At 47.6% G+C, this 70,081-nt stretch overlaps 3 protein-coding genes and 1 pseudogene across 4 annotated transcripts; 3 read left to right on the top strand and 1 right to left on the bottom strand.

Annotated features, from left to right (window-relative positions):
• The first annotated feature begins 25,219 nt into the window (after nt 1-25,219).
• On the top strand, nt 25,220-31,157 carry Npas4 (neuronal PAS domain protein 4). The gene is made up of 8 exons (XM_051193609.1): nt 25,220-25,875; nt 26,604-26,755; nt 26,942-27,044; nt 27,152-27,419; nt 27,607-27,716; nt 28,050-28,185; nt 28,317-29,746; nt 30,437-31,157. The coding sequence occupies exons 1-8, from the start codon at nt 25,254-25,256 to the stop codon at nt 30,463-30,465; spliced, it is 2,850 nt and encodes a 949-aa protein (XP_051049566.1). The 5' UTR covers nt 25,220-25,253; the 3' UTR covers nt 30,466-31,157.
• On the top strand, nt 30,921-38,020 carry LOC127227823 (D-3-phosphoglycerate dehydrogenase-like; annotated as a pseudogene).
• A 7,213-nt stretch (nt 38,021-45,233) lies between these two features.
• Nucleotides 45,234-48,357, bottom strand: Mrpl11 (mitochondrial ribosomal protein L11). The gene is made up of 5 exons (XM_051193608.1): nt 48,142-48,357; nt 47,680-47,775; nt 47,251-47,344; nt 47,004-47,163; nt 45,234-45,674 (listed from the first exon to the last, which is right to left on the bottom strand). The coding sequence occupies exons 1-5, from the start codon at nt 48,262-48,264 to the stop codon at nt 45,578-45,580; spliced, it is 570 nt and encodes a 189-aa protein (XP_051049565.1). The 5' UTR covers nt 48,265-48,357; the 3' UTR covers nt 45,234-45,577.
• A 12,265-nt stretch (nt 48,358-60,622) lies between these two features.
• Nucleotides 60,623-69,773, top strand: Peli3 (pellino E3 ubiquitin protein ligase family member 3). Of its 2 annotated transcripts, XM_051193606.1 has the most exons (6): nt 60,623-60,803; nt 63,742-63,871; nt 65,344-65,445; nt 66,698-66,892; nt 67,170-67,358; nt 68,821-69,773. In XM_051193606.1, exons 1-6 carry the CDS (start codon nt 60,652-60,654, stop codon nt 69,388-69,390), a joined length of 1,338 nt encoding a protein of 445 aa, XP_051049563.1. In that variant the 5' UTR covers nt 60,623-60,651; the 3' UTR covers nt 69,391-69,773. The 2 variants fall into 2 exon arrangements, with proteins under 2 accessions (XP_051049563.1, XP_051049564.1); XM_051193607.1 differs by lacking the exon at nt 65,344-65,445.
• The last annotated feature ends 308 nt before the right edge of the window (nt 69,774-70,081 follow it).

Raw genomic sequence — 70,081 nt, 5'->3', positions numbered from 1 at the left:
GCTCAGTGGTTAAGAACATTGTTTACTTTTCCCGAGGACCTGGGTTCAATTCCCACCAACCACATGGCGGCTTACAACCATAATTCCAATGGATCCAACACCCTCAGACAGACTAAATAAAAATCTTAAAAAAAAAAAAATAAGAAGTTGCATCACTAAGGGTGTGCTCTTTAAGGGAATACTGGGACCTAGCACCTTTCTGTGTTTCTTGACTTGTTTCTCTGCTACCACAGGGTGAAAAAGCTCCCACCCCTCCACTGTAGCACATAGGCCTAAAGCAATAGTGCCAAATGGCTATAGATGGAAATCTCAGAAGATGTAAGCCAAAATAGCCTTCCATCCTTGCAAGTTGCTGTTATGGCTTGGACATTAAATGGAGGCTTACTCCCTGAAGCAGCTGTGTCCAGAGGTGGTCCTCTGGAGGATGATGGGCCCTGAGCACTCTGACTTCAGACTGGCCTGACCCACCTGCGAATTCCTAGCTTAGGGGGCTCCTGGGGGATGGTGAGGATTTGGTAGGTGGGGTGTAGCTGCAGCAAGTAATGTACTGGGGAACACGCCCTTGGAGGGTGTGCTTTCTTCCTGGCCCCTCTTTCTCTCTTCCTGCTTCCTGTCTACTTTGAGCTAAGCAACTTCATTCTAGCTCACTCTCTCTGGCGTCATGACTGTCTCACCACAGGACCAGAAACAAGGGAGCCAACTGTGAACCAAAAATAAATTATTCCTAATTACAGCCGGTTCCTCAGGTATTTTGTCACAGCATTGGAAAGCTGACTAACATAGTCAATTACCTCAGGTCTTTTGTCCCACTGACGCAAAGCTGACTAACACACCAGGGCTACTCTTTCCAAGCAAACCCATTCAGCATTTGATGGCTAAAAATGGTTGAGATGAAACCAATGTGTTTCACCTACCGAGAAAAGATGCCAGGGACATCAGAGTTAGGTCTAGAAGGTGGTGGGTGACAGACAGCACCTGATACAAGGCGGGGTCGAATATGCCAGGCAGAGCGCAAACCACAGGGTGCCTTCTAGATGGTGCCAAGGGTGGTGATTCACCTGGAGACGCCAAAAAAAAAAAAAAAAAAAAAAGGCTGGAGACTGTCTGGAGAGCAACACTTCTTACAGCACACCCTCAAATGCATTATATAGGGAGCTTTTAAAGGTAAAGAACACAGAAAAAAATATTGATTGGGAGTTGCAGGGGGAAGTTAAGCAAGCAAGCGGTTTAACTTAGGCAAAACAAACAAAACAAACAAACAAAAACGTGCCATTAGCTGGACATTTTGTCCCTGATTTTCTGGAGCAGGTTTGGGTGTTTGCTCACAGGACTGTTCCGGCTGGGCATAGAAAAAGGGGCGGGTCAGTTAAATAAAAATTGGCTCTAGCTGAGACATGAAGGAGGACTCTACCCTGTCACATTACTGTGCTCAGTCCATTGAGGAAAGTAAAGGAGAAGGTGGTGACTGGCAACTATAGTAAGAGATTAACAATACAAAATCTTCAGACACAGTGAGGAAGCCCTGGCTCCGCCCCTCTGCTCTTTCCTTCCTACTTTCTGGTTGAAAACTGTCTTACTTTTTGTATCAGGCTGGCCTCAGGCTCAGCAATCCTGACTTAGCTCCCCAAATGCTGGGATGACAGGCATGAGTCACCATGCCGGGCTTATGTAAACATTTAGAATGGATCACATCAATAGGGTTATTTAATCTAAGCTAAAAGCTGTTGTATTCAGGGCCAGGTGTGGTGGCATGTGCATCTGATTTCAGCACTTGGGAGGTGGAGGTAGGAGGATGAGAAGTTCATCGTCATCCTTGCATCCTTGGCTACTGTGGTGGCTAACCATGGTTGTCAACTTGACTACAGCCAGGATCAACTCGAATCCAAGCTGCTTGGCACTTGTGTGAGGGGGTTTTCTTGACTGGATTTTTAGAGGTGGAGAGACATACCCTAAATCTTGGCCACCACTAGAAGGTGTGGCCCACATAAAAGAACATGGAAGAAGGAAGCTTTTGATTCGCGCCTGCTTGCTCTCATTCTTTTCTTTTTTAATTAATTTATTCTTTTACATTTCAATCCCAGTTCCCCTTCCCTCCTCTCCTTCCACTCCCTCATTCCCCCCTCCTCTCATCTGCTCCATGGAGAGGGTAAGACCTCCCCTAGGAAGTCTACTAAGTCTGTCCCATCATCTCGTTGAGGCAGGACCAAGGCACCTCTCCGCCCCTACACCCTGTGCTAGGCTGGGTAAGGTATCTCTCCATATAGAATGGGCTCTGCTAAGTCAGTTTGTGCATTAGTGTTAGGTCTTGGACCCACTGCCAGTGGCCTTGTATATTGTTCCAGTCACAGCATTGTCACCTATATTAAGGGAGTCTAGTTTGATCTTATGCAGGTTCCCGTTTGTGGTCTCTCACTAGCTCAGGTCAGCTGATTCTGTGGGTTTCTCCATCATGGTCTTGACTCCTTTGTTCATATTATTGCTCCTCCCTCACTTTGATTGTACTCCAGGAGCTTGTGCCAATGGTTAGGTGTACATTTCTGCATCTGCTTCCATCTGTTTCTGGAAGAGGGTTCTAGCTTCTCTGGGGTTATGTATTATAGGCTGGGTATCTTTTGCTTTATGTCTGATATCCACTTATAAGTGAGTACATACTATATTTGATTTTCCGAGTTTGGGTTACTACACTCAGGATGTTTTTTTGTTTTGTTTTGTTTTGTTTTTGCTTTTTTTTTTTGTTTTTTTCTAGTTCTGTCCATTTAGGATGCCATTGTTTCTTACCTCTGAGTAGTACTCCATTGTGTAAATATACCACATTTTCTTCATCCATTCTTTAGGTGAGGGACATCTAAGATCTGGCTATTACAAATAATGCTGCTATGAACATTGTTGAGCAAATTTCCTTGTGGTATGAATGTGCCTCCTTTGGGTATATGCCCAACAGTGGTATTGTAGGGTCTTGAGGTAGGTTGATCCCTAGTTTTCTGAGATATTGCCATACTGATTTCCACAGTTTGCCCTCATTCTTGCTGGCAAGTTCATCTATCCTGTTGCTCAAGCATTCTTTTGCCTATACCAGAGCATCTTCAGGATTCCAGCATGGGCTGGAGATCAGCTTCTTTCTGGGAGTCCTCTGGGACTGCAGCCACAGAGTGGGGCTGCTAAGACATCCAGCCTCAGGAACTGAACAGTGTGTGTGTGTGTGTGTGTGTGTGTGTGTGTGTGTGTGTGTGTGTGTGTACCTGTGTGTGTATATGAATATTCATTCCATTGGTTCTTTCAGAGAGCTCTAACAAGATCTACATACCAAGTTTGAGGCCAGTATGGGCTAGAGATTCTGTCAAAGGAACAAACAAAAATCCCAAACATCTACTGTAATCAAAACAGTGGAATGTGGCCCAACAATTGTGACCAAATTAGCAGAATAGATTACAAGTCTGTCTCCTTTTGGACTTCAGTATGTTCAGAAATCTAAAACTATTACATATAGTAAAATACATTTTTTGGCACTTAGTTTTACTAATTAATTTTTAAAGGAAGCATCATATATTGAGTACACTGCACAACAGTTGCTTGGACAGTAGGTCCAGTACTGCCAGTGCTAAGGGAGTTTAGTGTTGTTTTTTAAATACATAAAATCACAAAAGCAGTATGGTAATTGGAAGGACAGCTCAATCGCCTAAGCAGTGTCCTCCTGCTGTTAGTTTGCAGCAAGGCCCCACCCACAGACCTTCCAGCTGCAGTTCTGTGCTGTCTTGTGAGTTTTGGATGTGCCTGACAGATTGAAACAGTATGTAATCTCTGGGGTTTGGTCCCTTGCAGCTGTGATTTGCATCTGTGATTAGAAGTAATGATGTATTTATCAGCACAGAGTTATATAATGTTCACCACCACCCCACCTCTGAGAGATAGGGTCTCTCGGAGTAGCCCTGGCTGTCTTGAAACTTACTGTGTAGATCAAGCTAGCCTCAAACTCACAGAGATCGACCAGTTCTGCCTCCCAAGTGCTGAGATTAAAGGTGTGCACCATGATTGACCAGCTAAATGCTCACACTTAAAAGAAAGTAATTGGGCAAAACATAAAAGTTCCCTCCAGATCTCCACCCCAACAACTTTAGTTTTTACTTTTCCACGAATGTAGCATCTTACATATTCTGTTCATCTGCCTGTCCTCAATAAAACATGAATTCTTAAGGGTGAAGACTTTTACCTGGTTCACACCTCGAGTATCCTGAGCAGGCTCTTGAATAAATATGTACTAAATTATTAAATTATTGAGTAATGTCTTGCATTTGCATATGATATGTATTTGGCTCTGTGTTTGTAGCCAGGGATCTTTTAAACATGCATGTGAATGCGAAGGTGCATTGCAAAGGCAGGAGTGCACATGTAAAGATCAGAGGGAAACCTGTCAAGCTGGTTTTCTTCTTCCACCCTGGGGGTCTTGGGAATGGTACTTGGGTCATCAGGCTTGGCAGTAAGCACCTGTACTTGCTTAGCCAGCTCATCAGCCCAATGGGCATCGTCCTGTGTCCTTGAGATGTAGGGCCTACAGGTTACATCTTTGCTCCCTTCTTTCATGGGACCCCTCTCCTGCAGTCCATGGGACTTGACATTTTTCATTACTTCCTACTTTCTCTTTCCTTTTTCTTCCTTATTTTCTTTCTTTTTCTTTATCGAGACAGGGTTTCACTGTATATCACTGCTGACCTGTGATTGCTATGTAGACTGGTATGGCTTCAGAGGTCCACCTGCCTCTGCCTCCCGAATGCTAGGACTAACAGCTTGGCCACCACACCTGGATCAATTGTGAGTTCTTTATATGTAAATATGTAAATAAAGGTCATTGTTACATTTTATTGGCTGTTTTTCAAGACAGGCTTTCCCTGTGTAGCCCTGGATGTCCTGGAACTTACTCTGTAAACTAGGCTGACCAAGTAGACATTAGGAAGGATTTGTAGGGAAGGGTGTCATTCAGGGGATTATAGAAAGCAGATGATACATCAAATGAGGCAAGCAGATGACCAACAAATGTACCGATATAGAAAAACAATGGTCAAACTAGCTAGAGCTGATGCCGTCGCCATCACCCTGACTGAAGCCTAGAAGGGGTCTCCATGGAGATCGGTGCCTGGAAGGAGCTGTGTGGAAAAGGCTTCTACTTCATTCCCTTTTGCCATGCAGGCTCTTACTGATGTGAATCATATCACCAGACTGTCGTACCCAACCTCGACCAGCAAGGAAAAACGAGACTCCGGGAAGATCTTCAAGCAGTTTATTCGGGATCCTTGAACATGCTTCTTCTTCTGACGACCCTGGGGAAAATGCCTGCACAGGCTTAAATCCCCTTGCGCTGACCAACCCTAGTGAGCCACGTGGACCCTGCAGATAGGCTGCTCTTATAGGGAAGCAAGCAAGCTGAACAGGCTTAGCCAATAAGGACTTGTTTAGATAGAGAGCGCTCACCATGGGGAAGGTGGAAGCCAGTGCCATCTTTAAGGCACGACACTTCGCAGCTCTCTACACCAGACCACTACACAGTCCCTTGGTGCTATTGGACAGCTTGTCCTCCTGGAGCACTGAGCACACAGTAGGTCTAGAAATGCAATGTCAAAGGGCCTGTGTACAGGATCTTGGAGAGAAAGTTCTTTTTTGGTTTTTGAGACAGGGTTTCTCTGTGGCTTTGGAGGCTGTCCTGGAACTCACTCTGTAGACCAGGCTGGTTTCAAACTCACAGAGATCCACCTGCCTCTGCCTCCTGAGTACTGGGACTAAAGTCATGCACCACCAACTCCCAGCAAAAAAGTTCCTTTTATAAGATCTGGGAGGGCCCCAAGCAAAGGTCTTGTGGTCAATCAAGCCTGACACCAGGAATTAGATCCCCAGAACTCACACAGTAGAGGAGAGAACTGACCTCCACATATAAGATACATGTTTAAGAAATTAAAGAGGGCTGGTGAGGTGGCTCAGTAATGAAGAGAAGTGACTGCTCTTCTTTTAGAGGACTCAGGCCTGAGTCTCAGAACACACACAGCAGCTCACCACCATCTGTAACTCCATTTCCAGGAGCTGGGATGCCCTCTTCTGGCCTCTGTGGGCATCAGGTATGTACATGGTACAGAGATCTGTAAGCAGGCAAACCCCTGTACCTCCCCTCCCCCACACAACATAAGGAGCAGAGTGATTGGGAAAGACACGATTGTCAACCTCTGGCTTTCTCGTATGCATAGGAGGTTGCACCAGAACATAGTATACAGACTTGCATAAACAAACAACCATTCTCCCCTCATTTAATGTTTTAAATATCACTTTGGGTTGTTTTCTGTTACTTGCAGCCAAGGGTGTGATGCATGGATATCATCAAACTGCATGCAGTGAGATCTAGCTGCTAATGATTAAGTTCTGCGTGTTCAATTTTCTCTACTGTTGGTGGCACTTGTAAAGCCCAATAAGAATTCAGAACCCATTAAAAATATTTATAGGTTAAAAGTGCGTAGGTGGCACGTGCCACTTGGGAGGCAGAGGCAGGATGATCTCTGTGAGCTTAAGGCCAGCCTTGTATACATAGTATGTTTAGGACAGCCAGGGATACATAGAAAGGTCCTGTGATATGATTTGGATATAAGACCCCTCTCCCCCACCTTGGGCTCGGGTGTTTGAACACGTGGTCTCCAGCCCATGGCACTGTTCTGGGAGATTGTGGGACCTTTAGGAGGAGGGGTCTGCCTGGAAGAAGTCAGTGCTATGGACCTTTTGAGTTGTAGTGTGACTGTTTCCAGCCCCAACTCTAGGGTTCCCCAAATGATGGTACACTGCAACCATAGCAATGAGCTGCCCCTACAAACATCCCTTCCCTGCCACAGCCACAGACTGTGCCCGAGTTTCTCTTCTGCTGTGACAAAACACTGTGATCAAAAGCAATTTAGAGGAAGAATGGATTTATTTCAGCCTAAACTTCCACATTCACAGTCTATCATGAAGGAAGTCAGGGCAGGAACTCAAGTAGGAACCTATCACAGAAGCCATGAAGGAACATTGCTTGCTCCAGGGCTCTTGTTTAGCTAAATTTATTTTGGGGGGGGGTGCGGTTTAAGACAGGGTTTTTCTGTGTAGCTCTGGCTGTCCTGGAACTTGCTGTGTAGACCAGGCTGACCTCAAACACAGAGATCTGCCCACCTCTGCCTCTGCTGGGATAAAAGGTGTGCACCACCACCTCCTGGCTACAACCCAGGACCACCTATCTTGAGATGGTGCAGCCCACAGTGGGCTGGGTCCCCTGCATCAATTAACAACCTAGACACTCCCCCCATAGATATGCCCATAGGCCAAAAAGATTTAGGCAGCTGCTCAATCGAGGCTGTCCTCTCAGAAGACTCCAGGCTATGTCAATTTGACAAAGTTAATTAGGACAGACTGTAAGCCCTTGTAGGGCCCTGCATGGACCCCCGAGGCACCTTCAGCAAGCCTGAAGCTGTTGGCTGGAACTCCTTGCCCCGAAGCTCTGGTTGGTACTCTTCCCATTTTGATAACACACACTTCATGGGGAGGAGCTAAGCCTAAAACTCCTGTTATTTTCCACTATGTTGTAAGTCAGTATTTAAGCCCATTCCATCCCCTCAATAAACAGCATTTGGCATTCCGACATTGCCATTGAACAAATGACCCGCTGTCTTGCCTCTTTATTTCTATCTCTAGGCCTTTGCCGGATTCATGGAACAGATCATAGTGCAGGCACTACAAGTGGAGGTCCCACCGAGACTGGGAAGAAAGGATCACCTAAGAGATCATCCTTGGAGGCTGGCAGGCAAAGTAAGTGAATGAGGGTGTATTGAAGGATGGGTGCCAGCAACTCTAAGGAAATTCTCAGTGGGCAATTAGTGGCCCTATAAAGTAAATGAAAAAATGGCAGAGTTGATTAGGCTTTTTGAGAAAGTACAAGATTTAGAATCTGAAATCTATCAGAGAACAAGAGGGATCTCCACTAGGAGATGGTAGTCCTATTATAACTAATGATGAAAAAGACACTTTGAAAGTGAAAGACCCGTGGAGGGCTTGGACCCTCACGCCCCGACTCAGGAAAGACGCCCCCCCCCAAATCACTCACGAGAAGCAGTCTTGATGCAAAAGCATGAGGTCTTTTATATTCCAGTGCACTGGGGTCCGCAGCCATACTCCACGTGGGGTAGAGGACTGGGAACCCTGGGTACAGGGTTCAGACAGCTTTTATAGGGTTACAACAAAGCTCTCGCATCACAAATCAATCATCTCATAGCATCCAGTGTGGACCAATCAATTTGAACTATCCAAGCCCAGGAAGTCTGCTTTCACTAGGGCTTCTGGGTAGTGTGGCATGGCTCATTTCCTGTTTTCATTCACTCACAGGTGCTGTCCGTAAACCGCCCTGTCCTAAACAGTCAAGAATGACCTTTTGCCTACTCACTGCTAGGGGGCAGAGTCTAGGGAGAATTAGGCTAAATTTCTCCATCCTTACAAAAGCAGAATTTGAACAATTAAAACAAAGAATTTCTGAAGCTTATGAGCACAAATGCCATCTTGTATGTATATTCTGTATGTATGGTGTGGCCACACAAACACATGTATGAAATGTGATTGTGAATCCTAATAAAAGGTACTATTTGAATTGTTTGGGAGATAGTCAATAAAGACATCAGGTCAGTATCTTAATTGGAAGGGTTGGTGATCTGTGTCTCCCACAGCTGGCCTCCAGAGCTGGTCAGCGGAAAATGGCCAAAGCCTGCATGGCCCGAGAGCCAAAGGATTCTGTATGGATGATTTGATAGCCTTTAGCAGAGGAGTGGGTACTGCTGTGACTCCAGAATGTGGTACTCAGCTTCTTTTCCTTTTCAACCTTTTGTGTTTAAGTCATATGACTGTTAATCTTTGGGGAAGAGGTGTGCTTCAGGCCACGGGAGTGGTCCTTACTACTGAGCCTGTTAAAAATATGCCAGCTGACCAAGGTTATGTACAATGAAGAGGACTGGGTAAATTCCTCCAAGGTGACCCTCAGTCTGTTGCATCCAAAAATTTAGTTATCAAAAGAGCTGGAAATTGGTCTGGGTTGGAAAATTTTCCTTAGGGGCTATTGCTGCTCAGCCTGTTCCCATTCCTATTATCTGGGAAACTGATAACCCAGTATGGGTGGAGCAATGGCCCTTATCTATTGAGAAAGTACAGGCTGCACGTCAACTTGTACAGGTACAATTAGAGGCAAGACATATTGTTCCTTCCACTTCTCCATGGAATCCTCCAATTTTTTTTTTTTGTAAATAAAAAATCTGGAAAATGGAGAGTCCTACAAGATCTCCGAGTTGTTAATGATTGTATGCAAATTATGGAAGCCACACAACCTGGCTTACCTTCCCTGTTTGGGTGCCTGAGCGTCTGATTTGCCATATGGGAGGGACTGTGATTGTAGCAGCCAAAAAGAAGGTCTGATGGGCCTTCATCAAGAATCTACCCATTCTGATGCCTGTGGGTCTGAGTAGCCCTATGTGGCCCTTTTTCTTGACCACTAATTATAGTTTGAGTAAAGCAGCTATAAATTTACATTTTATCCAAAGGATAAGAATTTCACCTTCATCTCAGGCACTTGTATTCTGGTTCCCTTCTTTTTGTTGTAACTAATGTTACTAATTTTGGAGGAAGTTTCGATTGTTCTCAGCAGGTCTGCTGACTGGTTAGCTGCTGGACATATGAAGTAACAGCTGTCATGGGCCACATACCCCAGGTGGTACCTATGCCAGAGACCTCTACAGATGACCAACTTGTGCAGCAGAGAGGAAAGGAGATTTCGGGATCATGGCTGCCAGTGCTGCCTCCATCATTGAAGCAATAGTTTCTAGGATAGCCCTCTCCCAATCTGCAAGCACAGTGGATCAGGTGATCTGGCTGAAGACTTAGCCACCCAAAACACACTTGATTATCTGGTACAAATTGGCATTTTTAAACTAAATCTACAAACTAGCCTCCTATACGAACACTTGGGCACCAGTTGTAGTTATTTTTCTCTAGGGATCCTGGAGTGATCAGTTTTTAAATTATACACATGCTTTAGCCATGCAGACCATTAACATCAATAAAACCCGAGTACCACCTGTCACTGCAGAAGACCCTCTACAAGGACTTCAGCTTGCGGGCAGATTATTTAGAGAATGGGCAATCTCAGCCCTTGCACTTGGTGCTACTTCGCCACAGCATTAGACAGGCCCAGGCCAACTTTCAAACAAGACAGATTCTATTGTCTTTGGCTCAAGAGAAAATACCTCTGCCCATGTATGGCTGACAAACTATTCACCAGAGATGGGTAAGGCAGAAGGGCAAATACCCAACCTAAGACAGGCGGGTTATAGGCCTGGGTGACCTCTCTAATGACGGGTAAGGAATTATGCTAATGTCCTCTGCCACCTAAGACAGGTATTAGTTTATATTAAAAGAAAGGGGGACCTGTAGGGCCCTGCATGGACCCCTAAGGCACCTTGAGCAAGCCTGAAGCTGTTGGCTGGAACTCCTTGCCCCAAAGCTGTGGTTGGTACTCTTCCTGTTTTGACAACACACACCTCTTGGGGAGGAGCTAAGCCTAAAAATCCTGTTATTTTCCACTGTGCTGTAAGTCATTATTTAAGCCCATTCCATCACCTCAGTAAACAGCATTTGGCATTCTGACATTGCCATTGAACGAATGACCCACTGTCTTGTCTCTTTATTTCAATCTCTAGGCCTTCTCCCGATTCGTGAAACAGATCATAGTGCAGGCAGTACAACCCAAGTCATGGACCAGAGTAAATACTTCCTCTTTGAAGTAGTTCCTATCTGACATTCTATCACAGCAATGACAAAAGTAGCTGATAGGCCACACTAAAACCCTGGGTGAGGAGCAAACTAGGAGCCTCTGCAGCAGAGATGGGATATCAAAAATTATACTTAACCATTACAACTCAAGGGTGAAGCTTACCAACTGATACCAAACTGCAAGTGCCCTTGTAGTCTTAGCCTGTGACTGCCCCAGAAGACCCCAGCACCCCAGGATGGAGCTATAAGGGCAACTGGAACCACATCCTTGTAAGAGAGACTGTATTTGGAGCCAGAAGATACCTCAGGATGGAAGGAAATCAGTCAAAGGAAATGGTAGGAAAGGCCACCTGGGGACACATCAAAGGATGTCTGGATAAAGGTCACTTCTGAGTGGATTTTTCACAGCCTTTCAGAATTGGCTGAAAATCCTATTAAGGAAGAAAAAGGAAACAAAGCAGGGGCATCGAGACTGAAGACAATGAGTACACCATATTGGTGTGCTCCTGTGGATGAGGAAAGATGGCTTCTGACAGAACTTGGAAGCCCAGGGTCTGCCTGATCAGTTCAATTGGTGTTACCATGTGGGGTCGACATGCCTCAGAACTGATGCTTCATTGTCCATTTCCCTCTCTCAAAGCTACCACAGTGTCTTTTCCTTGATAAAGGACCACAACCAGCCCCTTGGATCCCTTCAATGGTTTGAGTCAGAACCTAACCATCCCTAAGTGCACAAATCGAAAATAGTAAGGTGAGCAAGGGCTAGCAGGGGAACTTAGTGTGTAAGACCCTCAGAATGAGGAGTCTCCCAGTTTCGGTCGGTACCCCTAAGAACTCAATGTCCAGTCCAGTTGCTGCAACATGCAAGAGGCTTTAATGAACAGGAATCGTTTGCGCAAATGGGCTCCTCCAGCACGCAGGCTAGGGAGAAGCTCCATCCCCCGGGCACAGGTGTTTTTAAAGACAAAACCCACAAGCTTAGGGAGGAGGTGGGACCCTCTGTCCATTGAGTACATGACCCTTTGAGGCCGGATGGTCTGCTATTAGGGTCAGCAGACCTTAGGGCCTCGGGGTATTCTAATTAATCTTGTCTGGGCAAACCGGAGGTGCAGCTATCTCTTTGTTTCTTAAGGACCCTATTTACCACCTGCTGATTCACAGAAAGGAGGGGCAGTGTGAATTCTTGGTATCCTGCTATCTCAGGGCCAATGGTTAGCAAATTCCGCCCAGCATTCCAATTATTTGGGCTTCATTTCATATCTTTGCTAGTTTAAGTCTTTCAAGTGGTTAGGAGTGCTGGCTGCTTTCACAGTGGGCCTGGGTGAGTCCCAGCACCCATGATAACTGTCTGTAACTTCGGTTCCATCTGATGCCTCTTCTGAATTCCATGTGTACTGGATACACACAGTGCACAAACATACAGGCAAACACTCATACATATAAAATAAGTACATCTTTTAAAAATAAAATAGTTGAAAAAAAAAAAAACAGTGTGGGAACCGGGCATGGTGGCGCACACCTTTAATCCCAGCACCCAGGAGGCAGAGGCAGGCGAATCTCTGTGAGTTCGAGGAAATCCTGGTCTACATAAAGAGTTCCAGAACAGCCAGGGCTATGTAGAGAGACCCTGTCACAAACAAACAAACAAAAATGGGGGATGAAAGCACCAAGGCAGACATGAGTTTTGAATCTCTATGAAATCCCACTTTAAAACATAACTAGATAATAAACAACCAAACCGCACGGCCAAAATTTACAACAAAACCAGCTAATAGTGAGTATATACCATAACACCCCAAATTCAGATAGTGAGGACAAGATGCTGACGTCCAAAGACTAGCATGGAGTCAGTGTGCAGGGACAGAAAGGAGGTGGAGGGCGCTGGAGTAGTTCTCACTGGTTGGTTCAAAACGTTGGATGGAAGGAGGGGCTCTGTAGAAGGTTTAGGAGAAGCAGGAGGGTAGCACTGTCATACAACAATGTGAAAATATGGCATGTGGTACACACAGAATTATAGCTCCCCATGGAAGGAGCAGAGAGTCAGAGCTCTCCATCCCTCTCCTGACCAGGGCCATGTTTATTAATGAAGGAGCCCTATAGAACTCACTCTCTCCTAAGGAGTAAGGTCTCACGGGAGTGATGGACTTCGTCCAGCTTCCTTGTTGCCTAATTCTGAGATCAGTAGTCTAGAGACCCGGGCTCCATCCGCTCCAGCAAGCCAACTCACTTCTTCCAGTTAGTCTTGTCCGTGAAACTGGGATAATTTTAATGAGGCCCATCTTGCTTATCCCAAGAGAATGTGACGGTACATGTGAAAGGGAGCCACAGGTACCTTTTTTTTTTTTTTTTTTTTTTTTTAATGATGTAATGAGTTCTGGAGACACCACCCCTTGATTCTGTAAATTCTTGGGCAAAGCTGCCCGCTCTCTCAGCCTCGATTTTTGTCCCCTGTAAAATGGTAATAGCAATAGTAATGCGCATTAGAGAGATGATTTGAGAATGAAATGAAGCAGTAAGGAAAGGTGCTTATCATCGTATTATCTATCTGATGTTACCTATGAATCCCCTCATAGCTTCCTTCATTGAATTACCCAAAACGCCTATGTTTTCTCTCGCTCAAACGCCAGAGGGCGACATAGACGGAGGAACTGCAGCCACAAACTCTTGCCGCAGCGTCATGAACCGCCACACTGTGGCGCTAAGGCACAGGCTGTTAGGTTTTCCGCAGAGTTCGGGGTTCTGAGAATTAACTGAATGAGGGAAAGGGGAAACCTGGCAACAGAGGAACTCCGAACCAACGGGTCAGAGCTAATTTTTAGAGCTAATAGCCCCTGGGCCTCTGGGACACAGTAGGCTCAGTGGGGAATGATTGGGCTCTGGCACTCTTTTTTTCTGGCTGTGTCTGCATCCCTTTGCTCTGCAGCCCTGTTACCTGATAGGCCGAGAGCGCGTGTCTCTGTGGGCTCCTCTGCTTGCTGAAGCTCATTCATCTGCTACCGTGGCACTCTGTTGCCACGGCAACGTGATGCAGACGGAGGGGGGTGGCTGGGAGGAGGGAGGCCCTGCGTGACGTCTGCACTCCTCGCAGCTCATCTCTCGCGGCCTCCCAGTTCTTGCCTATTTTGGAAGAGAGCCGCAGCCCTTCTGCTGATGCGCGCGCGCTGGCGCCTTTTTAAGGCAACTGGCAGAGTGGCGGCTTCGCCAGAGCTCAGAAGCTGCCCCCGCCCCTGAGCAGCGGAGTCCTGACCGGCCTTGGAAGCCCCCCGGAGCCATGGCCCCACCCCATTTCCATCCTAATGCCCTCCACCTTTGTGGGTACGTTTCAACCTTGGAGAGAGGAGGTCTTGCCCTTAACCCCTCGTCCCCCGCCCCCAAGAGGGGAGATTGTCTTATAGAAACCTTGGAAGGAAACAAGCTGCCAGGCCTATCCGTGCTTGGAGATCCTATGGACAAGGCCACAGAGGGACAACGCCAGGTGAGGACCTCGCGGCCTTTGGGCCTCCTTTCAGCCCCTGATTAAGCCATTTATTCTTGGGGCTTAGTTAGAAGTAGATTGGAATCCCAGGAAAACTCAGCCCTCTCATTAAACTGAAAGGGAAACTGAGGCACAGAGAAGAGTAGTCATTGGCTAGAGTCACATGGCTAGTTCCTGGAGGAGCATAGGCCCGAGACCAGGGAGCCTGGCTTCTGGGCTTCCCGGCGCTGGGAAAGCCCCCTGTTCCTTAAGGCTGAAGACGACTGATAAGTTGTGTTCCTCTTTCTCCCTTGCCCTGTGCCCAGCCAAGGGCTAGGCAGCTCTGCCTCCTACCAGGTGTCTTTTCTTCCCCAGCAACATCCAGATCTTAGGCGGGGTTTCTGGACCAATGGCCTTTCTGAACAAACTTCTGGATCCCATGGACTCCATGACCAGGTTGTTGGTTATAATTATCTGCTTCCATTGAAGGCTTCTTGCAGCCCACCAGCTTCTGCAACATTCTGGAGTCAAACATCTCCTAGACTGCCTGCAAGTGCCACTTGGCTTCTGGATGGAAATGTGGCCTGCTGGACACTGGCAGGACTTCCCAGAGCCATGTGGATCCAGCCCCTGGGACCCTCTGCCCAGTCCTGATGACACCCGACAGAGGACAGCGTGATGTACGTGGCCATTCTTGAGGAGAGGTGCAATTTCCAGACATCTGCAGTCTCCATTCTGGACCAGGGGTGGGGACCCAGAATGGATCTGATCTAGTTCAGCATTTTTGGTTGTGGGTATAGCACCTATTCCTGGATCCTTGAATGGTGCTTCCAAGGGGCACCCATCGCCAGGGCCAAGCCTTCAATGCACAAAGGGGGAAACGGAGGCAATCTTCAAAGAGACATCATTTGCCAAGGTCACAAGGCAAAGCGGTGTGTTTGTTGCTGAGATTAGGACCTAGAACACTGCCTCCTCACCCCAGAGGCCAGCCTTTGAATGACAGACAAGGTCACTGCACTGTGTGAGCCAAAGACATATTTCAGGACCTACGGTCTCCAACTGTGGCTGTGGCCCTTTGGGTTACTTCATTCTGCACTAGCCTTCAGTCACCCAAGAGAGATGACCAAAGGAGCTCCCACTTCAGTTGGGCCTCTGAGATTCTTTGAAAGTGTGTGTTTGGGCTAGACTGTGGGTCCATCTATGGCTGCCTGAGGGACCATGCTGAGAGGATTTCCTTCCTTCCACAAGACTGAATGAATCTGCAGACATTAGTCCCTCCAGGCGCAGGCTATGCAGACCAGTCTCAGGATTAGCAGGGGTCTGTTTGTTGCATTTTGGACCCCATCAGACTCCTCCAATGGTGAGTCCCCTGACAAAGTAGGTATGGACCTGTAAGAACGGCCCTGCCTGGGTTGGATCTAATGAGGGAAAAAGCCAGTGAACCACTTGCTTGCCACTGAGCTACAGCCTTAGGAAGTATTTATTTCCCCAAGTCCATACAGGCTTGGTGTTCAGGGATCCCAGGTGACTCTGCTCACCCAGAATTGAGAAGTATGGTCCCCTGGAGACTTCAGGCTCTCTTAAACCCTAACTCTGAGCACATGGGCTCATCCCCACCTGAAACTGGGTTCCAGCACTGCTGAAGGCAATTTCTAAAGGCACTGAGCCAGTGTGACCAGGATACAGAGACACTAATGAGGCCGGATAGGGAAGGATGGTTCTTTAAGGCCAAGTGCTCTGGTGCCCTTTCACTTTGCAAATAGGGAAGGGGAGGCCCAGAGAAGAGAAGGGGCTTGGTACCCCTTGTGGGGCTGGTGGCAGTTAGGACTAGAGTCTACATCTCCTCATCCTCTTGCCTGTGATTCTTCTTCTGCCTTAAACACAATCTTCTGGCACTGGGGCCAAGCTCACTTCCTCTTCATCCCAGATCTCTGAATCCTTGGCAGAGGAGTCCTCAGCCAGGGCTGGGCCATTCAGGAGCTTTCCCCTCACCAGATGGTCCTTTCCTCCGCAGCTTCCTGGTGTCCCCTCCTCGCCCACACAGTGCTCATCCTTTCCTAGTTCCAGAAGCTTCTCCAGTGACAGGCCAGCACAGCTGCTTTTCTGCTTTTTGCTATGGTTCAGCCAACTGTGGCTGCAGAATTTGTAGGGGTGGGGGTATTCCCAGCTCTGATCTTGGAGTCTCTCTGTCATTGCTCCTAGGGTTTTCTTTCTGCCTCTGGCCCAGACCTGTTAATCATCTATGAGCTTTAAATCCTTCTGTCTTTCCTGCCCTCTGTTGGGCTGCTTCCTGAAGATGTTTCCTCTACATGCCCATAGCCATTGGGAGTAATCAACCCATGCTCTGGGGGTTCTAATGAGCTGATCCCCTCACCAGATACATAAGACATAGGTATCTGCTTGCTCTGGTAAACTCTATGTCACTGGGTACACTCAGGTGCTATTACAGATGAACATAAAGCTGGGGTCTGTGGTGGTCTGCAAACCTGGGTAGAAGAGAGAGTGAGGAGGCACCAGTCACAGGGAGCTTTGGAGTTTGGAAAACAGGAGCCAGAATTTAATCTGAGTAAGAACATGGTCAGGCTGGCTTCTAGAAAGATGGCTAAGGATTTCAATTGATTACTCCTGAAGAATACATTGGTACTGGCCTGGATGCTCCATTCTGCCCTTGAGGGATGTGAGTATGCCCACAGGAAGGGGTCTGAATCCAAACCCTCAGGGTCACCTGGTGACTCCACTGATATCTTTATCCCTCTCTGAGATATTTCAGCCCCTACCCCAGCTGCCTCCATCTGGTACTCATAGACCAAGGATGCATGAAGCACACAGGTTCATGAACCCAACCTAGCCACTTCTGTATGGTCTCATTCAAAATTATATTTTCCTTAAGATCATAGCCACTCCCATTCATATCCAGCACTTACCCTATTCCTTTGATGCCTATGGCCTTGTTCTGAGTGCTTTGACAAATCAGTTCACCTAGTTCTTTTTTGTTTGCTTGTTTTTTTTGTTTTGATTTTTGTTTTTTGTTTCAAGACAGGGTTTCTCTGTGTAGCTTTAATTGTCCTAGAACTCGATCTGTAGACCAGGCTGCCCTCAAACTCACAAAGGTCTGCCTGCCTCTGCCTCACCTAGTTCTTTTGTTTGTTTGCTTGTTTGTTTTTTCAAGACAGGGTTTCTCTGTGAACCTTTGGAGCCTGTTCTGGAATTCACTGTAGACCAGGCTGGCCTTGAATTCACAGAAATCCTCCTGCCTCTGCCTCCCGAGTGCTGGGACTAAAGGCGTGCTCCTGGCCCACACCTAGTTCTTGCATTAAGACCTTAACCCAACGTTTTATTCTCCTCACATCTCAGTTTAATACTGAAGCATGGAATGGTAATTCCCTTAACTGACCAATGTCATTGTCTGTAATTGAGGCAAGACTCAGTCTGAACCTCCCTCCAGTCCCCACCCTCTTGCCTGCCTTCCAGCCCATACATGAGGATCCTATCTGTTCAAACTCCTCCTTTTATCTTTCTAGTCACATTTTTGTTTATTTTGTGTGCATGTGTGTGGGTGGGCATGTGCCATGGTCTGTGTGTAAAGGTCAGAGAACAACTTGTGGGAGTCACTTCTCTCTTACCACCCTGTCAGTAGCAGGGATTGAACTCAGGTTCTCAGGCTTGGCAGCAGGCACCATTACCTGGTGAGGCATCTTGCTGGCCCTTCCATTCTGAATGTACAAACCACCCCTTTCAGTCTTCACCAAGAAAAATATCTCCACTCTTTCCATCTTTTAGATTTTTTTTTTTTTTTAGCAAATATACAGGGATTGCTCCAAGCTGATGGTGGACAATAAGGGGATCCAGTAGAAGCCAGGGAAGACAGTAACCAACTCATCAATAGAACAAAGTACAAAACTGTTACTGTCACCACTGGCGACAGAAGCACAGGACACCAGGGAACCAATAGCTGGAGATCTGACTGAGAAGGAAGGCTTTCTGGAATGGTATTTGAGCCAAGATATCGAAAATGAGAATCAGAGCAGGGAGAGGCAAGGGGCTGGCTGGTATGTGCACAAGAGCTGCAGAGAGCAGAGTGGCAGAGCTGCCTGTAACTAGAAGAGAGGCTAGGGAGGGCAGAGGCAGGGTCAGGGGAAAGGTCACCAGAGCACAGCCTGGGAGGAGGACTGGGTTTCTCCTACAGCTTCCTGACAGCTCTGGTGGTTAAAGACGGAGCCGTAGCCACCTCATGTCAGGACCAATCCCAGCACAGCTCCTGCCGCTATATCTGCTGGTTATATGGGGGTGGGGGGAGCGCAGCGCACGGGCAGCTTCCTCCACAGTACTGCCTTGTGTCCACCTAATTCATGTTCTTGATAGCTTCTACCATCAAACCCACCACACTTTGTAAAGCCTCAGGGCCATGCTCCAGTTCATTCCACCCTACCCCACTCATCCAGCACAACCAAGTCAGTCAGTTGATTCCCAGCAACACAGCTCAAACACACTTTCCTAGGAAGCCCACTGCCAACCTCCTAGGCTTGGTCTTCCCTTATGTTCCAGCCTCCAGTACCTTGACGCTTCTCTCAAGACAGTCTTTAATTCATATGGCTTGCTGGCATGCCAGCGTGGAGGCTCTGTGGTGTTAAAGCCAGGCCAATGTCTCTCTCTCTGCCAGCATCCACCACAGAAGCTGGTCCCAATTCATTCCTCAGGTGTGTATAGAGAGCACCACGTCCACCCCTTAGGCCCTGATTTCTGCTCAGTCATATGGTGGATGCTGGCAATATGGTGGCAGGGGGTGGGGTAGTAGACTAGGAACAAGCATGACCATTAAGACTGACAAACACAGTGACAAAATAGGTGCACACTTGTAATTCTAGCATTTGGGAGGTAGAGACAGGAGGACCAGAAGTTCAAGGTCATCCTCTGCTATATAATGGATTTGAGGTTAGGCTAGGATACCTGAGACCCTATCAGGTACAGGTGGGTTTGTGAGGGCAGAAGGGTTGTGCTAGTCACCACTAGAAGATCATTGGGGCAGGGAAGAATTCACCAGTCCAGGAAGATCACACAGGAATGTGTGAGGGCGCCTCCTCCTCCAGGCCTGCAGATCTAGAGGGCAGGGTCATGCCTTCTACTTCTCCTGCTGCTGAGGCAATGGAGCCCTTGTCTGAATTTTTAAAGTGTGTCCTGTGAATTAATTTTTCTCCTTTCCTTGGAGCAGGCCCCCTTTACCAGCCCTGTCCTCGAGTCTTGCCCAGATATCTTCATTTCCCCCATCCAGGCTCTAGATTCCCCCTCCTACCCACTCCATCCCCCCTTATCCACCTCTGCCCAGCCCACTCCCCTGGCTCTGACCGTTTCCATGTGTGGGTGCCGGCGTGGTGTGTACCCTCTTCACATGAGATTTGTTGATTTCATAACCATAAATAGATAAAACATTCTGAGTGCTTCCATGAACAAGTAGGATTGAGGGGGTGATCTCACAATGAAAAGGCCGCAGGAGAAGGAAAACAGCCCGTGGAGGTGCAGCTGAAGCCAGCTCGATGCTGCAAATCCAGCACTACTTGAGGGCTGGCTTTCCATTGCATAAGTGGTGCATCATAAACACAGGACTGAGGACTGCCCAGAGAACCTTCTGGAAAACATTTATTGGATTGCAAGTCTACCAAGAACAATATAATAAGGAAGTCTAGACTTTAAAGAGAAAACAAAGAATGTGGAAGCCAAGAAACACGGATTTTAAATCTGAGTTCTTCTCATTCTGGCTGTATGACCCTGAGCAAGTTGCTCACCATCTCTAGGAAGTTGTATGTTCTTCCATTGAGCCAGAGACAGCAGGAGGCCTGATACCTCATAATATGCTCATTTTTTGGTCTTTCTGATAACAACTTAACCTCCAATATGGGACAACTCATGTTCCCAAAATGTAGTCCCAAAGAGATTAGGGATGGGATGGGGTAACCTGCCTCTTCACTGCAGCTGGCACTCTTGCTGTCATAGGGTATGCAGACTCTCTTCTTCATGGGAGGGACTACATATTCATGGTTACAAAAACAGCTAAATATTAGTAAGGGTTTCCCAAGTTCTTCTCCCTTAGATGGGTAAAGGAAGAGTAAAGGGAGATGTGACAGCTTGGTTTGTTCTGAGACCAGAGACCTTTCCAGAGAGAAACAGAGTAATGTGCAGAGGGTCAGGAGAAGTTGTTTCTTTGCCCTATGCTCTAAGGATGGCAAGCCTTTTCTGTTAAGGGTCAGGTAGTAGACACTGGCTTGGCAGTCTCTGGTCTCTTGCATAGTATATAGGCCCCAATTTTGTTCAGTGTGTCAAGAGAACAAGTTTCAGTGGACAGGGGGAGTTAAGCTTGAAGCACAGTATTGCCTGCACCTTGCTATGTAACTTTAGGTCATTGCCCATTTCTGATCTTACTTTCACAAACTAGAAAATGAACACAATAAAACCAATTATATTGGTTCTGAGAAAATACCCAAGAGTGGCTGATAGGACGGCTAGGAAAGGTAAGGCACTTGCTGGCAAACCTGGTGACCTGGGTTTGATCCTCTCCCAGGACCCATGCGGTGGAGTGAAAGAAAGACTCCTGCAAGTTGTCCTCTGACCTCCACACATGCACACAGGACACATGTGTGTCTCCACATAATAAATAAATAAATGCAAAAGAAAAGTGTTTACATGATGAGAAAGTCCCTCCATCCCCTTACTCCATCACTTTGAATGGCACCAAATCTTCCACAGGGGCCACATCCTTTCTTGTTGAGGGTGATAATAGCCTTCTAGAATGGAGATGCATCTTTCAATAGAGTCAGATTCTTGGTCTGTCTTTCCAACCTATAATCCTCAGTGACCCCATTTCTGGAGCAAGCCAAGCACAGGAGGAAACAAGGATTCTCTCTTCTTCTCCACCATCCAGCCATTTGGCAGGGTGCTAGAGTTCACTTGAGGGAGCAACATGGCTGCAGTGGCTGGTGGCCAGGCTTTGCAGGAGGCCTTTGAGAGTCAGGCTGGCACTAGAGTCAGAACAGTAAGCTTCTGTGTTCTCCTAGCCAGCTCTGGTCTCAGCTTCCCTGGAGCCTCAATGAAGCAGTGACAGCTGTGGTCCAGTGGGAACTTGCAACCCCATTCGTTGCATCATAAAGTTTAAGTTGTCATCTTGTGCTCCTGTATTCTCATATGATCTCCGAATGCTACATCCTTTAGCACCTTTTCATCTCTGAAGCCCTAGCAAATGATTCATTCCTTCTTTTATTCTCTGCCTTCCTCCTCCCCCTCCTTCCCCTCATCTCTCCTTTCCTTCCTCATAGACACATTTTTGCAGACAAATACCACATGTACACTGACAGTCTTCCTGTCAACATCCTAGCTCCAATGTCTGAGAAAAAGCAGCCAGGGGTCTCCATGATATTCTGAAGAACAAAATCCTCCACCCACCTTCCAGCTCCTCAGGAGGCCTTCCTCCTGGAAAAAGATACATCACTTCTTCTCTAATAGGGATTGAGGGGTGATGTCCCTTTAGAGCCCCAATAAAGCTATGCAAGACAGGGGCAAGGGATCTCATGGCATGTTCTTGCTATAAAAAGGCCTTTTTCGGAAAAAAAATAAAGAAAGGATTCAGCCAATCCCTTCCCGACGCCATCACCTCTTCTTGGTGATTTTTCGGGGAAGGAGTGGGTGGGTTTCCATGGCAACAGATTCGAGCTCTGCTCAGTAAAGAAGGGACCTTGATATTTTTTTCTCTCTCATTCTCTCAGTTGTGTGTGTGTCTGTGTGTATGTGCGTGCTACACATGCCTATGCCCACACCAGCAATTTTTTTTAGAACTAAAGAAAGCCCTTCTCTCAGCTCCCCAAATATGGAGTGATAGAAAACCACTTACTCCTGCAGGCCAGAGAAGATTCTGGATGGTTCCAGAGAAAGGGGAGTGTTCCTGTGAAGTTGTTTTTCTCCACTGCAGATATTGCATGCAGCAAAGAGGCTTTGCAAATGATCAGAGGCTTAGAGTTAGAAAGAAAGATGCTTGGTGGAGAGATGTGAGCAAAGAATAGATGATGCAAAAAGAACAACAACAAATGGTATCACAGTAGGCAAGGGAAGGTGCAATCTATGCCAACCACCTAATGCTATGAGAAAAGGTCCAAGGGAGTCTCACGTATGGACACAGACACACAAAGAGCTTTAAAATGATACATGTAAGCACAAAATACAAAACTGTATATGACACAGGAAGACAGAGACTTACAGATAAAAACCACAGATGCAGGTACTGGCAAATGTGTAGACACACACGGATGAAGACCCCAGCTACAAAGCACATGCAAACAGATACATGGATGCAGATAGACAAGTGTGTTTGGCTGGGAATCTCTTGTACACCCCCACCTATTCCTTCTACACACACACACACACACACACACAGACCCCAAAGCCCCTCTCCCAATTCACTCCTTGCTCACTTTCCCATAACCAAAGGCTGTGATGCCTCCCCCACCTCAGGCTTCCAATTCTGTTCTGCTGCTGCTGCTGCTGCCTGCCGCTTGGGGGGGGGGGAGAGTGGGGTGACTCAGCCAGGCCAGGATGACTCATACTGACAGTATTTTTAGCAGCAACCAGGAGCTCTCTAGCGTGCCAGCCGCCCCCCTCCTCCTGCCTGCTATTTCAGAACCGTCACTGGTGATATAAATAGCTCTTCTCCCACGGCCTGAAGCTGCTGCCAGGCTATTTTTGGTTCTGCACGGTTAAAAATAGTTTCATGGATGTGGGAGGCAAGAGGAGTGGGAGCTGGCCTAGGGAGAGGAGACATTGGGGGCACACAGAGCTTCTCAACTTGAATCAGAGTAGGTAAACTAGGATGATCCCTCCTCTGCCTCCTCCCTTATCTCTTTCTAGACCCTTCTTTCCTTCCAAAGTCTGTTATCCCTAGTCCATTCTGGAAAAAACAGAGGATTCTTCCCTTGAGCCAAATTCTCTCCCCTAGCTTAACTATTTCCTGGAGCCCAGGAGTCTTGACCCCCGCCCCTGCAAATAGCCCATATATATTCTCAGGAGAGAGGATGGCATCCGCACCCTGCCACCCTCGGCTGCCCTGAGGCCCACCTCTGCTTTGATGTTACCAGCAGGCCATGGCCAGTCTGTTTAGCAAGGCAATATTCAGCACCACGGACAGTAGCCACCATCCGACAGCAGTGCTGCTCAAACTGCTTGGAGACCAGCTGAACCCAGCAGAGATGCAACTTTTTGCGAAGGAGATACCAAGAATGTCTCCTAGCCAAGGCTTAAAGCATCTGTCCTTGAGGAAGACAGGCTAGGAATGAGCTTCAGTAATAGAATGCTTGTCTAGCATGCACAAAGTCCTGGACCCATTCTCAGCCATGGCAAATTAACAAATCCACTGGCTACAAAGGTTGAAGTAGATGCTTTCAATCTCTGTCAAAATGATACAAAACATCAGGATAGGGTCTCTGCAATCATATACTTCTGCCTTTTTTCCGTCCATGCCTTTGGCTTCACTAAGAATTGAACTCAAGCCTTGAGCATGCTAGAAGTATGCTCTACTACTAAGCCATAGCCCCCTTCCTGCATGCATCTTCTTCCAACACCCCCTTCTCCTCCACATTGCTTCTCTTGCTACCACTCCTTTCCGTGAGGAATGGGGAGGGGGTTGACCATAAACTTTTCTCTTTGGTGTCAAAGTTCATCTCTACCTCTATGACTTTCCACAGCCAGGTCTGACCCTCTCTTCCAATTTTTTAAATGGTCTTTTTTTTTTTTTTTTTTTTTTTGGCCCTAAAAGTGTGTTTACACGTTCCTATTCTAAATGAAATTTCAGGAAAAAAGCTTCCATAGACCATCACTTTCTCCTTTTGTAAGGTTGTGGTATGAAAAGGGGCACCCATCCCCTCTGTAGAGAGCAATCATATATATTGACTAGGGGAAGTGTGATGCAAAGGCTACCCTATGGAAATAAGCCAGGCAACGGCAGATAACTGAATCAAAGGTGCAATTTTCAGGGGTCTGGGGGATCCATAAAGCTGAGACAGAGTGCCCAACATTCAATGGAGGAAGAAGAGAAAAATGAAACACACACACACACAGGAAAATGGAAAGTCAGAACGAGGAGCTTTGGCGCTAAAAATGGAGGAAGAATTGAAGGGAGATGGGAAGGGGAGCCTGGCAGAATTAAAGGGTCTTGGGTAGATGCAGCAGTCACGGAGGGCCCAGCAGACCCTGGCTGCTTGGCTGCCTCCCCCTCTTCCCGGCCGAAGCGGTTGGGGGGGAGCTCTCCGGAGCAGTGCGGAGGCCGGTAGGCCCCGCCTGCCGCCGCCGCCGCAGCAGCCGCCGGAGGATTCCTGTCCTAATATGGAGCTGGGATTCCCCCAGCCCCGCCCCCGCCCCCAGCCCGCCGGAGACACTGGGGCTCGCTAGAGGGCGGGGGAACGGCTCGCTTTGGGGGCTGGCAAGCGAAAGAGGGTGCTGGGAGACCCAAATGCAGACCCAGATCCTCACCAGGCTCTGGATCCTTGCCTCAGTTTCCCCCACAAGTGGCTAAGGTTATAATAGAGGAACGAGGAATCACTACAGACCACAGCGGTGATGTTTGTGCTCCCGTGCTGCCTGGGATATATGATCAAGGCCGAATTCAGCTGGTCTCTTCCCCACAGGACCACCATCCCACTCTATCCTAGATATTTAGACCCTCAGGCCAGGGCTTGAAAGGGGGAAGGAGTTATTTATTTGAAAGTGAATAAGGTATTTTCAGATTGAATAGACTCCAGAAAAGACCCCCCCTCCCCAAAAGCCAAGGAAAATTTCTCTTATGACTTGACCTTTGCCTGGCAGATAGAGGCAAATCCGCTAAAGACCCTGTCCCTCTCCTTTGCATCCTTAGGAAAAAAATCAGTGTTGGTATCAGCCTGTCCTGGCCTTCTACAACTCTCTTGCCAAGGGCTTCAGACCACCCTAACCCGTGCACTGTTCCTCCTTCCAACAGAATACAATGGAAAACCTGGGTCCCTGCATTCCAAGCCTGGCTCTGCACAGGCTCTCGCCAGCCGGCCCCCTCCGCAGCCTCCTTCTCCCCCCTTCCCCCGCCCCCTCCCTCTCCTGTTCGACGTCACAAGATGACGTAGGAAGCCAGGGAGGGAGGAGGAGCGCCCCCCCTCCTCAGCCAGTGGCTCCCGCTGCAGCTTGCTTTAGCCCAGCCTCCCGCCTCCCGCTCCCCCCACCGTCTCTAAAACGAGCCCCCCACGCCTGCCAGGAGCTATATAAGGCGGATGGAGGCAGGCGAGGGGGGCAGCGCTGCCGAGCGGAGCCCAGGAGTGGAGCGGGAGCGAGCGAGAGCCTGAGCGAAAGGTCGGGAAGCAAGAAAGAGGAAGCCTCCTGTGCATCGGGACAGGATCGCAGGTGTTCGGGAGCCGGAGCTGGAGCTCCACAGCCGGCAATCATGTACCGATCCACCAAGGGCGCCTCCAAGGCGCGCCGCGACCAGATCAACGCTGAAATCCGGAACCTCAAGGAACTGCTGCCGTTGGCTGAAGCGGACAAGGTCCGGCTATCCTACCTGCACATTATGAGTCTTGCCTGCATCTACACTCGCAAGGGTGTCTTCTTTGCTGGAGGTGAGCAAACTTGGGCTACCGGCGACCACAGCTGATGGGGACCAGGGATGGAGGAGCTTAGGGAACGCGCTGAAACTGCCGCTTGTCTAGGACAGCATGCTGGAAGACTGTGGAGAGAAGGGACTTGAGGGGACTCCTACTTTTTCTCCTGAGCTCCGTTTAGACTACTAGCCTGAACGATGGTCTTAGCACCAGGTTTGTGGGAGATGGAAACCTAAAACAGAATGGTCCAGGCTCCCATTGCCTCAGAGGCACTCCAGGAATCCGGGAAGTAGATGGAAGGAAGCCTGGCAAGCTGCAGGGAAAGTCTGAAAAGGCAAAGTCTAGGGAAGAGCAGCATGTGCCGGGAAATGCTTAGAGGGTCTTTCTATGCTCTCTAGGGTGCCGTCCAAGGTCCTGAAACCATCTCCCTTATCTGCTGCTGTCCGCGGTGCTTAAAACAGCCGCCTTTCCGCACATGGTGCTGTCCGCCGTGCTGAACCCCAATCCCTTCGGGAAAGCTCTGTCCACGGTGCTGACAGTTCAGGGTTGCTGGGGTTGGCACAGGGCTTGGAAGTCTGAGGGCTCCCTGGCGCAATAGTTTTAGCAACAGGTTTCCTGGCCAAAATCCACAAGCATAGGGTCAACAGGTGTTTGCAGAGATAGGTCCCTGTGTCTTCTCTGAGACTTAGATGATTCCCTCCTCATTTCTGTTTTACCCTGACTCATAACATCTTCTCACCCTGCAGGCACTCCTCTGGCTGGCCCCACGGGGCTTCTCTCAGCTCAAGAGCTTGAAGACATCGTGGCAGCACTACCTGGATTTCTGCTTGTGTTCACAGCTGAAGGGAAGTTGCTGTACCTGTCTGAGAGTGTGAGCGAGCATCTGGGTCACTCTATGGTGAGTACTGAAAGTCTTTGTATCTCAGGTTGTGGCATATGTGGGATAAAATGAGCTTTCCACTACAGAGAAACAGATAGTGGAGGTGTGTGTGTGGGGGGGAGGTTCTGCCTTGAGAAATGCTATTGGTCACAGATTGGCTCTTGCTGCCTTCACTAATATTTACCTCTCCTTTCATTCTTCTAGGTGGACCTGGTTGCCCAGGGTGACAGTATCTACGACATCATTGACCCTGCTGACCATCTCACTGTTCGCCAGCAGCTCACCATGCCCTCTGCTCTGGATGCTGGTAAGAGCTTTTTGTCCATTCTTCAATCCGCTCCTCTGCTCCTATGTTCCAACCAGTTACTTTTTCACTAGTGCCTACTCTCTTAGTCTTTTTTTTTTCCCACCTAGATCGCCTTTTCCGTTGCCGATTCAACACCTCCAAGTCCCTTCGGCGCCAGAGTGCAGGAAACAAGCTGGTGCTTATCCGAGGTCGATTCCATGCTCATCCACCCGGGGCCTACTGGGCAGGAAACCCCGTGTTCACAGCTTTCTGTGCCCCACTGGAGCCAAGACCCCGCCCTGGCCCTGGCCCTGGTCCTGGTCCTGCTTCACTCTTCCTGGCCATGTTCCAGAGCCGACATGCTAAGGACCTGGCCCTACTGGACATCTCTGAAAGGTAAGCCCAGTGTTCAAACTCCAGTAAGAAGGGGGGCCAGAAAGAAGGGTACCTTAGATTCTTGACCCTATTAGATTCAGGACAGGGAGGATTGGGCTTAAGTGGGCAGAGAACCTGGGAGGGAGTGAAGTGCATGTGTCAAGTTAAGGAAAACAGAAAGCTGACCTCACCCTTTCCACCTTCCCAGTGTCCTAATCTACCTGGGCTTTGAGCGCAGCGAACTGCTCTGTAAGTCATGGTATGGACTGCTACACCCTGAGGACCTGGCCCACGCTTCTTCTCAACACTACCGCCTGTGTGAGTGTCCTGAGAGGCTGTGGATAACACAGGAAGCTGGGAGAAGGCATGGGAATAGACCAGAAATGGGTTGTGATCCACAATGATGTTGAGGAGACACTGAACCCAGCAGTTTTGGAGGCTATGGAGTCAACTTTGGGGTGAGAAGTCAAGGCAATATAGGAGCTAAGAAACACTAAGTGATAAGATCAAGGTGAGGAGCCTAGTGTACAGGTTAGGTAGTCAGAAAATTCATGATTCCCTTAGTCCAACCAGTGTAGAGGTAAGAAAGGTGGGTGTGTAGGTGGTGTTGCTTGATGGACTTGCTAACCCTGTACCTCTCTTTCTCCCCAGTGTCTGAAAGTGGAGATATTCATGCAGAAATGGTAGTGAGACTTCAAGCCAAGCATGGAGGCTGGGCGTGGATTTACTGCATGCTATACTCAGAAGGTCCAGAAGGCCCTATTACTGCCAATAACTACCCTATCAGGTAAGTTGTAAGATACAGGATGGGGGAGAGAGGATGAGGAACTGAGATAAGCATGGAGAGAATGCAATTCATAAGATGACTCTGGTAACTGACAGCAAAACCTTTCAAACCACTACTTCTTTCCTCTCCAGTGACACGGAAGCCTGGAGCCTCCGCCAGCAGCTAAACTCTGAAGACACCCAGGCAACCTATGTCCTAGGAACCCCAGCCATGATACCCTCATTTCCTGAGAGTGTCTTCTCCCAGGAGCAGTGTTCTAACCCACTCTTCATGCCAGCCTTGGGGCGTCCCAGAAGCACCAGCTTCCCCCGGGCACCTGAACTAGGACTGATCTCAACATCAGAAGAGCTTCCCCAACCCTCCAAAGAGCTGGACTTCAGTTACATGCCATTCCCTTCTAGGCCTGAGCCTTCCCTCCAAGCAGACCTGAGCAAGGATTTGGTGTGTACTCCACCTTACACACCCCACCAGCCAGGAGGCTGCGCCTTTCTCTTCAGCCTCCACGAACCATTCCAGACTCACTTGCCCACCCCTTCCAGCTCTCTTCACGAACAGCTGACACCAAGCACCGTGACTTTCTCTGATCAGTTGACACCCAGCAGTGCAACATTCCCAGACCCACTAACTAGTTCACTACAAGGACAGTTGACTGAAACCTCAGCCAGAAGCTATGAAGACCAATTGACTCCGTGCACCTCTACCTTCCCAGACCAGCTGCTCCCCAGCACTGCCACATTCCCAGAACCTCTGGGTAGCCCCTCCCATGAGCAGCTGACTCCTCCCAGCACAGCCTTCCAAGCACACCTGAACAGCCCCAGCCAAACCTTCCCAGAGCAACTGAGCCCCAATCCTACCAAGACTTACTTCGCCCAGGAGGGATGCAGTTTTCTCTATGAGAAGTTGCCCCCAAGTCCTAGCAGCCCTGGTAATGGGGACTGCACACTCCTGGCCCTAGCACAGCTCCGGGGCCCCCTCTCTGTGGATGTTCCCCTGGTGCCTGAAGGCCTGCTTACACCTGAGGCCTCTCCAGTCAAGCAAAGTTTCTTCCAATACTCCGAGAAAGAGCAAAATGAGATAGATCGTCTCATCCAGCAGATCAGCCAATTGGCTCAGGGCATGGATAGGCCCTTTTCAGCTGAGGCTGGCACTGGGGGACTGGAGCCACTTGGAGGACTGGAACCCCTGAACCCCAACTTGTCCCTGTCAGGGGCTGGACCCCCTGTGCTTAGTCTGGATCTGAAGCCCTGGAAATGCCAGGAGCTGGACTTCCTGGTTGACCCTGATACTTTATTCCTGGAAGAGACGCCAGTGGAAGACATCTTCATGGATCTCTCTACTCCAGACCCCAATGGGGAATGGGGATCAGGGGATCCTGAGGCAGAGGTCCCAGGAGGGGCCCTGTCACCTTGCAACAACCTGTCCCCAGAAGATCACAGCTTCCTGGAGGACTTGGCCACCTATGAAACCGCCTTTGAGACAGGTGTCTCAACGTTCCCCTACGAAGGGTTTGCTGATGAGTTGCATCAACTCCAGAGCCAAGTTCAAGACAGCTTCCATGAAGGTGAGTCCAGCCTAAACGTCCCAGAGCTCCTATTCCTGACCTTCCAATCAGGTATTGGGCAGATTGGGTGAATTAGTTCCACTCTCTGAACCTCAGTTTTGTTAAGTGAAAAATATCATCTACCACTAAGGAGGGTAGTGAGGGTAACTTTGTATGAAATATTAGTAGACCTGGTGGGCAGAAGGGTGACATGGGATAAAGTGGTGGACAATCCTTAGGCAAAAGCTTCATGAGGGACCTAGACCAGTCACCATCTCCATTTTATAGACAAAAATAATCAAGGCCCCAGAGTTAAAATTTTTTTTGCTTAATTCATACAAAAATTGATGAGAGTTGATGCTTCCCCTTAAAGGGGATGTAGAGCAATAGTTGGTAGAAGTTGGAGAAAGAAAGGACGGTGCTGAGCCCCTAGCTCCATCCTAGTGGCCCTATGCTGTCCAAAGCTGCAGCCATGGTTCCCAGTCATTTGTCATATTGCCTCTATCTACTGACTTTCTGGGGATCACTTCATTTGGCTAGCACTTTTGATGACCATATTATATATCAATATTGTGCCATAGCCTGAGCCCAAGGACCTTTTTTCCTGATAGGTTTGACTGACCTCTCTCTCTCTCTCTCTTCTCCCCTCTCTCCCCCTCCCTCTCTCCCCCTTCCCCTCCTCTTCCCTTTCTCCATCTCCCTCTCCTACAGATGGAAGTGGAGGGGAACCAACGTTTTGAATAAGTCTGTGACTTAACGTCGTCAAGTATGGCATATTGTCATCAAGACGTGGAGCCGCTCTCCACCCCCCCGGGACTGTTGGGGGGATTCTGGGGGCCAGAGGAGGATATATCTGATTCTCCAGGCCCCGAAGGATTTAGGGGGGGAGGTGGGAGGGCAAGGGAGGGGAGCAACTTTTTAAAATCAAGGGACTTCGAGCGATCCCAGTTTCCATTTCAATCTGTATTCACTCGTAGTGAGCTTCCTTGAATGGATTCCAAGCGGAGAAGGGGGAGTCTCACTTCCCCACCGCGCTGCCCCATGGGCTTGGGCCAGTTCTCCATTCCTAGGGGCCAAGCTACCCCTGGGTTTTGTTGGAGGAAAGGCATGGCCCACCTGGGGCTAGCCTGTGCCCTGAGGGGCTCTTGACACCCACGTAGAATTCTCTACAAGCAGTAACGGGATTTCAATTCCGATGGACTCTGCCGCTCTGGCGGCCCTTCCTGTGACTTTTGCGCCCCGCTCCTGGGGTGGGGGGCGCGAAGAGACGCTACATTCCTTTCCGATGGAGGAAGGCAGATCTGCCGTCACACGTGTGCTTGCACGAGTGCGTGTACCTGGTGCGGGACTCACCCGGCCGCCAGACTGCCTGGGCTTGCCCAGGTGGCCACCTCGTGGTGCTGCGGTGACTTTGTAGCCAACTTTATAATAAAGTCCAGTTTGCCTTTTTGGTACCTCTGGTGTCCTGCACTACTATGAAGAGGGAAGGGTGGGGAGGAGAGAACACGGGGAGCACAGATAGGAGCCCTGGGGCCGGGGACACAGGCTGACCCTCCTCTTCATGAACTTGTTCATTTCTCCAGTTCACTTCAACTCACACTGTGGTAGAAGACTCAGCATTTGTCTGGAGCAGAGGCTTCATTGAAGACACTGGCAGTTCTCTCTGTCCTGGGTTTACAGTGGTCACAGTTTTATGGGGAGCAGGGGGCCTGGGGATAGACAAGAGGCCTCAGCTTGGCATTGGTCCTGGATATGGGTTCTGGTCTTTTCCTGTCTGATCTTGCAGGATACTGATTTCCTTGTGGAGTCTTAGATCTTCCATTGGAAGCTGTAACGTGTTATCCTCACATAGGGCTTTTCAGGTAGCAAATATCTAAATCACTGCAATAAAGCAGTCCCCCCCACAGTTAGTGAGAGGGCAGATGAGCAAAAGCCACCCCACCCCACGTCTTGGGTGTTCTCTGAGCTCCAAAAGCCAGTGAATCACTACAGACTCCCCAAGAATGGCAGTGTTTGGTTTGTTGGAGCAGGGCCCAAGCAATCCGCTCCTTTGACCCCTCCAAGATTGCAAAGTAGAGCAGACTTGTGACAAGTCAGTGGAGGAGGAAATTTCAAATTAAGGTTTTTGACTCCAAACTCAAAAGCTCAATAGCCACAGGGTATGGCTAGTGGTGGGCAAATGAAAATTGGGAGGCAGAAAGACCTGGATCCATGTCACACTCCGGCCGCTTATTTTTGGAGTGGGCCTAAGCTTCCACTTCCTCACAGGTGAAGTGAGGACACCAACAAAGGCAGCAACCAAAAGACACTGTTAGGATAGGGCAAAAGCCTCTTCCAACTTAAGAAGTGCAGAAAAGGCTAGGCGGAGGTGCACACCTTTTATCCCAGCATCCAGAAGGCAGAGGCATGCAATCTCTGTGGATTGAGGCCAGCCTGTGATGGGGGATGTCCTTCTGAATGCTGTGAGTATATGTTTCTGATGAATAAAGCTGTTTCTGCCAATGGACAGGCAGGATTTAGCCAGGTGGGAAATCCAAACAGGGGTAGAGAAAGGTAGTAAGCGGAGTCAGGGAGACGCCATGTAGCTGCCAAGGAAGACAGGACACACAGGCATTCTCCGTTACGCCAAGGCCACATGGAAATACATAGAATAAGAGAAACAGGTTAGTAATTGAGAGAAAGAGAAAGAGAGAGCGCTAGGCAATAAGAAGCCTAAGCCATTGGCCAAACAGTTTATAGTTAATATAAATTGTGTGTTTATTTGGAACTAAATGGCTATGGAACCAGGTGGGACAAACACTTTTGTGTACAAGCCTGATCTATGAAGCCTGTCTCAATAATAATAATAATAATAATATAATTTAATTTAAAAAAAAGAGGTGCAGAAAAATTTCAAGTTGTTTTGACCTACAAGGCAATGGTGACTTAGAGACTTAGACAGCCTCCTTTTCAAGGAAAGGATGACAACTCCAGGCTTCAGTCTTTCTACAGAAACACAGAAGCACAGCCCTGAAAAATGTCCTGGTCTCCTCTCATTCCAAAGTCCAGCTGCAGAGCCAGACCCTTCAGAAGGTACTTCCATCACAGAAAGGAGGGTATTTGCAGGGCCCTGACTGCCGTTTCATCCTTTAATGAGTGTTTGGTGGAGAGAAAAGCTGCACTGTCAATCCCAAGAGAACCCTGCCTTAGCTCCATTCCCTCTTCAGCACAGGGACAGTGAGGTGTCAAGATGGAGAAAGGTGTTTGCACAAGCAAGATGATCTGCATTTAATCCTTAATGGAAGGAGACAACCCACCCCTGAACGTTGGGATTAAAGGATTGTGCACCACCACAATCAGCTCCTCCCCCTCCTCCTCCTTCGAGACAGCATCTCATTCTTCAGCTCAGATCAACCTGGAGTTCACTGTGTAGTAACCAAGTTGGTCTCAGACTTTTGCATATCCCCCTGACTCAGCCTCCCAGGTTCTAGGATTAGACTTGAGTCAACACTCCACTGATAAACCACCCTGAAGTTCACCCAGACCAGCTGGGTCTGAGGCGAAGAAAATAAGATAAAAGAGGCAATGTTGCCACCTGCTGGAAGGAGAAGTAGCTGCTCAGTTACTGGCTGGTGAGGCCCCTGTGGCTGAGCATCGTCACCTTAGACCAGACAGACAAACTGAGCCCCTCAGGTGGGGAACTTCAGAATCTGAGAGTGACTGATGTTCTGGGGACATGAGAGAGGGGTCTTAGTCACTGTTCTATTGCTGTGAGGAGACATCATGACCAAGGCAAATTATAAAATAAAGTAGTTGGGGAGTAGTGTAGAGTTTCAGGTTAGTCCATGATTATCAGGGCACAAAAAGTGGCCGCAGGCAGGCACTGGAGAAGTAGCTGGGAGCTTATATCTGATCCACAAAATAGAGGCAGAGAGAAACCTCAAAGCAAAGCCCATGCCCAGTGTGTCTCAGTTAGGGTTTCTGCTGTGAAGACACCCATGGCCACAGCAATTTGTATAAAGGAAAACATTTAACGGGGTGGCTTACAGTTTCAGAAACTTAGATTCTTATCATTACAGCAGGAAACATGGTGGCATACAGGCAGGCATGGTGCTAGAGACAGAGCTGAGTCTTACATCTTGACTTGCAGGCAAGTCTGAAACACTGGGTATGGCTTGAGTATATGAGACATCGAAGCCCGCCTCCACAGTGACACACTTCCTCCAACAAGGCCACACCTACTCCAACAAAGCCACATATCCTAATAATGCCTCTCCTTATAAACTTATGGTTCAATACATTCAAACTATCACATTCCACTCCCTGGCCTCTGTAAGCTTGTAACAATATCATAATGCAAAATGCATTTAGTTCAACTTCAAAAGTCCCTATAGTCTATCACAGTCTCAACAATGTTTAAAAGTCCAAGTTCAAAATCTCTTCTGAGATTTATGCAATCTTTTAACTGTAATCCTCTATAAAATAAAAATAAAAAAAAAAACAGATCACATACTTCCTACATATAATGGCACAGAATATACATTACTATTTAAAAATGCAGGGAAGGAAATACTGGACCACAAAGCAAGACCAAAAACCAGCTGGGCAAACTCCAAACTCTGCATCCATGTCAGATGTCAGAGCAGCCTTCAGATCTCCAACTCCTTTCAGTTTTGTTGACTGCAACACATTTCTTTCTCTTGGGCTGGTCCACTCCCTGTTAGCATCTCTCCTCAGCAGGTGTCCCATGGCTCTGGCATCTCCAGCATCCTGGGATCTCCAAGGCAATCCAGGCCTAACCTTCATAGCTTCATGGAATCATTTCTCTAGACTTCCATTCAGGGCAGGGACACCACTGACACATGCCTGATCTCAGTGGCTTTCTTAGTCTCAGAGGCAAATTCCATAGCTCCTTTCTTCTTAACTCTAGAACCATGTAGCCAAAGCTGCCAACTTCTGCTGTTTACTGGAGCTGGATCATGGCCCCCTCATGCAGTTACATCTTCACTAACTTTATGTTTTTGATTGCTCCCTCACTGCCTAAACTTGGCTGTCCTGAAACTGGATCTGTAGACTAGGCTGGCCTCAAACTAAGAGATCTGCTAGCCTCTGCATCTGGAGTGCTGGGATTAAAGGCATGCACCACCACACCCAGCCGTAAACTTTTCACAAGCTGGAAACTTAGCTGGGTGGGATCTTGCATGGAGGCCACCGCCCCCTTTGTTCCATGTCCTGGTCTGTTCGTCTCCTTGAACACAGGACTTAGCTCACTCCACTCCCCGGTGCTCCTTTCCTCCTCAGGTTTTACATTTTGTAATTTTCCCTTTCATTCTCAGTCTTCATTAGAGTAACCCTAATAAGCACACAACAGCGTCTACACTGGGCTGTTTGGACATTTCCTAGGCCAACAGAATTGATCCAAAACTTTAGCTCAGGCAGATTCTTTGGATAAGGGCAAAAGGCAGCCACTTTCTTCACCAAAATATCACAAGAATGATCTCTAGGCCATATATCAATATTCTTCTCCTCTCAAACTTCTTGACCCAGGCCCCCACAGTTCAAATAACTCTTAGCACCACTGTCTTCCATGATCCTACTAGCATGGCCCAATGAGCAGCATTTAAAGGATCCTGCTGCTTTCCTAACCCTAACTCCCAAAGTCCATATTAAAAAAAAAAAAAAAAAAGATGGCCAAGCCTATCACAGCAGTACCCCATGTCTCTGGTACCAACTTCTGTCTTACTTAGGGTTTCTATGGCTGTGAAGAGATATCATGACCATGGCAACTCTTATAAAGGAAAATGTTTAATTGTGGTGGCTCACTTACAGTTCGGAGATTCAATCCATTATCGTCATGATGGGAAAAAGGCAGCTATCAAGTAGACATAGTGCTGGAAAAGGAGCTGAGAAGTCTTACATTTTGACTCACAGGCAACAGGAAGTGGTCTGAGGCACTGGGCATGACTTGAACATATATGAGACCTCAAAGCCCTCTCCCATTGTGACACACTTCCAACAAAGCCACACCTCCTATGAGTTTATGGGGCCCAATTACATTCAAGCTACCACATCCAATGACAGATATCCTCCAACACCTCCTAGTCCTCCCTAAATAGTCCACCAACTGAGGACTGAGCATTCAAATATATGAGCCCATGCGGACCATCATCATCCAAACCACATGGAAAGCTTAAGTTTGGGACTATAAGATTGAACTCAAGGGCATAAGGGGATGGCTCAAAGGATAAGGTGCTGTCTGACAAGCCTGAAACCCCAAGTTCAATCCCTTGGTTCTACATGGTGGAAAGAGAGCATTGATTCCCGTAAGTTATCCTCTGACCTCTGTTCATAGCATGATGTTCATGCTCACACACACAATCAAAATAATTAACTCTGCTCTTACTTTTCTCCCCTGACAGTTATTTATGACATCTGCCTGAGTTCTGGGGAAACTGAACAAACAAGATCCCTGGCGGCCAGCTTCTAACTGGGGGGGGGGGAGAAGATAAGATAAGGCCTAAACCCTGAAGGCAAGAACCAGAGTATTGTGACAGAATGACTGCACACATTCGCACTGCCACCTTCTGTGGGAGTGACACTGAGCTAACACCTCAAAGATGAGAACAAAGAACTGTCCCAGTCCAAATGAAGCATGTGTAAGGATATTAAAATGAAAAAGTGTTTGATTTGCTTCAGAAATAAAAATGAGACCCAGTCACCAGAGCCAGCCCTGCCTGCAGCTTGCTGGCCTAAATGCGTCTGCCCACCCAGAGCAACTGATTCCGAGGCCTGTTCCAGCAATCTGCGGAGAGTGCTCATCAGTGTCAGCCTGGACCCCTGCTGCCAGAAGATCCTGCAAGATGAAGGGCTGGAGGCAGTGGAAAAGCAGAACTTGAGCAAGGAGGAGCTGATGGCCGAGCTGCAGGACTGCGAAGGCCTTATTGTCCGGTCTTCCACTAAGGTCAGCGCTGATGTCATCAACGCAGCACAGAAGCTCACAGTGGTGGTCAGGGCTGGTATAGGCATGGACAATGTGGACCAGGAGGCCACCACGAGGAAGGTTATCCTAGTCATGAACACAGGTAACGGAAGCAGCCTCCGTGCTGCAGACTCACCTGCGCGATGATCGTGTGCCTGGCCAGGCAGATTCCCCAGGCTGCAGCTTCGATGAAAGATGGCAAATAGGACCAGACAAAGTTCATGGGGACAGAGCTGAATGGAAAGACATTGGGAATTCTTGGCCTGGGCAGAATTGGAAGAGACGTGGCCACCCAAATGCAGTCCTTTGGGATGAAGATTGCAGGCTATGACCCCATCATTTTTCCAGCAGTCGAAGCCTCTGTTGGTGTTCAGCAGCTGCCTCTCTCTGGAGGAGGTCTGGCGCCTCTGTGATTTCATCACTGTCCACGTTCCCCTCCTGCCCGCCACCACAGGCTTGCTGAACGACAGCTCTTTGCCCAGAGAACTGTGCTCAGGAGGAGTTGTGGATGAATGGTGCCCTGCTCTGCGCAATGCCGTCTTGTCAGTGCACTGCAGGTACACTAAAGTGTCAGGTGCCCCACTAGATGTGTTTACAGAAGAGGCATCATGGGACCGGGCGTTGGTGGACCAGGAGAATGTCATCAGCTGTCCCCATCTGGGTGCCAGCACCGAAGAGGCCCAGAGCTGCTGTGGGGAGGAAATTGCAGTTCGGTTTGTGGGCATGGTGAAGGAAAATTCTCTAACAGGGATCGTAAATACTCAGGCCTTAACCAGTGCATTCTCTCCACACACCAAGCCTTGGATTGATCTGGCGGGAGTGTTGGGCACACTGATGCATGCCTGGGCTGGATCCCCAAAAGGGACCAAACACAAGGAACATCCCTGAAGAATGCTGCGACCTGCCTGGGCTCGGCAGTCACTGTCGGCCTTCTGAGGGAAGCGTCAAAATAGGCAGATATGAACTTGGTGAAAGAGGGTGGCCTCAGTGCCACCACCTCCCACAGCTCTGTGGTCCCAGGGGAGCAGGGCAGTGAGGAATGCCTCCTGACCGTGGTTCTGGCAGGTGCCCCTACCAAGCTGTGGCCTCAGTGGAGCTGTCTTCAGGCCAGAGGTGCCACTGCACCTGGGCCAGCTCCTGCTCATGTTCCGGATTCAGCCCTCCAACGCTGTGATGCTGCCCACTGTGATTGGCCTCCTGGCAGAGGCAGGCATGCTGCTGTTTTCCCACCAGACCTCCAAAGTATCTACAGAGAGACCTGGCACACCATGGGCCTCTCTCCCTGCTGCCCAGGATGGAAGCAGCATGTGTCTGAGGCCTTCCAGTTCTGCTTCTGACCTGGGGGCTCAGAGGCTCCAGCTCCTCAGGCCTTTCTAAAGAACCCTGCCGCTGTGATATATAGGGAGAGGAGATCCACGTTACTCAGGCAGAACCTGGGCACCTGTCTTAAATAACATCTAGTAGAATAACATCTAGTAGAGAGTCTTAACTCAAAAAAAAAAAAAAAAAAAAAAAAAAGGAAGGAAGAAGAGAAATAAAATCAAACTTCATGGGTGGAGGCAAGCAAGAGAAGCGTGGCCGGAGAGAAGACTGCCCAGCACTTCTCGGCTATGATAGGAATTTCAGTTTTATTCTACCTGAGTGTGGTAGTGTACACTTGCAGTCACAGTACTCAAAAGGCTGAGGTGGAGAACCCTGAGTTTCTGGACAGCCTGGGGTACACAGCAAGACCCTGCCTCAAAACAAAAACAAACAAACAAAAAGTCAAACACAACAAAAAAAATCCCAAACCAAAAAACAAAGGGCTGGTGTCCTACTTAGTGTTAGGGTTATTATTGCTATAAAGAAACACCATGATCCAAACAAGTTGGAGAGGAAAGAGTTTGTTTTGGCTTATACCTCCACATCATAGTCCATCACTGAAGGAAGCCAATAGGAACTGGAGGCAAACTTGTAAAGCCACCGTGGAAATCAGTAAGGCAATTTTTCAGAAAATTAGGGATCAACCTACCTCAAGACCCTGCCATACCACTTTTGGGCATATACCCAAAGGAGGCACATTCATATCATAGCAACATTATTTGCAATAGCCAGATCTTGGAAACAGCCTAGATGCCTCTCAACAGAAGAATGGCTAAAGAAAATATGGTACATTTACATAATGGAGTACTATTCAGAGGTAAGAAACAGTGACATCCTAAAATTAGCAGGCAAATGGACAGAACTAGAAAAAAAAAATCCCAAGCGAGGTAACCAAAAACCAGAAAGACAAATACAGTATGTATTCACTGATAAGTGGATATCAGACATAAAGCAGAAGATACCCAGTCTACAATCCACAACCCTCTTCTGGAAACTAGAACCCTCTTCTGGAAACAGATAGAAGCAGATGCAGAAATCCACAATTAGCCATTGGACCAAGCTCCTGAGTACAATCAAAGTAAGGGAGGAGCAATAATAAGAACAAAGGAATCAAGACTATGAGGGGGGAACCCACAGGATCAACTGACCCCTGCTAGTGAGAGATCACTGACTCAGGTCTGACAAACGGGAACCTGCATACAACCGAACTAGACTCCCTTAATACAGGTGACAATGGTGCGGCTGGGGCAATACATGAGGCCGCTGGCAGTGGCCCAAGAGCTAATGCTAATGCACAAACTGACTTAGTGGAGCCCATTCTATATGGAGAGACACTTTGCTCAGCCTACACACAAGGCTGTGGGGGTGAGGAGGTGCCTTGGTCCTGCCTCAGTGAGATGATGGGACAGACTTAGACTTCCTAGGGGAGGCCTTACCCTCTCCCATGAGCAGATGGGGGAGGAGTGGGGAGAGCAGGAGGAGAGGAGGGAGGAGGAACTGGGGTTGGAATGTAAAAAATAAATTAATAAAAAAAATGTAAAAAGAGAAAATGTTCTACAGGCTTTCCTACAGCCCAATCGTTTTGTTTTGCAGAGGGCCTGAATTTGGTTTCAGCACCCACATTAGGTGGCTCGTAACCACCGTAGCTCCAGCTCCAGGGCATCCCACACCCTCTTTTGGTCTCCATAGGCACATGCACTCACATTCACATGTGGTACTCCCATATATACACACAATTAAAAGTAAAACATAAAAATTGGAAATACAAGATGGAAACCTATTAAGGAACAATATCCAAGGATGTCCTCTGGCCTTCATACAGACAGACACAAATATACACAAATTATTAAAGACAGGTGGTAGTGAAAATAGTCTAAATAATTGCTAAGTTAGAAGTAGAAAAAGAAGCCACCACACTTTAATCCCAGTACTTTCTTTTCCCTTTTTTCCTTTCCTTCTCTCTCTCCCTCCCTCTTCCTCTCTCCTCCCAACTCTCTCTGGTGTGTATGCATACATACTTGTGTATGTTGCGTGTGTGCATGTGTGTGTTAGTGCATATAGAGACTAGAGGTCAACACTGGATGTCTTCTTCAATCTCTATCTTATTTTTTAAAATGTATTTACTTGCCAGAAGGTGGTTATGCGCTCCTTTAATCCCAGCACTCAGGAGGTAGAGACAGGCAGATCTCTGTGAGTTCTAGGCCAGCCTGTTCTACAAAGCAAGTTCCGGGACAGCCATAGCTGTTACATAGAGAAACCCTGTCTTGAAAGATAAAATTATTGACTTATATATTTTATGTATATGAGTATTTTGTCTGCATGTACATCTGCACACCAGAAGGGGGCATCAGATCTCATGGGACTACAATGTTAGATTGTTGTAAGCTGCCATGGATGATGGGAATTGAACTTAGGATCTTTGGAAGAGCAGCCAGTGCTTCATCCACTAAGTCATCTCTCCAATCTCCCCCACCTTTCTTAAATGTATGAATTTTGAATGTATATGTATGCCCATATGAAGTTGGGTACACAGGACTGCACACATGAAGTTCCGGTGAGGGTGTCATGTTTTCTCCTCTGTCATTCTTCACTCTTACTAGAGGCAGGCCTCTATTAAACCTGGGGCTCTTAAACCTTCTTGCTAAGGCTGGAAGCCAGAAGTCCTCTTGTGTCTGTCCCCATTCTCTGAGCTAGGGTTACAGACATGTGCTAGATGCCTAGCTTGATTCACAAATTATGTGGGTGCTGAAATCAGAACTCAAGTCCTACCCAGATATGGCACCTATGAATAACATCAATGACCAGCAAGGTCTAAGGGCACAATAGAGGTACACATATTGGTGGTAACCAATAGCTCTTAGTTGGACTTAAGACTACTCAACAAAAGGGAAACAATAGCTGGTACTGGAAACTTAGCCAACTACTCAGGGCTAGTGAAGTTATGGAAGTTAGAGTAGAACTTACAGCCATTTCTTTGCTAAACCAGTGTAATCCCTAACAACAATCTAAGCATTTGTCCTTATACCCACAGATAAGTGTAGCCCTTACCACCAACAGGGAAACTTCCCTTTGCAACACAGATAAACCAACACAGAAAACCACAGCCAACCAAAACGCAGAGTTTTGGAGTCCAGTCCCAATTGCTACATCTACCAAACATGCCCAACCTAAGGCACAGGGAACATTTCAGAAGAGGGATTGAAAATATTCTAACAGCTAGAGGATCAGAAAGTTTACTGTGAGATTGTGTCTTCTAGTACATCCATAGTATTGCCAACATGACTGCCTAAACATGAGCAGAACAAAGATGACACAATAGACATACCAAAATGGATGAGGGGAAGCCTATGAGGCCCAAGCCTTACACAAAGAATCAAAGGCAACTGAGGAATGCTGAGAGTGGGAGACGTCTTTTCCAGCAAAGAGCACATTAGTTATCCAATACCCGTGGTCATCCCTGAAAACATACAAGTAACATTATACAAACTGAACAAGTTACATTTAGGAATATATGTACACATATATACATATAATAACATTTTATGTAAAAATAGTCCATGAATGTGAAAAAGAGCAAGGTGGGGTATATGAAAGGGTTTGGAGGGAGGGAAATAGGGCAGAAATAATGTGATTATATTATCATCTCAACAATTAAAGAAAAAATTAATAGAATATATAAAGATGTTTATAATAGATTATGCATGTAATAAAATACAGTATTGATTATAATATTGTAAGCAATGTTTAATTATTAATTTTATGTGATAAATTCGCTAAATTGAATGTTCAGTATGCTGGCAAACAAAGTACAGTGTCCAGCATATAACACATGGCAAATGCAAATTTCACCTCCCCTGCCAATTCTGCCTGTCTTCTGAGAGAACCCCTGATGGTCTGAAGAATGACAAAATGAGGCCAAGGCTTTCCCAGGGACTTCTCAGGTAGGTGTACTGAAACTTCACTTCTCATGTATGTCTGAGGCTGATTCATATTCAGTTACCCTCTGACCTAGCACAGACTCAGAAACTCGTGAGAACCTGAATTTAATAAGGACCAGGAGAAACAAATAGGCCTAATAAATGTTTGTTCAGGGAAAAATAACTTACAACAGAGACAGATAAACACCAGCAGATTCCTGGTCCCAAGGATGCATCCGGATGTTCTTCTGTCCCCGTGCTGCAAGCAAGAGAGCTCTAGGAGCCCCTTCCTCTGACTTAGTTCCCCCAGGTAATGTCTGCCCCTGTCCCCACCCCCAATGGGCGTGGTCTGTGCCACAGGTGTGGACAAAGTGAATATCTCACTACAGAACTCAGTTGTCCAGCTCTTGCTTTGTCTTTATGCCCTGGGTTTCATTCCCAGCAGCATAAAAAAACTCAGCAATCTTTAAAAAAAGCAAACAGCCTAGAAGTGTGCCACCAATGAAAGGAAATCCTATCTAAGAGCGTGTTTCTTTACAGATCTGTGTCACACCAACCCGTGGGCCCTCTGCTGGAAAAGTAGACTCAAGTCTCAAATAATGCCTTTCAAATTGTATCCTCTAGTATTATAGAGATAGGACAGTACTGTATCAGATCTCTGTGAATGTGAAATAACTTGTACCTGCTTTATGATACATAGTAGTGACTGTGCTTTATCAGAACTGTTTTTAATGACGATGCTCAGAATGTTTTCTTTCCAGATGATGATTGAGAAGCTAATTAAAAAAATAAAAACAAAAAACAAAAAAACACAAATGGTGCCAGGTACCACAAGAGTAACAGAACTGTGCTGTTTTCTGGGATTTTTTTTTTTAAGGAGTGTGCTGGATGTCTCTACAATTTTGTTCAAATGACTACAGAACTTGGAAAAGCTGTTGCTGCTATTGATGCATAACATACTGCTATTATTGGTCTTTTTATATAAATATAAATATATATACATATACATATATATATACATATATAATTTAAATTTTTTGAAACTAGCTGTGCTGTCAATTTTGGGGAAAAAAGTATCCCAATTTACCATGTTGAGTTGGCATTATACATAAATTAACAGCCATATTTGTCTAGAAATGTTGAACTTAATTTTTTCCATTTGTACGTGGGTTTGATTACAAAAATTAATCAAGTACTCTCAAAAAAAAAAAAAAAAAGGCAAACAGCCAACCCTAGTAAGGTGGTGGGTGTGGTGGTACAAATCTTAACCTCAGCACTGAGCAGGTAGAGGCAGGCAGACCTTTGGGTTTAAGGCCAGCCTGGTGTGCATAGCCAAGACTACATAATGGATCCAGTTTCAAAACAAATACATGCACCCAGTAGGGGGGCCTGAAGTTGCCCCTGTATCTAGATCTAAGCCTCCCTGTGACCTGATCTCTCCCAAAGGATAAACTAAGGGAAGACAGGCAATGTGCCCAAGCCTCTGTGTCTGTGGACATCATCAACTCTATCTTCTCTCATCCCTGAGGGAAAGAACACATTAATCTTCTTGTTCTGTGCTACTGAGAACTTGGGCTTTGAATAAGCAACTGCTCTACCATGAAACTACATCTTTTCAACCCTGAATGCAGGATTTCTCCCTGGCCTCTTTCCTGAGACAGGATTTCTCTGTGTAATCCTGGCTGCACTGAAACTCACTCTGTAGACCAGACTGGCCTCAAACTCACAGAGATCCTCCTGCTTCCCAAGTGCTGGGAGTAATTGCACCACCACTGACTGACAACTCCACTTCTTGTCTGAACTCAGAACCTGAATGTTACGACATGTTCTGCAGAGCTTCAGGGCTTGGAGGCTTGGTTCCCAGTGTGGTGGCCATGCCTTTAGTCCCAGCACTCTAGAGGCAGAGGCAGGTGGATCTTTATGAGCTTGAGGCTAGCTAGAGCTGTAAAGTGAAACTCTATTTCAAAAAATCAAACAATTAAGAGCACTTGTTTAGTTCAATCCCAGAATCCTCATAATTGTTCACAACTACCCATAATCCCAGTTCCAGGGGATCCATTATTGTAGTGAGATAGTTTTGTGGCACTGACCACGCCCATTGGGGGTGGAGCCATGGGCGGAGTGACCTCTGGAAGGAGTTCGGAGGGGGCCAGGAAAGGCGCTCTCTTTCTGGCGTGACTCGGACAGGAGAGGATCGGGTTGAATTTCCTGGTGTTCATCTGTCTAGGTTGTAAGTTATTTCTCCCTGAATAAACATCTATTCGGCCTATTTGTTTATCCTGATCCTTATTTTACCTCGATACATTATCTCTTCTGAAAGACAGCAAGTGTCTTAGTTTGAATGCAATTCATCTTATCTCACAGGGAGTGGTGCTATTGGGAGGTATGGCTTTGAGTGGATACGGCCTTGTTGGAGGGAAGTGTGTCACTATGGAGGTGTGCTTTGAGGTTTCCTATGTTCGGGACACCACCCAGTGTTTGTTTCAGTTGACTTTGTGTTGCCTGCAAGTTGGAGTACTCTCAGCTATAGCTACCACATCTCCCCACACACTTCCATGTTCCGTGCCATGATTATAATGGACTGAACCTCTGAAACTGAAGCCAGCCACCCGATATTTTCCTTTATAGGAGTTGCCATAGTCATGGTGTCTTTTCACAGCAATAGAAACCCTAAGACACCAAGCATGTACATGGTGCACATACATACATACTAGCAAAACAATCACACATAAAATGAGCTGGGCAGTGGTGGTACATGCCTTTAATCCCAGCACCTGGGAGGCAGAGACAGGTGGATCTATGTGAGTTTGGGGCCAGTCTGGTCTACAGAGTGAGTTCCAAGACAGCCAAGGCTACACAGAAAAACCCTGCTTTGGAAAAAGACAAATGAATAAATACAAAGAAAATGAATAGATCTATTTTTTGTTGTTGTTGATTTTTGCTTGTCTTTCAAGACAGGGTTTCTCTGTGTAACAGTCCTAGCTATCCTAGAACTTACTCTGTAGACCAGGCTAGCCTAGAGTGCTGGTATTAAAGGCATGTACCACCACTGTCTGGCTTAATAGATCTATTTTTTTTTTTTTAAGTGGAGTCTAGTGGAAGGTGCTGAGGAATCCCACCTTCCTTATTGTTGGCTTTAAGGAAGAAACTGTTTCAAGTGAGGTTACCTCTCACAGATGCCCTATGCATGTGACTGTTTCCACTAAACCATGCTGTGACATAGCCAAGAGAGCCCTTGCCAGACACCAGCACCATGAATGAGAAGACAAACAGATTTCTTTTCTTTATAAAGTACCAAGCTTTGGTAATCTGCTTGGCTGAGCCTATGCTCACACAAGCAGCAGCATTAAGACTCCTGTTCACTTGCCAGTGAAGGCCTGTGAAGGCTGATGATCGTCAGTATTACTCCCCAGAGGGGTTCTCAAGAGGGAAGTTGAAAGTGGGTGACAAAGGATGTTTATTCAAGCTTGGCACAGCTGTCTGTATAGAAATATATGAAGTCAGGGAACTGTAAATCGTGTTGCCATGAAGTCCCTTCCTCTCCTTTGGTTCAGCTTTCTTGGCAGGACCCCTTCTCAGCTTCTTCTTTCAATCCCAGAGTATGGAAGGCTAGGGTCACTTCTTGGCAGCTTCTGCCAAATCTGCCTCTTTCTGAGCGGCCAAAACCACGGCTCGTTCCTTTTGGAAAGCTGCCAGTTCTTCTGCACTGAGGCTACAGGTGGACAAAGATGGTTAGTGAGTGGTGGGTCCTGGCACAGACCCCAGCTGCCCTTCCCCTTTTCCCTCCTGGACTTCCCAACTTCCATACCTCTGCTCGTTTCCACTACCTGAAACCATATAGTGAGATGTCTGAGATAACCACATACTCCACCTTCCCATTCCCATCTTAAGGGCCTACTTAACCTGTGGCCTCTACTCTACCGTTGATATTTACTAGGCCTTCCTTTGAGCCACAAACACTTCACATGAGGGAGTCACAGGCTTGTATGTAGACACTTCCCTCTGTGCCCCCTAAAATAAGGACCCAAAGAAACATCCAGGCCATCTGTGCCCTACACTGACTCACTGAGGATTAGCCAATACCAGCCTTGCTGTGGAGTATGACATCCGCAGCGAGAGGCCTGTGATGACTGCCCCTGTTCCAGTCTCTGATATGGTCTAGGTCAAATGCTCTTCCACTTGACAAGTTACTTCAAGGAAACAATTCCTGAGGTCATCCAAAGCCAGCTGACTGGGGCAGTTGTTGGTCTTAGGTCTGAATGTGGGACCCCAACTGCGCCCTGCTTCAAACCATGTCCCACTCTGCCTCTAGAGAAGACTCCTATACTTCAGCCACTTACCTCTCAGTGTTCACTGCAATTCTCCCACTTTTTGGGACACTTGCTCTCTTACCCTCCTTTTCCTAGGCTGTTCTGATGTCACCTCCCTGAATGAGTCCTCATTGACACCAGGTAAAAGCAGGAAATCACCTCTTTGCTCTCATGACATCCACTGACTTTTAGAACACTGACCACATGTCAGTCTAAGTCTCTATGTCTGGATCTGCCTCCACCTTAGGACTATACATTTCTCCAGAGTGGCCAAACACTATGGCTCATTCCTGGTTATATCCAGTGTCCAGAACCACATCTAGCACATAACAGATGCTTATGAAGCACATTTCAAATGAATACATGAGGCTTCCACCCATATTCTTTTGCTAGAATCTCAGGTCCTTTGACTTAAAAACTCTACATGTAGCTAGGCAGTCATGGCACACGCCTTTAACTCTGCACTTGGAAGCAGAGGTAGACTTCTGAGTTCTAGGCCAGTCTGGTCTACAGAGCCATTTCTTAGACAGCCAGGGCCACACAGAGAAGCCATGTCTGAAACAAACAACCCAAACAAAAACTCTACATGTATGAAAATGTCAAAATGAAACTTATTATGTATAATATATGCTATAAACTTTTTTAAACCTGACTATTTCACTGTAATAGGCCCTCTGACCTTATTCCCAAATAAGAGCTTTCCTTTCCACAACACCACTCAGGATACTCACTCCTTCACCACACGGATGCCCAGGGACCTCGCAGAGCCAATAATAGAACGGACAACAGAAGACAGGGGCACATCTTGTATGGCGAAAGCATCGTCCTTAGCTTTGACACGGGCAATCTCATATATGTGCTTCAAACTCACCAGGCCGGCTACTTCTTTCCCTGGGAAGAAGAAACAAGTACTGCTCCAGGTATCACTACTTTTTTCCTGGACACATCAGAATCTCAGGCATTCACTCTGGTCCTCACCTGTTTGCCGGGCCCCCTTCTCAATCCCAGCTGCTGCCTTCAAGAAGTAGGAAATAGTGGGTTGCCCAATCTTGAGCTCAAATGTCCTGTCAGGCTTGAAAGAAAAAGAAAGATTTTGAGAATTTCTTAGTTTTCTAGTCAGGTCCCTTTCCTTCTCAAATCAACTTGCCTTCCTGTGGTGTCTTCAACACCACAAAACCATAGTGCACATCTCACTATGGGGCTTCCAGCTCTACTCTGGAAGCCCCAGTGAGATGAAAGATATGAACCAAAATATGGCAGGACTAAGAGAGTTCAGAGAAATTATGGTCTAGGCTTCACTGTGTAAATAAGAAAAGTGGAGGGTGACAACCAGGTAAAGGACAGAGAAGCAACCATGGTCAACTAGTTTTAAGCGCCAAAGAAGACTATAGAAGAATAAGACTGCACCTTCACAAAAATCTTTGTGGGCAGGGGAATGCCTTCTTTAATGTCCTTTGTCTTCTCGTTGAACTCTTTGCAGAACTGGTTGATAGAGACACCTCGCTATTTGTAAAGCATAAAGTTAAGTGTAGGAGTTAAAAGGTTTCTACCACCCAGGAGCCCCTTCCCTCCTTCGTCTTCATTTCCCTGTGTTCCTATATTTCTTCTACCCAGATTCAAGTACAGCTTCTTGTCCGGACGATTCGTCCGCAAGGTCCCGCTTAATCAGCTACTAGCCAAGTGGGAAAGGGTCAGAGAAGCTGAGGTCAAAAGAGGCTACGTAAGTAATACAGAGACATAAATAAAGCCGGCAGGGGTGAACAGCGGAGCCACGTTTATAAGCGAGACTTCCCGGCTCCAGAGCACGTTCCCACCTATCGGCTACCACCCTCCCGTGTCCCCCAGGCCGGGTTCCAGGCACCACTACACCTGCCCCAAGATGGGACCTAGCGGGGGTCCAGGCATAGCTTGGCCTGCTCGCACGATAGCCCGGACCACGCCGCCAGCCTCGGGCTTCCTAAGGGCCCGAGAGACCCGGCTTAGCTTCGACATGATGCGGGATTTTCAGTCTTAGTTCGCCTTCGAGCAGCAAGAGTTACGCACTGGGCGCTGCCATTTTGGGTCAGAGGTCAAGGGTCCTCACATTAGGCTAGGGTAAGTGAGGCCAGCAAAAGGCAGCCTAGTTTTAGTCGTGCAACTCTCCAACTAAAGACGGGATACGGAATAAAAACATCTAAACTTTGCGCTCTGAAGACAGGAAAAGGAATAAAAATATCTAACTTTGCGCTCTGAAGACAGGAAGAGAACCTATACGACTTCAGTACACACATTCCCTCAGGAGTGAGCACAGGCACCGCTTAGATAGCCAAACAGAAGTGCGGGACCTTGATTCTCCGCACAGCATTGTGGGTATGTAGTTTCGGAGCCTTCTTCTGCGCCTGCTGTTGGCTGTGCTCTGGGTCGCCATCTGCCGGACACAGTGTTATCTTAGTGTTTGAAATGGAGCAAATTAATCCAAGTGGGATTCCCTGGGGTGTTCTGTTCCTCATGCAGTTTCATGAAAGGCAATACGATGATAGGTATGGAATGGGAACAAATCGACAGACCGCTGCACTTTCTGGCTAAGAACTTGATCCATATCAGACAAAGTTGGGTTCAGGTTAGAGTGGCCTGTTTCATCCTACAGATATTGTAGGTGCCTTTCGGAATTATTGTGACCGCTCAATAACATTGCCATAGAACAATACTTGAACCAAGAAAGCAGTTACTGCTGTTTGTACAAAGGAAACAACCAGAGCTTTTTGCACCCTCACCCCAATCAAACATGATTTTGCTCCGGCTCCTTAGGCATATTTATTGCTTACCTGTCCTTTATTTTTTATTGGAAGCAGATTTTACAGTATGTGTTTCAGCATGCTGCATCCTCCCCATACTCTCCAGGGCTCCTTGTCATTCCTTGCTTTCTAGTGAATGGCATTTGAAGCCACGAGTTTTTGAAGCCTTTGTTATCACTCCCTCGGGCGACCTTGTGTACCTAGGCCCTTTGGGGACTCTGACTCCTTGAGCACACCTAGTTATGAAGCTCCACTAATTATAGGTTTAAGTTTTTATTTTTCCACAATAGCCCGGAATGTAAAGTTCTGCACAAGCTGATGCTCAGCCACCAGACTGAGACTACTTTGAAGTAACTATCCACTAAGTCAATGTTTGAAATCCTTCAGATTCCAGGAGAATTCTTCAGTTTTTTTTTTTTAAACAATTTCTCTAGTGCCAAAAAGGCAGCCTATTATATAACATACACCTCCACTTCCTATCAGCTTGCTCTGAACCGCCTCTCACAACCCTGCACTGTTTTTTTTTTTTCCATTTCCTTGTGTGTGCAGTGGGCTTGTTTTTGCATGTGTGTGGGTGCATGTGTGTTGGTGTACTTGCACACATGTGTGCATGCATGTGGAGGGCTGATGTTAAAGTTAAGGTCCTCTTTCATTGCTCTTCTGCCCTAACTTTGAGGCAGGATCTCTTACGAAAACCCAGAGCTTGCCAGTGTGGTCTGTCTTGTTAACCAGCTTGCTCTTGGGTTCCTCTGTTGGGCTGGAATCACCATACCCCATTGGCATTTACCTGGGTTTGTTGAGATCCAACCTCACACTCTCACTCTTGTACAGGGAACACTTTGATAGCTGAGCCATCCCCCCCCCCATACACACACACACTGTTTTTGAAATTGCCCTTAGACTTGAATCTACACAACCTGCTGCAAATAAAGTCAGGTCCTTTCTGTAGTGACCCAGAGGCCTTTCTTTTATCACCATCTTCTGTACTCAATAAAATCCCTGAGCCAGGCAGTGGTGCTGGCAGGAACAATGCTGTGTCTCCCTAAGAGATACCACCACAGGCCCAAGAGCTTCCTGTACTCGACTTCCCCCCCCTCCCACCCTGCCACCATCCCCCCACCATCCCCCTCACCCCCCCACCTCAAACTCAGATCCACCTGTCTCTGCTTCTCCAGTGCTGAGATTGAAGGAGTGTACTAACACACCTGGCAACTTTTCTAGTAAGGCAAAACATAAATGTCTATTTACTCCATGTAGAGAAGGAAGCAACACATCAAGGAAAGATTCTGTCAAGTCTAGCTTCAGAATTCATGGGTTTGCTGGAGTCACTTATGGGAGTGTGGGTGACTCACGCACACCATTGGAAAGTTCCACTGGTCAGTTTTCTCTTCCTCCACCCCCTTTCGGTGTGTGGTAAGTGGACCTATTCATGTGGGTATATGCATATATTTGCGTAGGTACTCATGCACACATGTGCATGTTAAATTAGAGGTCACAAGTTGATATTGGATGTCTTCCTGGATCATACTCCACTTTACCTTGTTTTTCAGACAGAGCTTATCAATTTAGGTAATGTGGATGGTCAGTTAGCTTCAGGGATCCCACTGTCTCTGTTGGACTGCCAGGACTGGGGTGACAAATGTAAACTGCAGTACCAAGTGATTTTATATTGGTCCCAGGTTTTTACATAGGTGCTGGAGATCCTAACTTAAGCTCCCAAATTTCCCCAGACTCTGTAACTTTCCTTCCTTCCTTCCTTCCTTTCTCCCTCCCCCTCTCTCTATTTCTTTCTCCCTCCCTTCCTTCCTTCCTTCTTCTCCCCCTCCCTCTCTCCCTTCCTCTCTCCCTCCCTCTCTTCCTCCCTTCCTTCCTTCTTCTCCCCTCCCTCCCTCCTTCCCTCCCTCTCTCCCTCCCTTCCTTTTTCTCCCCCTCCCTCTCTCCCTCCCTCTCTCCCTCCCTCCCTTTCCTCCCTCCCTTCCTTGCTTCCTTTGGCACATGTATGTGTGTGGTGGTGTGCATGTATATCTGCATGTTCACATATGTGCATGTGGAGGTCACATTTTGAGACAGCATCTCTCCTCTGAACCTAACCTTTGCTGACTCAGCTAGTCTAGCTAGCTAAATTGTTTCTGGGGTCACATGCTGGCCACTATGCCTGCCTAGTGGAGCTGAATTCTGGTCTTCATGTTCTCAATGAGCACTTTACCCAGTGAGCCACCTTCCTAGCATCCATTTCAAGTTTTCTTACAGCTAAAGCCTCTCCTGAACTCTTGGTTACAACTCTGAGAGACTCCAGAGGACCCAGATTGTGATTCACAATCATATGTAACTTCAGTTCTGCAGGCACTGGGTACAGACATGGTGCGCAGACATACTTGCAGTCAACACACACACACACACACAGAGCTGGGTATGATGGTACACATTTTTGTTTTTACTGTGCTTTGTGTGTTTGGTTTTTTGTTTGTTTGTTTTTTGAGACAGGGTTTCTCTGTTGTAGCCTTGGCTGACCTGGAACTTCACTATATAGACCAGGCTGGCCTCAAACTCAGAGATCTATCTACCTCTGCCTTTATAGTGCTGTGATTAAAGGTGTGTGCCACTATGCCCAGCTATGGTTTACACTTTTAATCCAAGCTCTTGTAAAACAGAGGGAAGTGGATCTCTGTGTGTTTGAAGCCAGGTCTACAAAGCGACTTCCAGGACAGCCAGGACTACCCTATCTCAACATTCCCAAAAGAAAACTCACCGCTACAACAAAACAAACAAGCAAACTACAGCACACATTTATGACCTCGTTGTTTCTGGAGGATGCTCTGCTTAGGGTCTCACAGGGGTTCATTGAAGGCATTGAGTGGGACTATGGTCTTCTCTGAGGTTCCTCTGGGGAATGATCCACTTTAATGGGTAGAATTCAATCACCCATGGCACTAGGACTGAGAATTTTTCTTCCTGTTGGCTACTGGCTGAAAGCCATCCTTAGCTTATAGACATAGACTCATTTTATTTTGGTTTGTTTGTTTTCATTTTTTGGTTTTGGGTTTATTTATTTATTTATTTATTTATTTATTTATTTTGAGACAGGATTTCTTTGTGTAGCTTTGTAGACCAGGCTGGCCTCGAACTCACAGAGATTTGCCTGCCTCTGCCTCCTGAGTGCTGGGATTAAAAGCATGTGGCACCACTGCCCAGCTGTTTCAACACAGGGTCTCACTGTGTAGAACAGACTGGCCTTGAATTTACAGAGATCTGCTTTGGCTTCCCACCTGCTAGGATCAAAGGTATGTGCCACCATTCCTGGCTTAACCTCAGTTTTTTTGACACATAGGCCTCTGTTAGGTCTGGCTCAATGGAGGCATAAGAGAAGACCCAGACAGCCTCTGCACAAGCAGATTTTCCTTTTATCAGAACAGTGAAGGAGGCTTTTAGATATTTAACCCCTAATACAGATCAAGACAAATGCCATCATGTATATGTGATCATGTACATTTTCTATCATTTTTCCTATACTTTTGGTCAGAAACAAGTCACAGTCCCTACATGTACTCAAGGTGAGGGACTATAAAGGGGAGTGGGTACCAGAGTTCAAATGTCATGGAGACTACCTAAGGATCCTGTCTAAGATAGCCTTAAAGATACTGTCAGTAAACATCTGATGGCCTTTGGCAGGGCTAATAGTCAAGGCTAAAAGGAAGTGAAGAACTTATCATTGGATCTCAGGGCAAGGAGATCCTTGATATATAGTGACAGGAAATGTAGCAGCACTGCCACCTGTGACAATGTGCAAAGCGGATGTGTCCGATGTGCCCTGCAGCATAGCAGGGGAGATTTCTAAGCAAAATGTTGAAAACACCATCTCATTCTGATTCTTGCTTAGACTAAAATATGAGAGGTGAGATGCAAACTGATAAGGGCACTGCCAAACCATAAAGAAGTAGGATATGATGGCTTGAAAATTCCCAGGCTCTCCAGCCTGCAACATTAAGAATGGCTTTGTGTGTGTGTGTGGGGGGTGTAAAAAGAACATTTCAACTGTGGCAAAAAAAAAAAAAAATAACTGATATCAAGAGAACGGCTGTAAGGACTGGGCATGGTGACATCTATGATCCCAGCACTTGGAAGGTAGAGACAGGAAGATCAGGAGTTCAAAGTTATCCTTGGCTTTACACTGAGTTGTAGGTGAGTGAGACTAGGCTGTGTTTGGGACTCTGTAACAACAGGCCTGGCAGAAATGAAGATGTTTTAAAGAGGAATCCTTATCTCTCAATTTGACTATTGGACTATTGAAACAGTGGACACAAAGAAATGGGATTTTCCCCCAGGGATTTCATGCTGGGAAAAGAAAAGGGCACCAGCTAGAGCTGGAATTTATCTCCCAATAAGAGATTTCGCAAAGTCCTAACTTGTCAGAACCCCTTACACACGTGAGACTGAAGCACAGATGGTGGCAGTTTGGAGGGGGCGGGGCCACACCTTGATTGGGTCTGCTTACATGTACAAATCCTGGTCCTCTACTTCAACTTTCATCTCACCTCAGGACTCAAAAGATAGACTTAGGGGGTTCACTGGATCTCTTTGCCCCTCCCCCCAGCGTGCCAACAAATACTGAATGAATCTCCATGATCTGCTCCCTACATTTAATTGGCTTATTGAGGATTGGTTCTGGATCTGACTCGTGGGGCAAACTGGAGCCACAGGCTGTGATAACTGCCAAAGACCAAACGAGAGAAAAAGAAACCAAGTAAGGTAACAAATGTGTATGGTTTTATTTATTTAATTATTTAGTGGTACTGGGGGGTTTGAATGTCGCTCTCACAAACCAGGCAAATGTCTCACCACTGGGCTATACCTCCACCATGCTTTTTTACTTTATATTGTAAGACTCAGTCTCACTAAATTTCCCAGTCTGATCTGTAATGTCCTCTCTATCCCAGGCAGACTCAGAACTTGCCTTTCCCCCGCTTCAGCCTATCAAATACCAGGGCTGGCATAAATGCTTATTATTTCAGTTGTTAAGTTTGTTGTTTTAAGACAAGGTCTTACTATGCCACTCAGGCTGGCCTCAAACCCACAGAGACCCACCTGCTTTTGCTTCCTAATGGGACTCACTATGTGGATCAGAGTGGCCATCAATTCACAATCCTCCAGCCTCAGCTTCCCAAGATCTTGATAATGCACCACCACCGTATAGTCATCATGGTAGGAAGGAAGATATTTTAGGGAGAGACACTCTTGCTACCAAGCTATTGAAACAATGGACTCCAAAGAATTATAATGTATCCAGGAATCTATGTGAGGGGAAGGGAAAGATTAAAGCCTGGTGCCAGACAGAGGAAGACCTACCACCCATGGAGAGACTTCATGGAGTTCTGAAAAGTTTTCAGGTCACCTTGCAGGACAGATCTGACCTTCCTAACTTTGTGTCAGTGACAGCAGAGGCCACACCTTGACCAGGACCACTTAGTTATGTATAGTTCTTGCTCTCCATTTAAACCTAAACCTCAAGCCATCCCTGGAAGATTGGCTTGAGAGTCTTTGTTATTCTCCTCAGTGTGGCCACAATGGATAAATCTCCCTTCTCTACTTTTTGCTATTCTCTCTCTCTCTCTCTCTCTCTCTCTCTCTCTCTCTCTCTCTTATTTTGTTTCCAGAAAGGGTTTCTCTGTGTGGCTCTGACTGTCCTGGAACTTGCCATGTAGACCATGCTGGCCTTGAACTCAGAGATCCACCTGCCTCTTTCTCCTAAGTACTGGGATTAAAGGCTTGTGCCACCACCTCTCAGCTCTTATTTGTCTTTTTTAATTGGCATGTTAAAGGTGGAGGACAGAGTCTAGCTTGTTGGGACTCCCAGAGCCCAGGTTCTAAAACCTCCAGTAACAGCTCCTGGCTGATGATTTGCTATAAAGAAATCAGAAACTAATATAGTCAGACACTGAGATGAGCTTTTCCCAGAAACATTTGTGTTTAATCCTTGCTCTGACCTCCTGTGGGCATCCGGCATGACATTTACAGAAACCATTACTACTTTCAGTGTAAAAGAGAAATATAAATTATAACATTCCTCACCTTCTAAAAACAGAAATTAGCAGAAAATTTTAAGGGTTCTGCCACTAACAGTTTTAGACTTGAAAACTCTTCTAAATCTCACAACTACCCAGTTTTGTTGGGTAGCTGTGACAACAGCCACATATAGCAAACAAAGAGGCATGGTTATACACCAACAAAAGCATTATCTATGGGGACTGGAGAGATGGTTCAGAATTTAAGAGCATTTCCCATTCTTCCAGAGGACCAGAGTTCAGTTCTCAGCACCTACATCAGACAGATCATAGCCATCTGTAACCCAGCTCCAGGGGATGCAACTCATCTGGCCTCTGAGGTGCCTGCACTCATGTACAAATATCCACACACATACATACACATAATGAAAAATAATAAAACTAAATTATTTTTTAAAAAGTATTATCTACAAAACAGGTAGCAGGCTGAATTTGCTTTGTGTGCTGTAGTTTGCACAGGCCTGTTCTGCAATGAAATATCCTCTCTTTCCATCCCCTCGACACCTCTTGGGACGCAGCATAGCTCATTTGGATTTTCCCAGTTGTTTCAGATTTCAACTGGGTTCCTTCCTTCCTTCTTTCCTTCCTTCCCTCCTTCTCTCCCTCCCTCCTTCCTTCCCTCCTTCCCTCCCTCCCTCCTTCCCTCCCTCCCTCCCTCCTTCCTTCCCTCCCTCCTTCCCTCCTTCCCTTCCTACCTCCTTCCTTCCCTCCTTCCCTCCCTCCTTCCCTCCCTCCCTCCTTCCTTTCTTCCATCCTTCCTTCCCTCTTTCTTTTGGTTTATTTATTTTTATGGGAATAAGTGTTTTGCCTGCTTATATGTCTGTGCACTACAAACACATCTGGTGCTTGTGAAGACCAGAAGAGGGCACTGGACCCAATGGAACTGGAGTTAAGGGTGGTTGTGAGCCAACATGTGGGGGCTGAGAACTGAACTGTGACCTCTGCAAGAGTAACAATTATTCCTAACTGTGAGCCATCTCTCCAGCCCCTCAGCTCAGTCTTGAGTCATCCATCCTCCTCACTTATGTTATACTTGTGCTGATCTCACCAACCTTAGGATGTTTCCCTAAAGTCATAGCACTGGGGTGAGCCAGAGGCCCAGGAGCCTCACTGCCTTCCAGGTTAGATTCTACAGAGATACTTGCATTTTGCTATTCTGATTGTCAAATCCAGTCATAAGTCCCTTATGGACTGACTAGCCCCTCTCAGTCTTGTCTTTCTGAAGCATACAAGTTCTGAGGCTTTTCCATGTCACTAATACCTTGAAGAGTTCATGGATTAGCTGTGTTGGCCACAGCACAAAGTACATACACTGCTGCCGCCCTGCCCTGATGGAGCCCTGATGGACTGATGATATGAGAAGTAATGGTAACTCTTCTTTGCTCTGCAACCCCAAGTCCATCTGAGGGGCCTGCCTTTTCCAAGCCCACCTCTGACCTCCAGCACAGACTTAAGCCTGGTATCTCAGTTCTCTCTTGTCTTCCCCAAGCGCCCAGCCAGGAGTTTGGTGCTGTTGCTTTTTATTTGTTGTGATTTTCTTTACTTTAAAAAGAAGATTTATTTCTTTTTAACTTATACTGCTGAATGTATATGCATGTGCATGCAAGTGCACAGAGGCCAGAAGAGAGGGCATTGGATCTCCTGGAGCTGGAGATACAGGCAGATGCAAGCTGCCTGATGTGGGTGCTGAGAAATGAATCACTAAGTCATCTTTCCAGACCCCTGTTTTGTCTTGAGACAGCATCTCACTTGTAACCCCGGCTGACCTGGAACTCACTATGTAGACCAGGATGATCCCAAACTTACAGACATCCACTTGCTGATACCTCTTGTGCTGGAATAAAGTTAGTAATGTCTGAGCCCTTCCACTCCCATACCTGGACTGTACCCAGAACCATAACCCAGAAGGAAGCAGCTCCCTTGAGTCTTGGCAACCTCTAAGTCCTCTCTGCAGCCTGGTGTGGAGTGGTAACAATGAGGGTCCAGTTAGTGGCTCACACTTGTGAAACCTGGAGCTAGCTTTTCTCCCTCTCTGGGCCTCCATTTCCTCATATGTAAACTGAGGTCTCTAATAACAGTTCAGTACACAATTATGAGGACCTTCTCTGGCAGACACTGGTGTAATAAATGAGCAGGACTGCCTCCATATTAGAGGCCTTTAGAATTGAACCCATCCTCCACTGAGGGATTTGTGTGGCCTTCTCAGGGAGAGGCTTCTAGGAGGTTTCTGTATGACCAATAAGTATGTTTTTTTGGCTGTTGTGCCTCAGAACAGTTGACAAAGCAGTTGATATTTCCACCTGTTTGTAGGCAGAGAGTTGATGGAGTGGGTGTGGACTTAGGGGGTCTGGGAAGTTAGGAGGGAGATTGGATTTGTTCCCTTTTAGGAATGAGTGGGCAAGCTCTCACTCTTTTTTGTTTGTTTGTTTTTTTTAAATATTTAGTTATTTGTTATGCATACAGTGCTCTGCCCATGCCAGAAGAGGGCACCGGGTCACATTATAGATGGTTGTGAGTCACCATGTGGATGCTGGGAATTGAACTCACCTCTGGAAGAGCAGCCAGTGCTCTTAACCTCTGAGCCATCTCTCCAGCCCCTCCCATTCATTCTTTGTGACAGAAGTCACAGGCCATCTCTTTTGTGCATAGGTCCTTGATTTCCTCATAAAATAGACTTCAAACTCAGGGGTTGGGATAGAGGTGTAGCTTAGTTGGCAGGGTACTTGCTTAGCACCTATGAAACACTACATTTGATCCCGAAACACTGAATAAACTATAGGCGACATAGACCTGTAATCCCAGTACTTGGAAAGTGGAGACAGGAAAATCAGAAAGTCATCTTCGGCTTCGAGTTCAAGGTGGCCTGAACTGCATAGAACCCTGTCTCAAAACAAATACACAAACTCGGGGGCTAATTTCTACTGGGATGTTGTTCCAGACCAAGAGATTCTAAGCAGTAGAACTTCTATCCTTCTATAACTATCCTTCTAGTTTATGTCAACTTACAAAGTCAGGAGGTCATTAGGCATGGTGGACCTTGCTTTTGATCCCAGCTCCTGGGAGGCAAAGGAAAGCAGATTTCTGTGAGCTGGAGACCAGCCTGATGTACATAGTGAGATCCAGACCAGCTGGGGCTACACAGTATGACCCTGTCTCAAAAAAGAAAACAAGGGGGCTCAGTGGTTAAGAGCAATGCCTGCTCTTCCAGAGGCCGCGAGTTCAATTCTCAGCACAGACATGGTGGCTCACAACCATTTGTAACTCCAGTCCTATGGGATCTGAACTTCTGGCTTCTGCTGGCACCAGGCATACACAAATATACATAGAGGTAAAACACTCATACACATAAAAATAAAATAGAGTTTAAAAATTCTAAAACAAAACAAGAAAAAAAAAATATCCAGGGCTCAAGAGCCAGAGGTGTCGGTTAGTGGGAAGTGCTTGCTAGACCGTATAAAACCCTAGGTCAGATCCCCTCGTTGTCCCTCATCTGCAAGCCATTTCTGTAAATCTGTTTCGTTCTTGGGGGTGTGGAGAGGAGGCAATTATTGTATCTGCCTCTCAAGGATTAAAAGGTTTCATTTGCTCAAATTCAACGGAGAGAGCCAGGTACAGACGGAGGAGATTTTTTTCCTGGTAAACCTGTGTTTCAGAGGAACTGAATTCCCAAAGTCGGCTTCCCTTTGAGGATTTACAAAGGATAGGTGTCAAAGGATAGGTGCGTACTGGTGGGAGGTGAGGGCAGCCGTAAGTGTCCCTGGACACCAAAAGGGCCAGAGTCCACCGAAGCTTATATAGAGAAAGAGATCGAGCTGAACTGGAAGACAGATCTGCATTCAAGACAACCGCAGTGGCTTTCCTCAGCCTCCGCGGGTGACACACCTTCCTCCGCCTCCTCTAGTACTTTTCCTTTTTCAGCTCTCTCCTGCTTCTCTCATTTCGTGGTGTCCCCAAATGGGAAACAGGGTCTTGGAGAAAGAGGTGGGGAGTCCCCAATCTAAGGTTGGGGAAAGGAGTCTCTTGTTTATTGTGACTCCGGTCTTGGGGAGAACCCTGGAGATCGTGGAAGGAGGGTGAAGTGTCCGGAGCCTGGAATAGGGGAGAGGGTCTTGTAGACCAAGTGGAGTACCTCCACTAGCCAGAAGGGGATAGGGAGTCCCTCATAGGGAATGACGTGAGGGACTTCATAGGTTTCAGGGGCGGGGCTCAGAAAGAGGCGCGGTCTCCCGAAAAGCTCTGGGCATCGCTGATTACAGCTAGGCTAAGCCGCAGGAGGCGGAGCCTCATATGAGGCGGGGCTCTTTAAGGGGCGTGGCTGAGGGCGGGGTAGGGGGTGGAGCGTGGAGGTTTGTGTGCTCAACCCTCCCTCCTCCGGTCCCCTAGTGTCCCCGCGACGAGGCTGCACCGAGCAGCCGCGGGCCGAGCCCATCCCGCCGCAGCAGTCCCGGGGCGCAGCAAGGGTGAGGCGGGTAGGGTCGTGCAACGTCCAGAGAGCCACGGAGCGCCGCCAGGTGAGGCCGGAGAGGTGGAGGGGCAGGGGAGGGGGGTGCTGCGCCCCGAGTGCGCGGAGGGGCTGGCGTGTTTGCGTTTCTGGTGGTGGCGAGGTTAGGGGAGCGGGTCAGAGGGCTAGCGCCTGTGGATTAGCGCGTGGGCGCGTCCCTGCGCTAGCATGTCTGGGTGTGCTGCGCCCGCCTGGACTCTGTCCGCGGTGCTAGGGGTGTGCGGGACTGTCTGCGCGCGCGCGCGCGCGTTTGTTTGCGAGGGGCCGCTGGGTTGTGTATCTGCGTATGCTCTGGGCCGTCGTTGTGCCCGTCCCGACAGCGGGGTGCACAGACTCCCCAGCGTTGGGGTTGTTACATAGACTAGCCTGCGGGGCAACCCTCTGCTGCAGGGGTAGCCCTACTGGGGAGCGCCGCCCCCACAGGCCTCCTGAGACCACAGCGGCCTGAGGACCGCAGACAGACACCTGAAGGAGGGAGGGGGCGCGCACCCGGGAGGGAATTAGAGGCCTGCCTGCAGTGACAGGCCAAGATGAGGAGACTGAGTAAGGTGGATGATAGGAGAAGGGGGGATAGAGTGTGGAAAGAGAAAAGGAAGAAAAAGGACAGTGCTAAGAAGACAGCAGAGAGTCACTGAGAACAGACAGACCGACAGAGGCCTAGACCTGCAAAGGGGCGGAAAGATTAGCGGGAACACATAAATCCAAGAGCCTGACGGAAGGGGTAGTAACTGAGTGGGTTAAGAGCTTAAGCCAGGAACTAAGTCTGAAAGGTGAGGCCCCTCAAGTCCTGGCTGCCCCTCTGCCAAGCATATTCTATCCAAAGTTGTTGTATTCCACGGGCCCCATCGAACGCCCTGACACTCTGACTTTGCCATTTCTTTCTTTGCCTTGTCTCACCAATCTCCCTCCTCGGTATCTCAGCAACCTCCCCGTTTATAACAAGTGTTGAAGGGTCATGCTTGCCTTGGCCTAAGGCAGCTTGCCTTGTTTGAGAGGAGCTGAGGTGGGAAGCTGCAGAGTTCTGTTCTCTCCCACTCTGCTCAGAATGGTGCTGGAAGGAAACCCTGACGTGGGATCCCCTCGAACCTCAGACCTCCAGCATCCAGGGAGCAAGGGCTCTTGCATCCTCTCTTCTCCTGGTGAAGAAGCACCGCCAGGCGAGGAACCTGTCAAGTATGGTGAACTCATCGTCCTGGGGTGAGTGAGCCTCCATCGTCTAGGAGTGATGGCCCTGGATAATCCCTCCTCTGGTCAGCCAAAACAGCGGGGGCCCAGTCCTCCCCAGGGCTCCTTGCTCTTTGCTTCTTGTTGCCTTCCCAGATGAAAGACAAGATTGACCAAACCTGCATCTATTCCTAATTATTTGATCTTTCCGCTTTCCATAAAATTCCTGAGACAGTTCTTAAGTCCTTGCCAGAGTTTCTAACCAGATGAGAAAAAGAGTCTGAAAAGCACCTACTGTGTGTAGAAAAGAACTCTGGTTCTGTACAAAACTCCTTGGTCCCAATCCTGCTTTTGCAAGTAGCTGAACTTTCCTGTGCCTCTGTTTCCCCATTTGAACACAGGGTTGACACTAAGTCACAGCCCCAAAGGTTATCTGAAGGAAGGGATTTTTGTAAAATACATAGGCTGATACCCAGCACATACCAAGCGTCTGGCAGGCAGGTGATGCCAACCCTTTTCGTGGACATTATTTCATTTCAATCTTCACAAAGACGCTGTGAGGAAACTAAGGCACAGAGAGGGGAAGTGACTGGCCCAAGGGCACACAACTGGTAAGTGGCAGGGCTGGGATTTGAACCCAGGTCTTCCTAACTATAGATCTAGCACACCATCACTAAGCTGCAGCTCACTCCTGTACTACATGAGAATGTGTAGGCTGTGAGAGAGGGATTTATGGACCTTGATGGCTGGACAGACCCGATCCCTTTCTGGTCTTTGCCTGCCTGGATACCTGCACTTCCCATGAAACTCTTCCCCCCAGACACAGATCCCTCCTCCATTCCTTGTGTCTCCTTTTGGCCTCATCTCTGTCCTGAAGGCACTGCTTGATCAGCTATAGGATCATGATGGGGATTAACCATACAGAACAGTGACTGTCATTTGATGACTTGTATGTGCCACCTTGCCCGGTCATCCGCCTTATGTTTTTTCAAATAACAATAATCAATAACTCCTTTCAAGAGCTAGCCAAACTCTGTCCAGCATTTTACACTGCTTTATCTTGTTTAGTCTCAAAATCAACCTGTAGGTCCTGACAAATGAGCTCCATTTTATAGAGGTTCTGTGGTGAGTGGAAGAGCCAGGATGTATGCTAGGTTCCTGTGTATTCTCAGCCTGCATCCTGACCTCTCTTCCTCTAGATCTGCCTCTGCCCATACAGGAGATGTTCCTCACAGAGATGTTACCTCTGAAAAGAATTGCTCTGTGTCCTGATGAAGGAAGGGCTGTGTTTCTGTCTGGGTGCAAAGCCACAGATAGAAGAAACTGCAGTCTAAGAGAAGGGGCTTTGTTGACTGCCCTCTGCCCCAAGCAGAGCAGGGAACCCTCACTCAAACTTTGTATCAGAGCCACTGGAGAGCCTGTGGAAGTCACACACTGAGTCAGGTGGAGTGGCACACACCTCTAATCCCAGCACTCAGGGGGTAGAGGTAAGAAGGCCAATGTGGGTTACATAAGACCTTGTCCCCAAATCAACAAAAAGAAGAAAGGGAAGGAAGGAGGGAGGGGGAGGAGGAGAAGAGAGAAAAGAAAATATGAGATACCAGGAGGAATCCTACACCTAGAGAGGCAGAATCTCTAGAGAGGTCTAGAGAATATCAACTTTAACAGGCTCACTAAATTCTAATTGGTCCTAATTGGTCCTAATTGTATTTGTTTTTTTTTTTTTTCTTTTTTTTTTTTTTCTTTTTCTTCTTTTTTGAGACAGGCTCTCAAATAGCTCATGCTGGCCTCTTCCTAAGTAGCTGAGGATGACCTTGATCTCCTCTTCTTCATTCTTCCCAAGTTCTGAGATTACAGACTGCATTTATGTGGTGCTAGAGATTGAACCCAGAGCATTGTACATGTTAGGCAAGCATTCCATCCACTGGGCTACATCCCCGGCCCTATATTTGGCAACTTCTTATTTCCTTCTCCAAAGATGTCTGTGTCTCCCCACTACTTACAGAAAAGCATTCTTAGCTTGGCATTCATGTCTCCATACTATACTACCGAATCATCAAATCCTATCCTCACTAAACCCTGCCAGTTTTAGGGCCTTGGCTCAGAGTCCTCTAAATTAAAGGACTTTGGCAAGTTTAGATAGAGTATGACTGCAATCTGGCTTTTTTTTTTTTTTTTTTTTTTTTTTTTTTTTAAGATTCTTAGCTTGAGGCAAATGATTTTCCCTCCTAGGCCTTGACTTGTCTAATTTATAAAATAGGAAGAAAGACATCTCCCTGGCAGGACATTTCACAGATTCCATTAGGAAATTAAAAACATGAAGGACCAGGAACAGAGGCATCCATGGCAGCTGTGAAGGCAATGACTCACCTCATCTTTGTTCTCATGGTCGCTCCCCCTAAATAAAAGCTGGAAAGGAAGGTAGAAATGAGACATGTATGAAGATAATGGAGGGACTGGAATTAGAGGCTGTTTTTTCTCTCTTGGTCATTTATGGTAGTTGTGTGATGAATGACCCTTTGCTGCCAAAGAAGTCTTTCCAGTTCTTCAAGGCCTAGTGTAGGTGTTTCCTCTTCTGGATTCCCAACCCTGGGGTTATCATCCCACCTCCTGCCAATGGGGCTTGAGTGTGCTTGGTCTGTGCCTGGGTTCCTGGAGAAGCTGGGTCCTCTCCTCCACTGAGGGCACAAACATAACTTTGGTGCATCACCCCTACGATCCTAACACTTGCTGTCACAGCTGAGGTTCCAGGAAACAGTTGGCTCATTGAAGAAGGGACCCCCAACACCTGCTCCTCAGTGCAGCCTTTTGCTGTTCTGGGCTCTTCTAGCTTTGGGTAGTTCTAGCATTTGTTTATCAAGGTAGGGTCTACTCTGAGTTGGCATTTTCCTCTAGTTCTCCTAGGGGCTCACTCTCTTCTTTATCTCCTCCTACTACCTCCCCCCCAACCTCTCCATCCCTGCATTCACAGCTACAATGGATGTCTGGCAAGTGGGGACAAGGGCCGCCGCCGGAGTCGCCTGGCATTGAGCCGCAGGCCCCATGCCAACGGAGTGAAGCCAGACGTTATGCATCACATCTCCACACCACTCGTCTCCAAGGCAAGCAGCTTACCCCAGTGGAATGGATGTCATCCTGTCCTGTGTGTACAGGCCCAGGTCTCAGCCTTCCTAGACCTACCAGCCCATGGCATTTCTGGAACAGGGAGCCCACTATGTCATTGTTTACTCACTGCCTATTGGCTCAGCAAAGAAATGAGTATGATGGGACTGGAGAGAGGAATGATGGCTCAATAGGGTAAGAGGGCTTGCTGTGTAAGCATGAAGATTTGAGTTTGGACCCTCAACACTCATAAAATAGAAGCGCCAGTGTCTGTAAACTCAGCACTGTTGAGGGTAAATTCAGGAGGACTGCTGGGGCTTGCTGACCATCATCCTAACTGGAAAACACAAGCTCCAGGTTCGGTGAGGGACATAAATCAGTGACAGAGGACACCCAATGGCTTTTGTGGGCACAGCCTGTGCACACTTATGCACATATACCACACCACAGACACACCCCAAAATAGTGATAATAGACATCGTTTGCACTGTGCCCAATCCTTAACAGCCTTCAGAATGTTTCCTTGACTGCCATGCCCCATTCATTGGTTGAAAATTTTACTTACTTAAAAACTCTTAAAATTTGTTTTCATTTGCCGGCATGAATGTCTATGCACTATGTGTATGCAGTGCCTGTGGAGGCCAGAAGAAGGTATTGGATACCTTGGGACTGGAATTACAGGCCTTTGAAAGCTGCCATATGGGTGCTAGGAATCAAACCTGGGTCCACTGCAAGAGCAGCCAGGGCTCTTAATCACTAAGCCAGACTCAGTAGTTGTTCTGTCTAGAGGCTGGATGTCTCAGCTGCTCTTCAGTATACTCTGGAATCCTGAAAAAGTAGGCTTTAAAGCCAGTGAAAGAATGTGGTTGCCATTGAGAGGGAGAGCAAACAGGCAAAGAGCAAGATCTTCCCTCTTCCATGTCCTTTAGATAGGCTGCCAGCAGAAGGTGTGATCCCAATTAAAGGTGGCTTTTCCTACCTTAAAAAGAAAATCTTGACTAAAGGTTTATCTTTCCACCTCAAATATCTGGATTAGAAGTGGGTCTTCTCACTTCAGTGATTTAATTAAGCAAAAATCCCTCACAGGTGTGTCCAGTTGCTTGGGTTTTAATTAATTCCAAATATAGTCAAGTTGACAACCAACAGCCATCACACACAATACCAAAGGGAAAACTGGCTTTAGCGGGTTAACGTGGAAGTTAAGTCCCTGCTGTTTCCAGCTCTGTGGCTGAGGGCCAGCTCTGGTCTCTGAACTGCAATTCCCAACTGTAAGAATGAAACAATAGCACATTTTTGAGATAGCTGGCGGATTAAACAAGAGAGGCAGATGAGAGTCCCTTCTGTACAGTCTCCTCTGCCCAGGGTGGAGCCACCCCTTTCTGGGAGTGGCTGTTGGGGCTTGAACTGGCTTCTGGCTCAGAGGTCTACACCTCTCCTGTACCCTGGGAAGTGACTGCTTTCTCTCCACCAGGCCCTGAGTAACCGAGGCCAGCATAGCATCTCGTACACACTGTCCCGGAGCCACTCAGTCATAGTGGAGTACACACATGACAGCGACACAGACATGTTCCAGGTATGTCCAGTCTTCCAGCCCCTATGCTCTGCAGGTGTTCAGGGTCAGGCCATGAGCCCAGAAGCCCTGGGAAAAGTGCTTCTGAACACTCATTATAGTGGGTTGCCCTTCAGATGGGAAAGTAGGATGTCTTAGACTAGGTTGCTGACTTTACAGTCAATAGCCAGCTGTTCAGCATCCCTAGAGGTGGGAGGCGGGAGGCTATACAGCTTTGGAATTCAGAGTATAGGGTTAAGCCTCATCATGCCTAGGTTCACTTTGTGCATGTAACCAAGGTGACTTCCGACAAGAGCCATTTAACATCTCTGAGTCATGTCTTCTTCATCTGTAAAATGAGGCCCATATAGCTTCCCCCATGGGAAGAGAACTGAGGTCTTGTACATTAAATGTTTAGCTTAGGCCTAGAAAGATGGCTTAGAGGTTAAGAGCATTTATTGCTCTTGCAAAGGACTCAGGTTCAGTTCCCAGCACCCACATCAGCTGTCTTACAGTGGCCTGTAACTCAGTTACAGAGGAATCGATGCCCTCTGGCCTCCACAGGCACTTGCACACATGTGGTGCAAGAAACTCATTTGGGCACACACACACATATACAAAAATAATAAGTAGGTGTGGTATCTCACACTTTAATACTAGTACTTGGGAGGCAGAGATGGGTGAATTTGAGGCCATCCTGATCAGTAAAGGCTACATAGTAAGACTCTGCTTAATGGTAACAACAGCATAACATCTTTAAAGATACATTCTTACTAAAATTTAATTTGCTGTTACTATACCAGGGTGTCACCTTTTACTTGGTCTATGAGCAAATGAGCTGGTTCTTACTGAATGGGTGTTTCTCAGAGCTGTGGGGCCACAGAGCACAAGTTGATTTCTTGCCACAGCTAATCAGATGTAGAGGACCTGCATGCAAGCCCAAAGGGTCTAGACCAGTAGTTCTCAACCTGATGCTCTTGACCCTATTGGGGGTCACATCCGATACCATGCATATCAGATATTTACAATATGATTCATAATAGTAGCAAAATTACAGTTATGAAGCAGTAATGAAATAATTTTTTTTGGTTGGGGGTCACCACAACATGAGGAACTGTATTAGCATTAGCAAGGTTGAGAACCATCACTCTAGAGAGCTGTGGTGTGCTATCCTCTTTGGGTCTAGCTTCTTGATTGATTGGTGGCTGCTGAGACACTGGGTCAGAAACCTGTGAACTTTGCCTGTGCATGTCTTCTTGCCTTCCTGTCCTTGTAGATTGGCCGCTCTACCGAAAACATGATAGACTTTGTGGTAACAGACACATCTCCTGGTGGAGGAGCCACAGAGGGCCCTTCTGCTCAAAGTACCATCTCCCGCTATGCCTGCCGCATCCTCTGTGACCGCCGGCCACCCTATACTGCCCGCATCTATGCTGCTGGCTTTGATGCCTCTAGCAACATTTTTCTTGGAGTGAGTGAGCCCCCCAGGCAGGGCTAACCCTTCAACAGAGTGAGCTGAGGGGAGGGAGGCTAGGGAGATGCTGCAGCCTAGAGCGATGGGCCAGTACATAGCCATTCTCTGCAGCCCCACCCTCCTATGGCTTCAGCAGCCCACTTCTTAAAGAGGCTAAGTGGTGCTCAAGACCTTTCTGGGAAACCCCAGATCTTGAAGGTGGGAGGACAACACCTCTGGCTTCAGCCTTTTGGGGGCTCTTGGGGTTGTGAGCTTGTCCTTCATGTGGTTCTAGGAGCGGGCAGCCAAATGGAGGACTCCTGATGGTCTGATGGATGGCCTGACAACCAACGGGGTCCTGGTGATGCACCCAGCAGGCGGCTTCTCCGAGGACTCTGCCCCAGGTGTCTGGAGGGAGATTTCTGTCTGCGGGAATGTGTACACATTGCGGGATAGCCGCTCAGCCCAGCAGCGGGGGAAGCTGGTAGGTAGCCTCCTCCATTTTTCCCCATCCTTCCCAGGCCCTCATAATCAGTTCTTTGCTTTTCCAAGCTGGGAGATGATATATAGTACTTCTCTCCAAGAGAGTCTGGCTAGGCTCTGGTGAGTGCCAGGCTCAGTGTGTTCTTGACACTTCTCACTTACCCCACAGACAGGACCAGAGCAAGGTCTTTACACATAGCTTCATATTGCCAGGGATCCAGCAGATGATATGAAATAGAACTAGACAAATGCACTGTGTAGAACCAAATGGCTTTGAGGCTGCCAGGAGCTTAGGAAAATCACATGCTCTTCCAAGGGTGACACTTGGTCTGTGTATGAGCAGAGTGTTGGCAGCTTATACTGTGTCTGTTACATTCAGGGAGGTTTAGTGTTTTTATTCTTTTCCAGCAGGAAATGCCTTTGGAGTAGTTATTATAGTGCTGGTCCAGAGTTATCCCTCTGGTGCTGCTTAGAGCACTAATGCTGGGAGTGAGTTATAGGAAACATAGGGCCATATAGCCAGATTCCTTGACTGGACCACACAGAATTCTCCCCAGGTGCCAGCACATGGAAAGGCTATGAATTTAGGCCAGCCTGGGCACATAGCAAGAGCCTGTCTCAAAATCAAACGAGGGACTAGAGAGATGGCCCAGCAGTAAGAGCACTGACTGTTCTTCCAGAAGACCCAGGTTTGATTCCCAGCATTCACATGGCAGCTTACAGCCATCCATAACCCTAGTTCCAGGAGCTCCAACACCCTCTTCTGAACTCTGTGGGAACCTGGCATGCATATGGTGCAGAGATCTACACTCATAAAATTAAACAAAACAAAACCAAACCAAACAAAAAAGCAAATTATGCACATGCATGTGACATGGATGTATACTTGTTACATGCCTACTGTGTACCAGGCATTGTTCCATGTTTTGTCTGGTTGGCTTATTTAGTCTTCACAAGGCCCACCACTTGAGATATGGAATCCACTTTGAGGCCCAGGAGACCAAGACAGAGAAGTTAAGTTATTCTCTCAGATGAGTAAGTGAATGGCAAGACCAAGATTCAAATCCAGGCTCTCTGTCTCTAGAGTTATTGCTGTGATTCATGACCCTTAGGACAGCTGCTTTGGGCTAAGCAGCCAATGTGCACCATGGGAAGTATTTGCTCTCTCTGCTACATCCTACTTCTGCCATTATGGGAGAGCTTTGGAAAACCTTTCAGAAAAACCTTACTTTGGGCCAGACCTCCTGATTTGACCTATAAAGATACCAAAGTCCAGGTCCCACTGAGAATAGGGGCTGTACATACTTGGGGGCATCTGTCTTCCTTGTCTCAGTTGGTCTGCTGGCCTAGGGTGTTCTCTCCAGGGAATGTCACTGGCCAGATAGGTGGCTTCTCTGGTGTGAGGCTGCCTGATGGCAGAGCCAGAGAGCTCTTGGGCTAAGGCCTTCTGCTGCCTCCGGCAGGTGGAAAACGAGTCCAACGTCCTGCAAGATGGTTCGCTCATCGACCTATGTGGGGCCACGCTGCTGTGGCGCACTCCAGCAGGGTTGCTGAGGGCACCCACACTGAAACAACTGGAGGCCCAGCGACAGGAGGCCAACGCAGCACGGCCCCAGTGTCCTGTGGGCCTCAGCACCTTGGCCTTCCCCAGTCCAGCCCGTGGCCGCACAGCACCTGACAAGCAACAGCCCTGGGTCTACGTCCGTTGTGGTCATGTCCATGGCTACCATGGCTGGGGCTGCCGGAGGGAGCGAGGCCCTCAGGAGCGCGAGTGTCCTCTTTGCCGCCTTGTGGGACCCTATGTGCCCCTGTGGCTCGGCCAAGAGGCTGGGCTCTGCCTGGACCCTGGACCACCCAGCCACGCTTTTGCACCCTGTGGCCATGTCTGTTCTGAGAAGACTGCCCGCTATTGGGCCCAGACACCACTGCCGCATGGCACCCATGCTTTTCATGCAGCCTGCCCCTTTTGTGGGGCTTGGCTCACTGGTGAGCATGGCTGTGTCCGCCTAATTTTCCAGGGGCCACTGGACTAGGCTTTCCAGGGTCCTTGCTGCCACGCTGCCTGCCCACCCAAGTCCCCCATCTCCTGCTGTTCAGAGGGAGCTCTGCATGTGGGGCTGTGCCTGCTGGCGATAGCCACACCAGGTGGACATATTGGGCTGTGGCCCTCCCCTCAACTCTAGCCTCCAAGAGGATCCCTGAGATCTCTATCCCAGTCATACTGATGGGGACTTTAGCACCAGCTCTGCCTCAGGCTAATGGAGGGCATCCCATGCCCCTGTCCTTCCTGGGGTACCCTACATCATGCTACCTACACTGTGCCCCTGGGGGAATGAAGGGGCCATGACCCCTGACTTCCAGCTTAGTTTGGTTGTGCCCTGAACCTGCCAATCCAGTAACAGCTATTCCTTCCTCCTCCTGCTGCCCGGGGTTGCTCTGTAAATCTTGCTGCTCAGCTGCCCTCACAGATCCGCATCTCCCACATGCATGCAATACCTCCTCAGTGAGCAATGAGTGGGCAGGCAGTCCGAGGCCAGCATTTAGAGGTGGGATAGTGCCAAGTGGGGAACACATGGACAATCAGGTTCTGCACCTAGTGGATTTCACAGTCTCGAGGGGGGTAGGCAGCCTCATGGGTGTTAGGATCCGAGAATTCTAGGGCTAGATTACAGCGCTTGCTGGATTTGGGAAAGTAAAGGGCTTCATGGAGGAGGTGGCACAGGA

Source organism: Phodopus roborovskii, unplaced genomic scaffold (assembly GCF_943737965.1).
Source record: "Phodopus roborovskii unplaced genomic scaffold, PHOROB, whole genome shotgun sequence".
Classification (NCBI taxonomy): domain Eukaryota; kingdom Metazoa; phylum Chordata; class Mammalia; order Rodentia; family Cricetidae; genus Phodopus; species Phodopus roborovskii.
Note: the sequence above shows the minus strand (reverse complement) of the source record. Positions and strands in the feature narration are given on the sequence as shown.

What these genes read in the sequence shown, in the direction of transcription:
- Mrpl11 (XM_051193608.1), bottom strand. Translation starts at nt 48,264, where the DNA reads ATGTCGAAGCTAAGCCGGGTCTCTCGGGCCCTTAGGAAGCCCGAGGCT. An exon ending in TAGGTCCCATCTTGGGGCAG is followed by an intron (nt 47,776 to 48,141) that starts GTGTAGTGGTGC and finishes CTTTACAAATAG; the next exon opens with CGAGGTGTCTCTATCAACCA. An exon ending in CCACAAAGATTTTTGTGAAG is followed by an intron (nt 47,345 to 47,679) that starts GTGCAGTCTTAT and finishes TTTTCTTTCAAG; the next exon opens with CCTGACAGGACATTTGAGCT.
- Peli3 (XM_051193606.1), top strand. Translation starts at nt 60,652, where the DNA reads ATGGTGCTGGAAGGAAACCCTGACGTGGGATCCCCTCGAACCTCAGAC. An exon ending in CTAGCAACATTTTTCTTGGA is followed by an intron (nt 66,893 to 67,169) that starts GTGAGTGAGCCC and finishes ATGTGGTTCTAG; the next exon opens with GAGCGGGCAGCCAAATGGAG. An exon ending in CCCAGCAGCGGGGGAAGCTG is followed by an intron (nt 67,359 to 68,820) that starts GTAGGTAGCCTC and finishes TGCCTCCGGCAG; the next exon opens with GTGGAAAACGAGTCCAACGT.
- Npas4 (XM_051193609.1), top strand. Translation starts at nt 25,254, where the DNA reads ATGGAAAACCTGGGTCCCTGCATTCCAAGCCTGGCTCTGCACAGGCTC. An exon ending in AGCATCTGGGTCACTCTATG is followed by an intron (nt 26,756 to 26,941) that starts GTGAGTACTGAA and finishes TCATTCTTCTAG; the next exon opens with GTGGACCTGGTTGCCCAGGG. An exon ending in TCAAGACAGCTTCCATGAAG is followed by an intron (nt 29,747 to 30,436) that starts GTGAGTCCAGCC and finishes CCTCTCCTACAG; the next exon opens with ATGGAAGTGGAGGGGAACCA.